Source organism: Vigna angularis, chromosome 6, assembly GCF_016808095.1.
Source record: "Vigna angularis cultivar LongXiaoDou No.4 chromosome 6, ASM1680809v1, whole genome shotgun sequence".
Lineage (NCBI taxonomy): Eukaryota > Viridiplantae > Streptophyta > Magnoliopsida > Fabales > Fabaceae > Vigna > Vigna angularis.
Window position 1 is genome coordinate 19,132,380 of NC_068975.1, and position 72,089 is coordinate 19,204,468.

The following is a 72,089-nucleotide window of genomic DNA, read 5'->3' on the forward strand; positions in this document are numbered from 1 at the left end:
TCAATCTACCTATTAAGGAACCTAGCAGGTACTCGGTCCTTCGGCCTCAACTGCTCGGCCATCCATGGCCTCAAGTGTTCAAGCATTCGGTCGTTCGGCCTCAAAGGTATTCATCCTTAGGCCTCAACTGCTCGGTCACCCGCCCTCACAGGTACTCGGCCCTTCGGCCTCAACCGTTCGGCCTTCCGTGGCCTCAAGCGTTCCAACATTCGGCCATTCGCTCTCGCAGGTGTTCGGCCACTCGGCCTCAACTGTTTGACTTTATAAAAGGACTCCCATCATTTACCGTTCGGCCTAGGGCAAGGTTCAAAAAGAAAACTCATAAAGCTCGTCGTTCGGTCCACAAATGAGCAACGACAAGAAGTACGCTCCCCAACACAACGAATACAGCCTCCCTCAAACTCATAAATCCTATAGTTAACTGTTAATCTCTTTGGCAAGTGCACCAAATCGTTCAAGTAATAAACCATGGTAAGACCAGGTATCGTTTTCCCAAGAGACTCGTAATACTAGAAAATTGTGCGATTAACAACTCATCTAGACTCAAGAACAACTCATCATTTAAGAATATGTGCAAAAAGATAAATTCACAAGTAATTACAAGGTTGGACTTTGGTATTGAAGGCACTTGGAAATGGAAAAGACTACAAATGGTATGAAATGACATTGTTAAGGTTAGTTTTCACCAATTCACTCTTGTGTATAACCAATTTCATCTCCTCTCTATCAATTTACTAAAGTCAATCCACTAAAACACTCTAGCCCTAATCCCTTAGGTGAAAGAGCCTAGGTTTTCCTTATCAAACTCCAATCCCTTCGACAATCTAACAAGCAAACCCGCATTAAGAACTAGGATCTAAGACAACATGTGAATCATATCCCATCCCTGGCTCAATGACCCACAAGGACTCTTATTTCAGTTCAAGATTTCATATCCCATCCCTGGCTCAATGAAACCCCAAAATCAAGTCATGAATGTCCCCATTACATGCAAGCTTTAAGATCAGAAACAAGAATACTAGTAATAGATAGAAAAGGCATTCATAAATACGAAACAATCATTCATTACACAAGAGTTCATAGGCTACATCTAACCCTAACAAGATGAATCTGGTTCTCCATTTCCATGGAGAACCCTAAAGCTTACAAACATGGAAGATGGAAGAAGAAGGAGACCCAAAGGAAGAGGAGGAGATGTTCCCACAAGCTCCTCGAGCCCTCCATGAGCTCCACACGTGAAATCGCGGCTCCAAAGAACCAAAGACCCTTTTTTCTTTCTACCTCGTGAGTATATATACTGCCCGAATTCTCGCTTAAGCTAAATTATTCTCGCTTAAGCGATAATTCTTCTTGGAGAAGATAGTCATTCTCGCTTAAGCTAAATTATTCTCGCTTAAGCTAAATTATTCTCGCTTAAGCGGAAATGACTTTTAAATCAATGACTTCCTAGATCACCGAGGCTCTTCAATGTAATGGAGGATCTTCCTAACATCGAAATAGATCAAAAAACAAGGGATTAGAGTATTATTTACGTAATGTAGCTCAAAATATAGATAAATACTAAAACTAAATAAAAGAGAGGATTTAAGCAAGTAATAAGCTAAAGAAGAGTTGATTTTGCTACTAAATTGATGCTTAGATAATGGTAAGAATTAGCATTATCAAACTCCCCCAAACTTACAACTTTGCTTGTCCTCAAGCAAAAGTACTTCACGTAGTAAACGATTCAATCACGATAGTCTAGCAACTCAAGCACAATTTCAATCAAATAAACAAAATCAATCATGCTTGCTCAACTCAGAAATTACATTCAAGAGATAAAATGGCCTTAGCAAGCTAAACTTCAATCATGGTGCTCACAATTCAAAATCACAAGATAGATGTAATTGATAGATCAACAAACGTGGCAAGATGTTTTCATTGAATGCATGGAATCATCCTTCACCAAGGAAAGTGTTTCACTCAAGCATAATGGTGTATAAGGATGTGTGTCTAACTCTAAACTATCACAGTGTTATACAAATTAAATTTTCCGTTCGTTTCACAATATCAAACACATTCACAAGCAAGTTAGCATCACAAGGACTTTTTAAGGCTTGTAATGTGGCTGGGCTAAGAAGAAAAATTAGTTTTTCTCGACAACAAAGCACCTTGAGCTAAGAGATAAAACAATTTACTTCATGATATAGCATTAGTCTCTCTCTTTGCTTCACAATTGGATAAACCACTTCTCAACTTGTTTCCCAATTCTTTTTCAATGAATTCATTTTTCTTTCTCTTCTTCTTCTTTCTTCTTTTTCTTTCTTTTTGACTCATTTTGCTATTTTCTCAATGCTCCCTTATTTCAAAAACTCCCTCAAACTTAAACCATTCTCCTCATCCTAACATATATGTTCATCTCAACTCAAGGTAAGGAGGTTAAGGATTTTTCAATAAGCTTAAGGTTCCAAGGGTGAGAAAGTTTTTCTTCAAGGTTCAAGTGTTTTGCATTGACTTTTAGGGTCAAAAATGTAGAAGAGGTTGAAGAACAAGATGGCCTTGATCATTTGTAACAAGCAAGAAAATAGTTCAAATAGAGAAACTCAAGCAAAATCAACTGTGATTTCAAAGTGATAGCACTCAACAATAAACTCTGGGCACAACATCTCACAGGTTTACTCAGGGTTCCAAAGTTTGATAAACATCATGCCAAGAATATTGATCACAATTAAAACCAAGCATCCATCTAACATAAACAAGCAACCACAACCTCTATTCAACAAACTTAACCACATAATCTCAATTAAATTTTCAAAGAAATTTTCATAGATAAAGAGCAAGCACAAAACATTTGAATTCAATTCAAGCATAACATATGATTCACTCGAATCACCAAACCAATTGCAAAAGAACTATCTACTAGGCAAGTACAAAAGAAATCAAAAACACAAAAACTGAAAGTAAATAAAAACTGGAAATTAAAACTGAAAAACCGATCAAAATGGACTATTTGCAGCTCCAACAGTGTAGAACACTAGCTTCACTTTTCATATGTAACATCTTCCTCCTCTAGTAGCTTATACTCTGCAACTGCTCCACCTCCCCCATCAGTAGGGGCCTAGCCCCCAGGCCATGCTGCACGAGCAGCAAAATCTTCAAGTCATACATTGCTCAGCACATGCATGCCTCAAAGGATGACCATTGGTGGTTTTGACACCTTTAAAGTTCTAAGAAAGATGTTATCTTGCACAAAGTGAGCTCAAAGTGAAATTAGTATTCCATAGTCAACAACTGAATACAAAGGTCCAAAAGCACACTAAAAGGAAAGCTTAGAATCAACAACAAAAATTAGGTGCAGAACCAGTTTTCAAGGTGTTGGGCGTCATATCAGTTTTTCGCTTAAGCTAAGAATTTTTAGCTTAAGCGAAAATGTTCCAGTGGCACCCCAAATTTCAGCCTAAATCTCGACCAAGCGACTTAGTTTTAGCTTAAGCGAAAATATTCTAGTGGCACCCCAACTTTCAGCCTAAATCTCGCCCAAGCGACTTGGGTTTCGCCTAAGCTAAAATATCAGCAAAACTTATTTTTTCAGTTTTCTGCATATCTCGCCCAGGCGAGAAAGTTTAGCCTAGGCGAAAATAATGCAGATTCTTGCGAGATTGGCCATTCAATCTGTGATTTTTGGTTCCATACCTTCATGCACTTACACACAAACCAAGCTACAAATAACATAATATACTTATACAAACCACAAAAACAACATTACAACTCAAAAATCACAAACATGCAATAAAATACAAACATGCATAACACAAGTCACTAATTGAAATTGAAACACATACAAGCACATGACACTAAAACAACACAAACACAAGTACAAAGGGTAAGAAAATTGGGTTGCCTCCCAAAAGCGCTTGTTTAACGTCATTAGCTTGACGGGTGAAACCAATGAAGTGCAGATGTTGTTGTTGGAGTGCTCCTTTCACCAACTCTTCTTAAATCACTTTCTAGTCACCAAATCAACTCTCATAGCATAAGAATCTTCATTGTAGCCCTTCCACTACCTTGACATCTTTAAATACTCATCAAATAGTGGTGGTGACTAGTCTTTCTCTTTTGTTTCTCCCTTTCTTCTTCTACTTTCACTTAGTACTTGGAGCATACACAAGAAAGGGAGAATTTGGGGCAGTTTGTGATGCTCAAGCTAGTTGTCTCCTTATGTCCTATAGTTCCTTCACCCTCAGGGTCTACATGATGCTTTGGAGGCTACAGTCCTCCTTATGTGAACATCTCCCTACATACACTTAGACACAATTAGGATAAAGCCACAAATTAGCTCAAATAAAAGTGAAAATCTATTTACAACAAAAGAGTTAGTTCTATATACAAAATCAAGTCTACATAAGTTAGAAACCTCACAAAAGTCTAGTATTGACACGAGTCCCCAGCAACGGCGCCAAAAACTTGTTAAGTGATTTAGGCAAGCGTACCGAATCATTCAAGTAATTGACTTTTAAATCAATGACTTCCTGGATCACCGAGGCTCTTCAATGTAATGGAGGATCTTCCTAACATCGAAATAGATCAAAAAACAAGGGATTAGAGTATTATTTACGTAATGTAGCTCAAAATATAGATAAATACTAAAACTAAATAAAAGAGAGGATTTAAGCAAGTAATAAGCTAAAAAAGAGTTGATTTTGCTACTAAAATGATGCTTAGATAATGGTAAGAATTAGCATTATCATTAACTCGTCCATAAATCTGAACGATTAACTCGGACTTGGGGGACATTATGTATAATATGATTAAAGATATTTATTGGATAAAATAACTGATTAAAGATATTTTAAGCAATTAAGATATTTATGAGTAACTAACCAGACTTCCAGGTAAGGTTGTTTTTATTTTGGCTTATGAAACACTTATAAATACAATGGCAAGGGCCAAAGGCCAGGGACGTTCCACTTACGTCCTATTGACACTAGACAATATTCTATAGTGATAATAAAATCGCTTTCTTGAGAGCTGAGGTTCCATAACTCACGCCTGACTTGAGCATCGGAGTATCTTTGCAAGTACCTCCCACCTCCGTTGGTGAAAGTGGACGAGCGGTACAAGCTGAAGGAGCGCGAACAACTTACAGAAAGGTGAGCGAATGATAACAATTGAAGAGAAGCAAGCGTCCCAGACATCTAGAAGCAACAAAGATACATCAGCAAGGTACGTCTCTCAGTCCCACAAAATATCTACCGAAACAAGGTTTATCGATGGGAGAGAGCTATAAATTGGTTTGGTACATTAGTTGATTGGGATGTTAGAAACAGGTATATGTTAGCTATGGTTATTATCTCTGATTTCTATATTTGTGCCTCTTATATATTCATTTTAAAAACATTAGACTGATGGATTTGGCCAATTTAGCTTGTTGGGATTTCGGAAACAAGTATATGTTATAGTTAAGTTCTTGGCTTACATTTTCACTTTGAATTGAGTTTTTCTTTATTTATTTTGGAAAATATATTTCTTTTCTTTAGGTTAAAAGGGAAGTTTAAGTATGTTAATAAAAATGTTATACCATTATAATTTTATCTTTCATTTTTACATCATAGTATTTATAGAAGTCAATTAAATATTAAAACTATTGATAATAGAAAAATTAATGTTACTTTAAGCAGTAATTTTTTTTTAATTCTCGTTAAGTGATAATTTAGGAAACACTCAAGTTTTTTTTTTCTTTCGAAATTTAAGAATAAAAAAAATATATCATTTATTAAAGTTTTTACTCTCTTAAAAATTCTTTTCATCAGGCTAGAATTTAGAGAAATTTAAAATATTGTTCAAGCAGTAATTCAAACATTGGGTCATAAATTCTCTAGGTTTGTTGAAGTGAGTTGTGGGAGGTAGCAAAAAAACAGAAAATGGTATGGGTGTTATCTATGATTGTATGGGGAAAAATGAACTATAGTTGAAAGAAGAAAAGGGAAAAAAGGACGAAAAGATAACACTAACAAAAACAGAAAAGTTTGCTGCGTTGCAGAGAAACAGAGGAGAGAGAATAAAAATTAACACTGTTTGTGAGTATTTAACGGAAGGAACTTAATTGAGGCAAAACGCAATTGACACTTTTTTAAAGGGAGGGACCTAATTGACACAACTCACCAAAACTGTGGACAAAATAAGCTATTAAGCTAAGAATGAAACACCTCCTTTGAGTTACACAAAGGATGAACAACTTTTCCTATTAACAACGATATCACTCAAGAACAAACTTAATGAAAGTTATCGCTCTACCCACACTAGGTCTTACAAAACCTTTTTTCACAAACATATAGAGTTTCTTTTGGAGTCACAACTCTAAACCTTTGAATTAAAATTTGTTTTAGAAACTAGGTTTAGCCAAAATATATAGACTCTCTTTTGAAAATTAGGTCAAAAAACTGAAAAGTCAAGTCACAATTGTTGCCGATAATAAATTATTTCAAGAGTGAATCGATTATCACAAAACTTTTCAGAAAACTTTTTCTCAATGTGATAATTGATTACCAAAAGATGATAATCGATTATCACATAGACATTCCTTAAAATTGTTTTCTCTATGTGCATAAGTGATGGTCGATTATCACACAAACTTTTCCAAAAAAAATTGAATTTATTTGGATAATCGAAAAGCGTTTTTGAATCATTTAAAACTTTCTTGTGTGATCTTGTGCAAGGCTGTTTTCTAACTCTCTAAACTAAGTCCTACACAAAATTTATTCATAATAAGACTTATTACAAAAACTTAATTTCTAAACATACTAAACTACAAGTCTTCCAATATTTTTTTGCATGTTTGAATTTGGACTTACTTTTATCATCATCAAAATATCTTTCGTCTTCTCTTTTGCCAACAAACATTGGACATAAGATCAAATTAAAAGTGAACTTTAAGACCCAATCAACATTGACCTAATATTTCAATATTTATAATTTCTTAATATAGAAAGTAAGAGATATATATTAAATTTTTATTACGTTTATAGATGTTAGAATGACGTAGAAGTTTAAAAAGGTTTCATATTACATTAAATGTATAGTTTTTTTTTGCTTTTTTTTTGTATTTTTTAAACTTAGGTTGGACTTTTTATTCCAATGTTTAGTATTCTTAAAAAATTCAAAATTTTTAATAATTTTTTATTGTTATGAACTGTTTTAAAGAATTTGGTTGAGAAAATTTGTCCATTAGGTTGTAGGATAATTGGATTAGATGCATTGAATATTTGAATGACAGAAGGAATACACACACAGTGTAGGTAAAAAGGAAAGGAGGGAGAAATTTGAAAAAATTGAGAAAAAAAATGAAATAATTTAGAAATGATGGAGATAAGTCTCTAAGTATAGTTATAAATAGGTCATTTGGTGAAGAGGAGGATAAGATAAAGTCCATATAAGTAAACCATATGTATTTTGTTATGTTTTTAACAAGTTCATCGTAACAAGTAAAACTAGGAATAGGGAAAATGAGAAAAAACTTAAAAGAATAAGAAAATGTAGTAGTTAATAACTAGGTAGTAATAGATGACCAGAATTATAAAAACAGAGTAATTGGGAGAATAAAATCTCCTAATATATAGTTATTGTGTTATGGAGAGAATAGGAGATTTTAATTCATCATCAAGATGTACTTGAGGACCATTGGTTAGAGTTGCTCACGATTATGGATATTATAGGACGTTTATAAAGGGATATGTGTCTCTAAAACCATCTCTTATGAAACTTTTAAAGAAGGACAACTTTCATTGGGGTCCTACTTCATTAAGGAAGGAAGAATGGAAAGTTGAGCATGTGGTATTTTAGACTCTTCCTAGTGATTGAGCACATAAGACATATATTTTTCATTCTTCTCAGTTGAAACTTTGCAAGGAAGATCATCCTTTTCCCTATGCTTCCTTGCCTATTCTTCAAGAGAGCTTCTCCCTGCACTTTCACTACTTTCTCCCCCCATTTTCTTTGAGGGACAGAAGTACCCTCAAGTAAAAAAAAAAATACCTTTTACCATAAGTTGTTACCTTTTCAAAATCCTAATCTCTTTTCTTTTTATTCTTCTTCCTCTACGTCATACCCCCACTCCTCTCCTCTCTTTGCATTTTGTTCCTTCAAAATTCTCAATCCCTTCTCTATATTTCTTCTTTTCATTTTGCCTGCCATAGTCTTTGCTTCTTTGCTTTTGTTTGATTGCTTACAGTTTGCAGCGGAATGTTTAAAAGCGTGAAAGAAATCAATAATTAAGAGGGGAGGGGTGAATTGGTTCTTTTAAAAATTATGATTTTTTTTCAGTAATTTTATCGAACAGTTTGTAAACAAAAAGTATAAGGATAGAGAAAATCATACAAAGGATTTTTATCTTGATTCGAATTAACAGATTCTACATCTAGTAGTTAATCACTATAAAGAGTGATTAACCTTTTCACTATAATTCAATTTCATATTACAATCAGAATAATGCAAAGATTAGGAACAAAAAACATCTTCCTTTGACACATGATGGAAAGAAACTAGCTTAATCAACTTGAAGAGAATCGCTTGGACCTTAGACACACTAAGCACAAGCTTCTCCTTTTAACAAGACTTGATGCAACTCACACTTAAACTTAGAGAACTTCCTCATAATTAATTTGTGCTCTCAAGTAGTTTAGTTTTCCTCTTCAAGTTTTAGGAATAATGTATATATAGGCCAGGGGTCAACAAATAGAAAGACAGATCCCAACTTCCAGTGATAATCTATTATTGCCGAATCTTGGACAATATTAAACTTGCAGTGATAATCAATTATCCCTTGTGATAATCGATTATTGCAGCGACAAATCCTTTTCTTTTTTGGCTTGTGATGATCGATTATCTCCTGTGATAATCGATTATTGTTGTAATGAATCACTAATTTATGAAACTTCTAAGTGTTTTTACAATTGCAAAACGATTCTTATACAATGATTTCTACAATTAATGCTTTTAACATACAATATAGAATCTTCAAGTGTTCAAGTGTATCATCATCAAAATAACTTCAAGGCATCAATGCTCCTCGTTGGTAACAATGTTCCCCTTTTTTATGATGATAAAAAATTCTCTTTGTTAAAAACATTTATGTTTATCTGCATAGTTTTATACTTACAAATAACATAAAGATGTTAGTAGCTTTAAACAATAACCGCACTTATTATAATGTTTCTCTCCCTTTTTTATCATAAACAAAAAGGTCATAAGAAGGAGAGACTCCCCTCAAATTTTGCTCCCCTCAATAAAATAAAGATGCAAACCAAAGATAATAAAATTTTAGATTTCATAAAAGCATAGTCAAGTACATCATAAAATAGGAAATACAAGAAAACAAGCATTCAAACACAAAGACATATAAATTTAAAAAGTAGGACTAGGTGGTTGATCAGGAGGTTGAAAGTTGAGACAATCCTCAATGTTTCCTAGCCTAACATCAAAATCTTCAAAATGCTCAGTAACATAGCTGTAATGAGATTGATGCATATCAAAGAGTTCTTCATGCATTGTTTGATGAAGCATACTCATCTCATCCATTTGCCTTCAGAGATTGGCAAGATGCTTTTCAATGGAGAAAGATGAGGACGAAGGAATGAATTAAGGACTGACTGTAGATAGATCAACTTCATTTACTAATTCTGTCATGTGAGCATCAATATCTTCATCTGCATCATATTGATCAGCTTCTTTCTGGAGAAAAATATTACTATGAGCCACAAATCCCATTTGGCGCAATGTGGTTTCTTCAATTTCCGAGCCCACAGCTTGAATAACATGAGTATTTTCGCCTTCGACATTTACTCATTTGTATTCAAGGATACGAGATACAAGGGGGCATAGGGAAGATGGTAGGCTGGATACTTTTGTACCTTCAACATGGTGTCAATGATAAGAGAAGGCCAATCAATGTGAATATGATTTAAAAGATCATAGACGATGAGAAGATCTTGTTCAAAACATTGGGCATGATTTGTGGCACAAGGCCAGAGAACCCATAGTATCAAGTAGTGGATCAATCTTTCCTCCACGTTAAATCCTCCCACCAAAAGTTGTTAGTGCCCTGTTGCTGTTGTGGATTTCGAAGAAAAGATTGAAACGCGAGAAGATGATTGAAACCTTCAATGCCTAGATGAACTTTGACAACGTCATCTCTGATGGTCATCATGGTCACATTTGTCCAGATATCATCATCAAGGGTGATATAGACCCCTTTGACTTTGGTGGTTGCTACGCCATCACGAGTTCGAAGATTGTAGTAGAAAACTTTTATAAGATCAGGATAAATGCAGTCTTTCTACTCAACAAAGTGTTGCAAACCTTGATCTTCAAATAGGTTGGGAAATTGAAAACCATAAAATCGGTAATATCCCAATCTGACATATTTGCATGACATGATTTTCTTGTCCTACTAGAAATGAGAAAATTTGACTTGCTTCTCTGGATCAGATAACCATCCTTCAAGTGTTGCAAGTCGAGTGGTACAAGGAAGAAAAGAAGAACCTTAAGTTCTTCTACAGGTAGGCATTTTCCGTCTTGCATCAATCATGGAGTTGAAGAGTAAGGAGTTGGAACGAGAAGAGTGTAAGGAGAATGAGAGAGAAAATCTTGGTAGATCTTGATTTGGACAAAGTTTGGGTGCAAATGTGGGTTTTAATCAATTATGGGTCAATATTTATAGAGGAAAGTTGAAAAACTAGTCGTTTATAGCCGTTTTGGACCGTTACAACGACTAATTTTTGAAATAACGTCGACTGATAATTGATTATCACTAACGATAATCAATTATCGCTTCAAAAAATTTTCCTAGAAAAGCACTGATAATATGACTATATGAAAACCCATATTCTTAAAAACTCACGAGATAATCGATTATGTCCTACAATAATCGATTATTTGCGAATCAAAAAATGTGTCTTGGACCAGAGATAATCAATTATGACCTTCCTATAATCGATTATTACACGATGATTTACAAAAAAACACAAATTTGATTCAAATTTCAATTCTAAGACATATCTAACATTCATAAATTATTTCAAAGCTTTTAAAATTTACCAGGATACCATAGAGCCTTATTTTTATGTTGAAAATGTAACCTGCAAAACAAAACAATAGAGTTTTGGTCCCCAAAATCTTAATTGGGTCCATTGAGATTAGAGGCAGATTACTTTGTAGCAGGAATCCAAGCATATCTCCCATTTGGAACACCATAATGTTTTATTCTACATTTGTTTGAAGTGTGTCCCTTTTTTCATACAATAAAAACATGTGACGACATTTGAATTTCTATAACAGACAGCTCCTTTTTCAACCCATACCCTACGAGTTTTCTTATTCTTAAGAGCTTGCTTACTTTTATGAAAGTCCTTTTTATTAAAATTTGGATTTTCAATATTTTTATTTTTAGTTACCTCTTTAAGCAAGTTCTCAAGAATATCAATATCAAACATGTAACTCTTTCATGAAAGGCATTCAAGAGGATGTTCAACATTTGTAATTTCTTTCATTTCTAAATAACAAATTTTGTTCCTTAAAATAACTTCTTCATATAATGTCTTCTCATATTTAATTTTCAAAATTTTAAACTCATAATTTTTAAAAGAACCAATTCACCCCTTCCCTCTTGGTTATTGACTATTTTCACGCTTTTAAACATTCCGTTGCGCGATACCAATCTCAACAAATTTAAACATTTATCATTTGAAAACGTTGAAGACTTCAACAAATTTGAAAAATCACTAGAGTCTTCAATGGATTTAAAAATCCGCATTCAACGGATTTCGAAATTCGTTAAAGACTTTAACAGTTTTCAAAATCCGTTCAAGACTTTAGCGATTTTAATGATTTTTTAAATCCGTTGAAACTTTGAACGGTTTTTCAAATTTATTAAAACCTTGAACGATTTTACAAATTGGTTGAAAGTTTCAATGTTTTTTTTTTCATTTTTTTACTTTTTAGTTTATTTAATATGTTTTTAATTAATTGTTTTGTAAATATTTTTTGTGTTTTTGGATGTTAGTGATTTATATAATTAATTTTTGGATAGGTTAATAATTTATAAAATAATAATTTTTTGAATTAATTTTTTAATTTATATTTAATATAATAAATTTGTAATTAAAATTATTTTAAATAATTTTGTTGCTTTTTCAATAGTTTTGTAATTTATATAATTAAATTTTATTTAAATGAATATTGTTTTATGTTTTAGATAGGTTTATAATTTATTGAGTTTCATTGTTTTAAAATAAATGTGTCGATTTTTCTTTAAATTTGTTTGTTTGTAATTAAATTTTTTTAATTACCTTTTTAGTAGTTTTTGGATAGGTTTGTAGTTTATATAACTTAATATTTATTTAATTTATATTTTATAGTTTTTGAATAAGGATATAATTTATTGAGTTTAAATTGTTTTTAATTTTTTAGTATTTAGATAGCTTTATAAATTATTTAATATAATTTTATTTTTAATTAAATATTGTTTAGTTTTGGATATGTTTATAATTTTGTTCATTTATTATGTTGTTTAACTTTTTAATTATGCTATATTTAATAAATTAATTTTTGATCGAAATGACAAGAATATGAGGTGCATTTGGGTAAAGAGTTCTTCATAAGATGAAGGTAGGAGAAGACCTGTAACATCAACTTTGAAAATGAATGAATTTAGAAGACCCTTCGGTTGAGGAGTATGCTGGGGAATGATGTTTCTCAAATAGATGAGAAAGTTGGTAGATTTGAAGGAGGTCCACAAGATCTTTCCTTACTGGCGCATTATGTTGTTGTTTATGCCTTTTGACAACTCTAGGTGAATGAAAAACTTTAATTTTAATGCTTAATGTTTAGTTTGAATAAAATTTGTATTAAATATTATTATGTAAGATCAAGAGGAGATCAAATTGATCCCCACGAAAAAAAGTTAAATAAATTAGGATTGTGCGATGAGAAAATTCAACAATTTATATTGAATTCCAGTTTGATGTCTCTCGACATTTCATAAGACTACACAGATAAAGATTTATAAAGGTTAATTATTGACATTTGTTGAAAGACGACACTTCAAGATGAACAATTTTCATCCCTTTCTGGATGAGATATCAGTAACGCTTTGTTCGTTTGAACAGATTTTACTGTTCAGAAGCGAATGCAAGCGATGATTTGAGAATTAATCGTGTTCGGATGAGAAGAAACGCAAGAAAATGCCAGCGATGATTTGCGAGATACCGTGCTTTTTCATCACCCGCAACTTTGAAGAGATTTGCAGGGATTGTAGCTGAAATGTCACAACTATCCTCGACCTATTATACATTTCCTGCATGTATATCAGCTTTAACACAGAAAATCCATTCGCAAAAGTATTCGGTTACATAACGCGTATTCGGTTACATAACGTGTTGTATTCGGTTACAACTTCTTCTTCTTCTCACTCTGGGATAAGCACTTCTGCTTCCACGTTGGTTGGTTGTCCTCCTCCGAATTCTTGTCGCTGGCGGAGGTCGCGGCATACAATGTTTGGAGCTGCTGGGACTAGGATTCGGTCGGTTGAGCGATACGAGGTGGGGAGGGACTGGTGGGTGGCGATGGATCCGCTGACCGGGTTTTGGGCTGGGTGTGTGGGGTTTGTAAGCGGCGAGGGGAGGGAGTTCTGGGTGGTGGGAGGATACGGCGGTTGAGGAATATTTTTCTGGTGAATGAGTATTACAGAGATGCGAATGCAGTGGTGAGTATTACAGAGATGCGGATGCAGTGGTGATGGAAGTTGGGGGGGGGGGGGGTGGCGGGAGGTTGGGGATGTGTGGGGTGATAAATTTTCTTCAATATTACAGAGATGCGGATGTAGTGGTGATGGAAGTTGAGGGGGGAGGGGGAGGGGTGGCAGCGGCGGGAGGTTGGGGATGTGTGGGGGGATAAATTTTCTTTCTTAATTATAGGTTTTTAATTCAAATTTTATGGGGATAAATCTTCATTTTTTAAAAATTCAAATAAAAATAATAAAATACTCTTTATATTACAAAGTTACTTTATGAGGAATATTTTTTGATTCTATTTATTTAGACAGAAACAAATTATTATAAATATAGAAGCTAAGTTATTTTTATGAAAAAAAGAAAGAAACATTTTATTATAAAAACAAAACAAAAAAATATGTTACAAACCAATACTATATTTAAAAATAAATTTATTTTACTACATTATAATTTTTATAATTTTTAAAATTTAATTTTAAAAATTATTTATAATTTTTTTCTCTTTATAAACATTTTTACAATTAAATATAACATTAATAAATAACATTTTATATTACTTTTATAACTAGAGGCATTTTGGTAATCTTTAATTTCTACCAATTAAACTAATTTTTTAAATCTATCACATCAATCAAATCTTACACTAATTCTCATAAACTTTACTCTCAAATTCACTCTCAATTATTCACAAATCCACTAAAAAAACAACATTAAAATTACTCTTAAATTCATTCAAATCATGTCCTCCAAATCATCTTTCTTAAATCCATCTAAAAGAACACAGCCTAACTCTAGATGTGTGTGATCGTTACTGCACCTCTTAGTTCTATAACAATTATGTAATGTCAAGGAATTGGAGTTTGAAAAAGTTCGGTCCATCATTGTCAAACTTCTAGGCAAAGATCGCGGGAAGGTTGGTACTGAGATGGCGAAACCACACAGACCGAAAGTCAAACTGAACTAACCACTGTGGTTGTACCCACTGTGGTGTTAGGTTTTCCATTGGGATTCGTTCTGCATTTGTTCTAAGCACTTTTCGCCCTCTTATTCATTCTCTGGAACATGTTATTTCGTATACTGCTATATTACCATTATTCACACCATGCAAAACATATTCAATTTTATAACTTTAAACAAACTACTCTAATGATAACTTTATCGACCAAAAAATTTCTCACATATACCACAAGAAAAACCCGAACATCACCACGGCACTTCTCCCTTTTCCCACCCTCAATTATGTGATCTATATTACCTAACATCTATGTTCTGCCTCTTTACCTTTGTAATGAATTCAATCTAAGACTTGTTGCATCTGTTCTAGTTTTCTTATTCTTTGGAAGAGGTAGACTATCCATATCAAATGGACTAGAAGAACTGGAACTTGAACTAGAAGAGGAATCATCACTATCCAAGCCCTTCAAGACATTCGCATCCAATTTGGGCGAAGAAACAAATTTCCTTTTCAGATTCCCAATGCTTGCAGTCAATCCTGTCAGAAGATTTTTTTGGAATGCTGCTGCTGAACTTTGATGGTCATTACCAGTCTCTATCTTGTCCAATGTTGCTTCATCTTCATCACTTCCTATAATAATAACATCTTCTATTTTCCCCACTTCTGGCATAGCAGAGAGATATGTTAGTTCTACACAATAGTATATTAATCAACAAAAAAACACCTTATGCAGAAGCTTAGAAAATGAAGTGCAGTATAAAATTAAAAATTTGGCAGTATTTATAGAAAATTCAGCATTTGGATCCATGAGTAATTGAAGATCAAATTATTTTACACAATATATTCTTGAGTGAACTATTCAATTTCTCAATTTCTAGTATTTCAATATTAGAGGTAGTATTCCTTACCATTTAAAATTTAAAAATTAAGATGTAAAGGCTTAAATAGAGGTTTTTAAATAAACCCACCTGAAGTTGGAGTCATAATTCAAGTGACATTGATTCGTCTGATGGGAAGGTTTTCTCAAGTATTAAGTGATTGCGATGATGATCTATACTTCCATCAAATTTAGATATAAATATGGTAGGAAATCCAACAAACTTGATTTGATAAGAAATTGTTTGGTTTATACGACACAAACAATCCAGCTCTACGAGAAGAGAGAAATAAAGGTAACAGACTCAAAAGTAAAACCACAACAGTTGCAGGTTCTGAGATCAAGTTCTCAAAGCTCTTAGAAAATGTAAAACCACAATTTCAGTAATCAAACCATGAGCAGAACATCTGAAAGAGAAAATATGCACAATCCTCTTTGACATAATAATGAATCTTTGTTTTTCCACACTCATTTCATATGGCCATATCCATAGAAGGATGACATGAACAAGAGGAATGAACTACTAATAAGGTGATTACAAAAATGACCACCAAGTAGGACCTGAATTCACAAAAGATATAAACTGAAGATAAACCAGTCAATAGCTGGAGCATTGACCAAGCTAGGTAAAGTAATGGCCATAGTAGAGTTACAAAGAGAATTTAATGCCCCATTACTTCAAAAACCAAATTGAGACTGTATTCCTCTTTTATCTCAACAAACATTCAAATAACCACAATCACATAGGCCAATTAGGAAGAAAAAAAAGCAGGAAAAAAATATCCATACCTGAAGCACCTAAACCACCTTCGTTTGTCTTCAAACTGATTCCAACCACTTCCTTCTTCTGCTCACAAACATTCCTCCCCTTCTCACTCTCCAACGCAGCAACCCTTCTCTCCTTTTTTCCCAAAATTCCAACTTTTCCACCTTTCACGTCACCACCACCATCAACATTGCATTTTTTCCTCTTCACAACAATCTCACAATCCAAACCAAACCCATTATCACTCCTCACCACCTTCTTCTGCCTCAGCTTCTCCAGTTCCAACTCCGCATTGATCCTCCCCAACCTCTCAATAGCCATTTTTTCTCTGAGGGCCCCAATTTCTCTCTCCTTCTCGTCGAGTTCTGCCTCCAGCCTCTCTTCCCGCGCCAATAACACCTTCTCGATTCGGTCAAAGTCGCTAGTCAGGAACGAGTCGCGCAACACGGAAATCAACTCGGAGATGCTTTTTCCGTTTCGCTTCCTCAGACCCGACCTGGTTTCGGATTCCGGTTTTGGGGCCATGACGACGTGCGAAAGGTGCAAACTTTTTTGGAAGAAATGTTTTTCGACTCTATCCGCGAAACAAAATCTACATTTATACAAAAAAAAAAATAAAATATTTGCAAGTGGTTACTTACTTTGAGATGTTTTTATGTTGTCTAATAAAAATCTTTACAATGATGGTTAACTTTTTTTCAAGTTCTTCAGGTTGACAAAAGAGTATTCTCGTTAAGATACATCTCATGAAATGCTTAGATATTCTTCATCATCACATTGCATTTAGAATCATCACCTTTTAGAATCAATTTTTCTTAAATTTGTTTTTAAAACAAAAACATTTACATTCAAATATTCTTAAAGGAGAAACATTGAATTTTCTTCCTTTAAAAAGTTCACTAGAAATAATTTTTAAAATTAATCTAATAAACATCCAATTCAAAACATAATAAATAGTAATCACAATATTATAAAAATATTTAAGAACATTATATTCATTTAATAAAGTTATAGTAAGTTCATCTATTCTTTCTTTTTACGACTTCATTTTGTTGAAGAATTCTGAATGCATAAAAGTTATGAGTAATAACATGTTCTTCACAAAAGTTATTAAGTTATTGTGGTGACCTTTGGTTGTTTAGACATATTCAAAGATTTCAAAAATTTTATATTAATTTTGTGAATATCAAAATTTTTATTTAACCTAGAGAGTTGATTGACAATATGTGTGAAATGGTTCTACACGCCATAGATAGTTTCTCCTTATTGCATTTAGAGCATCTCGTATTCTTAGATTAACGAGTTTTTTTCGAACATGTTTAACTTATCTATGCCTTCATGAGTTACTTGTAAAATCTTTCACATTTCTTAAGCACTTTTGCATACAAATATGTTGTAAAACTCATCAAGGGTTAAAGTAGATGAAAGCCCTTTTATTTTCCTCCACAATCCATTGTGAGAAGGGCTTTGATTCCTGCAAATATCATTTATAGTTACAGTAGGCAGAAATGGACTCTTTAACATTACATTTTAAACACCTCTATCAACATACTCTGAAAAGATTTGCATCATGACTTTTTAGAAAGGATAATTTTCACTAGTAAAGAAAGGAGGTCGGTTAATAGAGACACACCTTCTACAAAGGTTTGATTTTGTGCAACTAGTTTTGAAACTTTTGAATGACTATCAAAGAAAACTATAATGCCATTTGTTAGAACCGAACAACAGAATAATCATGTTTTGACAAAATCAATAGGGGTGAATTGGTTTCTTAAACAAAATTGTGCTTTTAAAAAATTTTCCCTTTTTAAAATCTGACTTTACAATTAAAATTGATTTATTTTTAAATAATAACAATAAAAATAAAGAGTATAGGGAAAGAAACATTTGCACAAGTAATTTTATACTGATTCAGATTAAAAAGATTCTACATCTAGTTATTAATCTCTCTAAAGAAAGATTAACCAATCACTAAAATAAACCACAACTTACAATCACAAATCACATACAAGATAGTTTAAGTTTATAAAACACCTCTCTAGAAGACATAAGAGATGAACAACACTTTCCTTTAATCACACAAGGAATGAAACACCTCATTTGAGTTACACAAAGGATGAACAACTTTTCCTAGCAAGAACATCACTCAAGAACACACTTAGTAAAAGTTATTGCTCTACCCACACTAGGTCTTACAAAACCTCTTTTAACAAACATAGAGAGTTTCTTTGGCAATCACAACTCTAAACCTTTGAATGAAAAGTTGTTTTAGAAACTAGGTTTAGCCAAAATATATAGACTCTCTCTTCTGAAAATTAGGTCAAAAAACTTAAAAGTCAAGCCATAATTGTAAATAATAATTAATTATTTTAAGAGATAATAAATTATTACATAACTTTTTTCTCAATGTGATAATCGATTACCAGAAGATGATAATCGATTAGGAAAATGATACTTGAACAACCTCTTTTGACAACATTTAGACATGAGACATGTGTCTAAATGGAAGTGGTCCACGTGGAAAATCAAAAAGCAAATGAAATATGACGTGGAAAGGGGGTGGGCAGGGTTTTCAAGTTGCGTTTCAAATTTCAAATTCATTTGGAAGAATTGTAGAGAGAGAAGCGCGAAGGTTGAGAGGGAGAGTGTGACCTGCAGAGAGAGGCCGAGAGAGTTGGAGAAAGGGAGTTCGAGAGAGAGAGAGGTCCGACGGAGTGCTTGCAGGGATGCTGCCGGACAACGTTGAAGGCCGTGTCGGAGCTATTCAACCCCTCCAGCCGGTTCCGATTCACGACCGTCGTAGCTCCGACGTTGGCCAACGAAGCGAAGACGGCATCGTCTTCCGTCCGGCCCAACGAACTAGGGGCGCGTTCAAGGTCTCGCTTCGTCCCACCTGCTTCCGTCCCTGTCCCGGAGCATCGCCGGAGTGCCGCCGGAGTGTCGACTGTTCGGTGGACGAAAAAGAGGGGTTTAGGTTTAGGTTTCTTTCCCATTTGGGGAGGTTTAGGTTTTGGTTTCTTTCCCATTTTCATGTATTGAACTCAGTCTCTTTGAAATTTTCTAGTTGAATCTGTTTCTCCACTCAAGTTTCTTATTCATTTTACGCTTTAATTGTTCATTGTGCTGCAAGTTTTACTGTTCATCATCTCTTTCACACTGCCATGGTAGGATTTTATTGTTCATGCTTGCTTTCAGTCGCTGGTTCCATTCAAGTTTGTGTTTCTGGGTTTGCGTTTTATGCTTAAGTTTAATTTGTGCATGAACGTTCGGTCATACTATGCGTTTTATGTTTCCATTCAAATTTTGATGTTTCAGTCTAAGCGTTCGGTTTTGATGTTTTAGACTGAGCGTTCGGTTTTGGTGTTTTAGTAATTTAATATATTTATTTTATTGTATTTTCCTAATAAAAAGAAAAAAATAAAATATATATATATATATATATATAAATAAATAAACAAAAAACAACGTTCTTCCTCGACCGTGCGCGTTCAGCTCCTTCCCCTTGAATGAAACCGTTCGTCCTCTGTTGCAATGTCTCAGACCGTTCGTCCTCGTTCGGCTCCTCCCCTGCATGCTCAACCGATCGTTATTTATTGACCAATATCTTCACCGTTCGGTAAGATGTTAATCTGGTACCGTTCGGTCAAACCTGTTAACGTTGGTTTCGGAAGTTCAATTGATACTGTACGGTTAAGTGAGATTTTAGATATCGTTCGATCAAGCTTTGATTTATGCGGTTAAGTGTTGATGCAGTATTGGTCGGTCATGTGTTAAGTTTTGACCATTCGACCATGATTCTAGACGATCGTCAAGAACGCTATGTGTTCAACCAAGACTCAAAACGTTCGTCCTAGTTGTGTCAGAGAGCTTTAACTTTCGATCTTGGTTCTGTTTTAATGCTTGTGAGCGTTCGTTCTTAATTTCGATTCTTAGGTTTGAATTTTAAGGGTCCGGTTTTGTGTTCTCAGGTAACGAGCGTTAGCGTTCGATCTTGGCATGTGTTAGTGATTGTTTGCGTTCGACCTGGATCGGAGTGTACCTTTTGAACGTTCGGTCTGTGTGTTAGTGAGTGTTAGAGCGTTCGGTCGTGTAATGTGAACGGTCGTTCATTTTCGTAGCGTTTCCCGTATTGTGCGAGCGTCCAAAAAGTAGTGGTGTCTGACACTAACCGCGTTCGGTCGTGTAATGTGAACGGTCGTTCGTTTTCGGTAGCGAACGCTCAGTCTAAAACACCAAAACCGAACGCTTAGGCTGAAACATCAAAATTTGAATGGAACCATAAAACGCATAGTATGACCGAACGTTCATGCACAAATTAAACTTAAGCATAAAACGCAAACCCAGAAACACAAACTTGAATGGAACCAGCGACTGAAAGCAAGCATGAACAATAAAATCCTACCATGGCAGCGTGAAAGAGATGATGAACAGTAAAACTTGCAGTACAATGAACAGTTAAAGCGTAAAATGAATAAGAAACTTGAGTGGAGAAACAAATTCAACTAGAAAATTTCAAAGAGACTCAGTTCAATACATGAAAATGGGAAAGAAACCAAACCCTAAACCTCCCCAAATGGGAAAGAAACCTAAACCTAAACCACTCTTTTTCGTCCACCAAACAGTCGACACTCCGGCGGCACTCCGGCGATGCTCCGGCGGTGAATGCAAAGGTCCGGCACAGGGAGGGAAGCAGGTGGGACGAATCGAGACTCAGAACGCGCCCCTAGTTCGCTGGGTTGGAGGGAAGACGATGTCGCCTTTGTTTCGTTGGCCAACGTCGGAGCTGCGGCGACCGTGAATCGGAACCGGCTGGAGGGGTTGAATAGCTCCGACACGGCCTTCAACGTTGTCCGGCGGCATTCCGGCAAGCACTCCGTCGGACCTCGACCTCTCTCTCTCGCTCGAACCCCCTTTCTCCAACTCTCTCGGCCTCTCTCTGTCTAGGTCACAGCCTCCCTCTCAATGTTCGCGCTTCTCTCTCTACAATGTTCGAAATGAATTTCAAATTTCAAACACAACTTCTAAACCTGCCCGCCCCTTGCCACGTCAGATTTCGAATGCTTTTTCATTAAAAACGTGGACCGCTCACATTTAGACACATGTCCCGTGTCTAAATGTTGTCAAATGAAGTTGTTCAAGTATCATTTTCCAATCGATTATCACATAGACTTTCCTAAAAATTGTTTTATTTATGTAATAATTAGTTACCATAAATAATAGTCAATTATCACATAAACTATTCCAAAAATTATGAATCTATTTGGATAATCACATAACATTTTTTAATCATTTAAAACTTTCTTGAGTGATATTGTATAAGGTTGCTTTGCGACTATATGAACTAAGTCCTACGCACAATTTATTCATAACAAGACTTGTTACAAAAACTTAATTTCTAAATGCACTAAACTTATAATTTCTATAGAAAGTAAAGAGATATATATTCATTTTTTTTATTATATAAAATGGTTTCACATTACATAAAATGTATAGTTTTTTTTTTATCTTTTAAACTTAGGTTGGACTTTTTGTTTCAATGTATATCATTTTCTTAAAGAAATTGGTATTATTTTGCCAATGACTGAACAAATTTGTCCATTAAGACTAGATGCATTTAATACGTGAATGATAGAAGAAATACATGCAATGGGTAAAAAGGACAAAAGCGGAAAATTTGAAAAAATTGAAAAAAAAATTAAATAATTTAGAAATGATGAAGATAAGCCCCAAAATATAGTTACAAATATTGAGAGGTTGTTTGAGCAGTGTTACATTGTCATAGAAGAGTTAGTAGAAATTATAAACATGTCATTTAGTGAATATGTGGATAAGATAAAATCCATAAAGTATACCATGTGTATTTTGTTATATGTAACAAGTAAAATTAGGAAAAGGAAAAATGAGGAAAAACACATAGAAGAATCAGAAAATATAATAGTTAATTACTAGGTAGAAATAGATTACCAAAACTAAAAAAATAGAGTAATTGGGACAATTAAAACATTCAATCCACATATGAAGGATTATGTGTGAGCAGGATCTAATATATAGTTATTGTGTTATGGAGAGAATAGGAGATTCTAATTCAACATCAAGATATACTTGAGGATCATTGGTTAGAGTTGCTCACTACTATGGAACTGAAGTTGGCTATTTTGTTGGACACTAAGGGTGTTTTTTCCATCCTTGATGGGTTACACCTACACAATCACAAGATCACTCTATTCCTTTTTGACTAGTACTAGACCTATCAAAGTCAGACCTTACAAGTATCAACATAGTCAAAAGAAACAAATTGTCAGACCTTACAAGTATCAACACAGTCAAAAGCAATTGAGACAATGGTCCAAAACATGTTAGATGAGGGGATTGTCATCCCTAACACAAGTCATTTCTCTTCTTAGATCATTCTTGTCAACAAGTAAGATGGAGCACATAGATTTTGTATTGATTACCAAGCCCTTAATGTTATAACAGTTAAGGACAAATTTTCTAATCCCATAATTGATGAACTTAGATGAACTATTTAGCCCTCAATTCCTCTCAAAGGTGGACTTAAGATCGGGTAATCATCAAATATTGATGAAACTAGTGGATTGGTAAAAACCGCCTTCAAAACACATCAAGGTCATTATGAGTGACTTTTATGTCATTTGGCCTTACAAATACCCCTACAACATTTCAAAGTTTAACGAATGAAGTGTTCAAAGGACTCTTAAAGAAATTTGTCCTTGTTTTTTCCAATGATATTCTTATTTGGTGTTATTTTTGGTAGTGAGTTAAAATTGGTCATTCGGCTCCATCCATCACAAGTTGAGTCAATCTAATTAGACTCACTTATTGACCAACAAAAAATAATTGAATTTGACCCAGTTCTTCAAGAGTTAGTGAATTAAACAGGTTGATTCACTTAATTATAAGTTTTTTTTAATTCCAAAAAAATAACAATTTTTTTCTAATAAATTTTAGTCCAAAATGATGTTGAATTCTGAAGCAATTCGAAAAAATACAATACAATTCAAAATCAATATAAACTACAAATATAATCTTAAAGCAGCATAAAAAAAGAAAAATTGGGTAGGTTTGTGAACCAACCCGCTCACCACGAGTTCAATTCTAATGAATTGAGTTTTTAGTGGGTCGTGCTCAAAATTTCAATTTTTTTCCAATCCAATTCAATTTGAATATGTGGTGAGCTAAGTTGACTCACCGTTCCAATCCATTTTAACAGTACTACTTCTTGCAATATATATGGATCATTTACAAGTAGTTGTGCAACTACTTCAACAACATCAAATGTTCGTTAAGTTATCAAAATGGTTTTCTTGGAGTGCAAGAGGTTAACTACCTGGGTCAAATTGTCTCGGGTAGTAGAGTGTCCATGAAGTAAGGTAAGGTACAAGCAGTTACACAATGGCCTATTTCTACTAACCTTAAGGTTAGTTGAGAGGTTTTTAGGACTTTTGAGATATTATAGGACGTTTATAAAAGGGTATGTCTCTATAGCAACACCTCTCTTATAAAACTTTTAGGCTTTGTTCACTTGGAGGAGATGATTTGAGGGAGAGTAGGTGGATGGATTTGAGGGTAAATTTTTTGTTATTTATTTGAGTGAATTTGGAGGTGAGTGAGAGTGAATTTGAAGGTAAAGTTTGTAAAAATTAGTGTAAGATTTGACTGATGTAACAGATAAAAAAATTGTTTAATTAGTAGAAATTGAAAATTACTAAAAGACCCCTAGTTAATAAAGTAATATAAAATGATAATTGTTAATAATATATTTAATTGTAAAAATGTCTATAAAGAAAAAAAAATTAAAATTAATTATTAAAATTAATTTTAAAAATTTATAATTTAGTAAAATGAAATAAGAAAACAAAATTGATGAGCATAGAAGTAAGCAGATGCTTGCTCTACAAGATAAAAAAGAACAATAATTGAGTAACTAATTACACTAACATTAAAGTCATCTCAACCAAGTAAAATGCTTAAAATGATAAAACTAGGCAAAGTATCTACGAGTTGAAATGATAGAAATGAATATATTAAAAAAACATACAAAAACAAAAGTCTAATGCATGAGATTCACATCTTGGAATCGAATACATGATCTGGGAATCAAATACGAGTTTCCTATATAATGGGGGAATTGAATACAGGAACATTGGAACCAAATACGAGTTCCTTTGTTTTTGTTCACAAGCTTAGAACCGAATATAGGCATTCTTGGAATCGAATATGTGTGAGTCAAATTTCATTTTTCTTCATCTTCTTCAGCTTCAAACACTCGAACACTCGAATAACATTAATATTATCGTGGTATTTTACAAATAGTTGAGAACACATATGACATTTCGTTGTAATTCACTGCAAATTCGAACAACATAACGAGATGGATAAAATCAGGATATCTTGCAAATCAACGCAGTTCAATATTCGCAAATCAAAACCAAACAAATAGAAATAATCTTGCAAATCATTCCTTCTCTTTTCTCTTTAACCGTGTTTTTCTCACGTGAACACAACCTTAAAAAATAACGACCTTCATTAGATCCTATTAAGGAAGAATAAAAAATTTAGCATTTGATATTTAGACCCTTCCTGTGATTAAGCACACATGTTGCATATAAACTTGTGTTCCTATCAGAAGTAAGAATTCATCTACTTTTCATTCTTCTCGATTGAAACTTTGCAAGGGAGATCATAATTTTCCCTATGCTTCCTTGTCTATTGTCACACTGACACAACTTCAGTCATTCTGTTGGTATTCTAAAGATTTCTATGGTCATTCTTAAATATAATTTTATTTGTTAAGCTATTTTTATTATTTTCTTAAGAGAATTCAAAATGTTAAATATTTTTTTAATGGTTGTGTACAACTTTTAAATTTTTCGTAACTTTTTACCAACGAGTTAATTAATAAATAGATAAATGTACATTTCTTTGCACACTATATTTTTCTTTTGCATTACTATAAATATGAAAATTTTCTCTTATAAAATAATCATTTTTACATTGTACAATTTAAAAGCCATTTTCTACTTTTTAAATTATGTAATTCAAAAATCATTTCTAAGTTTCCATTTACAAATCAATTTTGATTCTTGAATTGTTCAATTCAAAGTTTTTTATTTTTATTTTTGAAGTATATAATTTAAATTTGTTGTATGAAAAAAAAAAGCTTTCAAATTTTATAATTCAAAAATTATTTTTTGAACGAAAAAAAAAGGTTTTTGCATTGCACAATTAAAAGGTCAATTTTTCATAAAAAAAAAAATTCTTAAATTGAGTTGTGTAGTCTAAAAAATTATTGTAAATCAAGACTATATTTGTGTTGTTAACATCAAAACCATGTTAATTGTAATTAAGTAATTAAGGGACGTGATTAAGATGGATAGTAATAAGTGTTAATTACAATTAATATCTTACTTCAAAGATATTAATCCGTGATTAATATCGGTAATTGCAAGTATAAAGCCGAGTAGATAAACAATTGAAAAAATATCAGTTAAGTATATGAAATTTTGTCTGTGACTTCTACTTTCTCCACCATGTCACCTCCATATTTTTTTAAAGTTTCAATTTTGTCCTTTTTCTTTGTCATTTCAAGTTATACATTTCTGATTATTTTTTCCATAATTTATTATCCGAAATAATATGAATAGTGATAATTAAATAGTTTTAAAATGAACATTCCATTCTTTTACAACTGTTAAGGGTTGATTTCAGCATATTTTTAATAGTTAAGAGGACTTCTTTAAAGTATTTCTTTGTTCTTATTCTTTGTCTTTAGTTTATTTTCAGATTCTCTTGTAAAACTCTTAGTTTTTGTAAATGTGTTAAAAAGGTACTTTTAGAGTAATTTTTGGTCTAATATATCTGGAGTCATCAGTTGTAGTCTAGTATAGTATTATTTTGGTTTTAAATGGTAATTCAAAATTTTCAGTTTGACTAATTTTTGTGCTATGAATTGTGATGCAGTGAACTTGAGAGAGTTTGAAGAGGTAGAAGCTTGCACAAGGTTGACTGAACCTGTGATAGTAGGTTGCCAATGAAGAAAGGAAGCTCAACCAGTCAATTATGACTCACAACTGGCTGTTACACTTGGCATAAGTGACCTTGGAAGTTGTAAATCTACGTGGCAGAGGAGGTGACCTGCTATAACAGGTTGGAAGTTGGCTGGATAGTTTTGCTTAAGAGGAATGACCTGTTGCAGCATGGAATTAGAAGAGCTGAAGACTTGTTTTACCTAGGAGCTTATAATAACCTGGAACACACCATTCGTTTACTCTTTACAATTTTTAGTTCTTAGTTTTTCTGGGTTTTGGGAGAAGTTTGTGCTGTGAAGTTAATAACCAAGATTTTGAGTTTCTACATTTTAATTCATGCTCTAAGCATTGCATTGTCATTTCTATATTTGAATCATGTTTGCATTGTTAATTTTGTTATTGAATTCATTTTTCCAAATTTGTACCAACTGTGGTGTTAGGTTTTCCAGTGTAGGTATAATTGGGGATTCATTCTGCATTTGTTGGAAGCACTTTTCGCCCTCTTATTCATTATCTGGAACATGTTATTCCGTATACTGCTATATTACCACCATTCAACACCATGCAAAACATTCAATTTTATAACTTTAAACAAACTACTCCAATGAGAACTTTATCTACCAAAACATTTCCCACATATACCACAAGAAAAACCCTAACATCACCACGCACTTCTCCCTTTTCCCACCCTCAATTATGTGATCTATATTGCCCTACATCTATGTTCTACCTCTTTACCTTTGTAATGAATTCAATCTAAAACTTGTTGCATCTGTTCTAGTTTTCTTATTCTTTGGAAGAGGTAGACTATCCATATCAAATGGACTAGAAGAACTAGAACTGGAACTGGAACTTGAACTAGAAGAGGAATCATCACTATCTAAGCCCTTCAAGACATTCGCATCCAATTTGGGCGAAGAAACAAATTTCCTTTTCAGATTCCCAATGCTTGAAGTCAATCCTGTCTTTTTCTGGAATGCTGCTGCTGCTGAACTTTGATGGTCATTACCAGTCTCCTTGTCCAATGTTGCTTCATCTTCATCATTTCCTATAATAATAGCATCCTCAATTTTCCCCAATTCTGGCATAACAGAGAGATATGTTAGTTCTACACAATAGTATATTAATCAACAAAAAAAACATCTTATTTTACAGAATTTATAGAAAGTTCAGCATTTGGATCCATGAGTAATTGAAGATCAACTTATTTTACACAACTTCAGCAATCAAACCACGAGCAGAACATCTGAAAGATAAAATATGCACAATCCTCTGACATAATAATGAATCTTTGTTTTTCCACACTCATTTCATATGGCCATATCCATGGAAGGATGACCATGAACAAGAGGAATGAACTACTAATAAGGTGATTACGAAAAATGACCACCAAGTAGGACCGGAATTCACTAAAGATATAAACTGAAGATAAACCAGTCAATAGCTGGAGTATTGACCAAGCTAGGTAAAGTAAGGGATGATGGCAAATGGCCATAGAAGAGTTACAAAGAGAATTTAATGCCCCCGTTACTTCAGAAACCAAATTGAAACTATTTTCCTCTTTTATCTCATCAAACATTCAAATAACCACAATCACTGTTACAAAAACGTGACCCACGTAATACTGTTCACTTCACTGTAGTTATTTTCATTAAACCTTAACAATTGAATAGGTATAAATAGGATATTGAGCCAAGTACAAATAATAAAAACTAAAAACAAAATATAACTTACTCACAATAAAAACAACTACTTAATTTATCTTTATCTTATATTAACAAAATAAAATAATATTGCACCTAAATAAATGTAAAATCAAAACTACCTATCCCTATTTTATTTCTATCAAAATCAAACTAAATATTACCATACTCAATCTAATAAAATAGGATTCAAACAAAATTATTAAAAAATCCCTAAAATTTAAGTATATCCCAACAAAACTCCCTCAAACTTAAATTTTGCATCCTTTATTTGGCTAACCATGTGCATCACCCCGCATCAAGCTTGCTTCTTTCAACTAGATTTGGATTCTTCTTTTTCCTTATGACCCTCTTGTTTTTTACCTTGGTTGACTTTTTTAATGCTTTGGACGATTTGTTCTTTGTTCTGCCTATCTTCTCAATAACCTCGACCTTCTTACTTATGACCTTAGATAATTTCTCAACAATCTCGGTCGACTTCTTCATTTTGTCTGAAATTTTACTCATCATATTTTTTGCTATCTTAGTATTCGAGCTTTTTGTACCCGGGTTCTTCTCAACATCTTTATCTTCCTCTTTCCCATTTTCATCTGGTTCAAGAACACTGAATGTTTCCTCCTCCTTGTCAATAACAGCCTTCTTCAGCTCCTCAAGCTCAACCCTCTATTTATTCATAATCTCATTAGCATCATTCAGAAGCCTCCCTATTCGCTGAATCTCTTCATCTTTTTGTCTGAATTTATTCTCCAGCTTTGCCTTCTCCATATTTGTCGCATCATTTTTACCGATATCACTTCATCTATTGTTGGGACTGAGCTCTCCATGTTCACACTCTCTGCATCTGAGCTCTTTGCCATTAACAAGATTCCACACTCTTTGCCATTAACAAGATTCGTCATCATCACAAAGCTCGCCTAGACAGTAGGCGTGAAGGAGAAGGAGAAGGAGCGAACCTTGTTCTCATAATAAATTTTGCCATGTCAAAAACTCTTAATTTAAAAAAAAAAATCCACATAATAAAACACTTTTACATCAGTGTTGACCACGTCATCTCATTTTAACGCGTATGTGAAAACTTAACGGACATGGCTTAATTGGCTTAATTTTTCAAATATTTGGACCAAATTGAGACAATTTGCAAATATATGAACCCAATTGACACAGTTGAAAAAACGATGACCCACTTGAGATTCTCAAACTAATATTTCCCAAACTAATATAAGGACGATCTGAGGGTTTAAACCTAATAAAAACTAAAAACTAAATTAATTGTCTCACAATAAAAACAACTACTTAATCTATCTCTATCTTATATCAACAAAATAAAATAACACTACACCTAAATAAATGGAAAATCAAAACTACCTATCCCTATTTTATCTCTATCAAAATCAAACTAAATGTTACCAAACTCAAACTAATAAAATAAAATTCAAAAAAAATTATTAATAAAGCCCTAAAATTTAAGTTTATCCTAACTGTTAGATATATTATCTTTATTTTATATTTATTTTTTATTTTTAATTAGTTTGTTATTATTTCTTATTTGTATTTTGGGCTTAATCCATATTTCTTTTGTTAGAAGTGGACTTTAAGCCTAACTCAACCCCACAAAATCAACTTGTAGGGTGAGGTTTGCACCCACTTATAAAGTATGAATTGACCTTATCTCTAGTCGATGTGGGACTTCCAACACACCCCCTTACGCCGAGGTATATACATCTCGAGCGTGGGATTAGACATTTTTAATGGGTGGTCCGATAGTGGCCCGATAGCGGGTGGAACAATATGCCCAACAAACAACAAATTATCGCTAGGATAGACTCTAACCATGACTCTGATACCATGTTAGAAGTGGACTTTAAGCCTAACTCAACCCTACAAAACCGGCTTGTAGGGTGAGGTTTACACCCACTTATAAACTATGAATTGACCTTATCTCTAGTCGATGTGGGACTTCCAACATCTTCTATCATAAATAAAGGATCCTATGTGTATATTCAACACAAGGGAGATAAATCTCACATATAGTTTTCACTATATTCAACACAAGGGAGATAAATCTCACATAAAGTTTTCACTATATTTAACATGATATCTATAGTCTAAGGTTCTTTTGAGGAAAAACATTTTGTTGCCTCTGCCACTACACCCTTCGCTGCCGATGACGGCACTATCTACTGATGCCCGCGACGCCATCATCTGCCACTACAGGAGTTTTAGTTTCGGCCGACGATCACATGGTTTTGATTGTCTCGGCCAGGCGATCACCATGTCACCAATGACGCCTTCATCGGAACTCCTACACGTTCTCAACGACTTTTGAAGTTGTGGATTTTTAGTGGATTTGCTCCATTTTCCATCGTGCATGGTGACATGTCTAGTAGCAATTCAGAGCGTCGAGGTTGCTCGTTTTCCTCTTTCAGGTTCATTGTACATTGTTGCACGTCCCGTCTGCTCTCACGCAACTATTCATAGCATCGATGTTGCTCTTTTTCCTTTTTCAAGTAGCTTGATTAAAGAATCTTGGATTTTTATGGTTTATCTCTCCGGTTCATCTATGGCTTCTTCTACTATCATCTCTTCTGACCTCCCTTTAGTGACCATTGCGTTTGACCCGTCCAAATAATCTCTCCTCAATGGTTCGTTGCTCATGGAGAATCTTTTGAGTTGATATTTCGTCTTCTTATCTCTTACAAATCATTAGTAATTTGGTATCACTCGAATGTAGAAACAAATATTTTCATTAAGTCTTTATAAATTATATTAATAATAAATTTAGTACATACCATTTATATATACTAACTTGAGAAAAAGTATTAAATATATTATCTTCTATTTTTAATTAATTTATTATTATTTTTTATTTATATTTTGAATTTAATCCCTATTTCTATTTTTATAAATATAACATCATGTTCAACACATTTTCTATATTCATTATATTCAAGAAAGATAAATCTCATATATAAATTTCACTCTATTCAACATTTTGACTATATTCAACCTTTCAATGTATTCAACTATAATTTTCACTGTATTCAATACTAACAATCACATAGGCAAACTAGGAAGAAAAAAAAAGCACAAAAAAAATATTCATACCTGAAGCACCTAAACCACCTTCGTTTGTCTTCAAAGACAAAGAGCGACTGATTCCAACCACTTCCTTCTTCTGCTCACAAACATTCCTCTCCTTCTCACTCTCCAAGGCAGCAACCCTTCTCTCCTTTTTTCCCAAAGCTCCAACCTTTCCACCTTCCACTTCACCACCACCATCAACATTGCATTTTTCCCTCTTCACAACAATCTCACAATCCAAACCAAATCCATTATCACTCCTCACCACCTTCTTCTGCCTCAGCTTCTCCAGTTCCAACTCCGCATTGATCCTCCCCAACCTCTCAATAGCCATTTTTTCTCTGAGGGACCCAATTTCTCTCTCCTTCTCGTCGAGCTCTGCCTCCAGCCTCTCTTCCCGCGCCAATAACACCTTCTCGACTCGGTCAAAGTCGCTAGTCAGGAACGAGTCGCGCAACTCGGAAATCAACTCGGAGATGCTCGTTCCGTTTCGCTTCCTCAGACCCGACCCGGTTTCGGATTCCGGGTTTGGGGCCATGACGATGTGCGAAAGGTGCAAACTTTTTGGAAGAAATGGAACGTAGGTCTGACAGAGAAAACTTTTTGAAAGAGTTAGAAGAAAAGGAATGGTCTTAAATTTGAAGGTAAATGAACAGGTTTAAGTCGTATTATGCAATCTACTTCCTCCATAAATGATGAAAAATATCCAGAAAAAGTTTAGTTTGCCAATAAAATCATTTTACCAATCGATGCATAAAACTGTGATGATTACTTTGGATTAAATGTAAAAACAAATAATTAATTTAATATTAAATTATAGATTTTGAGGACTAATTTAATATTAAAATATGAAGTTTATAAATCAATTTATAATTTCTTTTTATACATTTAACAACTAAATTAGATTTTTTTTAAGTGGTCACTGGTTACACATTACCAAATAAATATTCATTCATTACTTCTATTAAATGTTTACTTTTAAATACTCCTATCTTAAGTTTCTTGGTCCGAAATTAGGCAAATTTGCCTTAGAATATTACGGAAATAGACAAATTTTGAGTCAAAAGAAAGTTGTGAAATATTAATGAAGAAGTCGTGTCTTTCCTGTACGATTTCACACTGTTCATTTGATCAGTATTTAAGTCGTGCATCCCAAAAACGACTTCATGTCATTGTAATCGATTACCAAATACGGTAATCGGTTATAACATCTTTTAATCATTAAAAAATAACAAAATTATTGAAGTTTTAAAGGGGTTGATGTAACGTCCCGGCAACTCACAGGGACCATCCCAGAATTGCTCCAGGCTAAGCACGCTTAACCATGGAGTTCTTATGGGTCAGGCTACCGAAAAGCAAATGCATTTTGGTGATATGAGTAGCCAAATCAATCCCTTTAAGATATCCTTCAACTGTATAGTCCCATACCTACACAGTCTCCAGATCCCTCTCATTCCGGGCTGCCAGGAGCCGCTCCTTGTCTGTGCCCCCTGCACCATGCTTCTTGCACCGGCGTCACTCCCCGCCCTCGTCTCCGTGCCCGGGTGTCACATGCCCACCAGCTTCCGTCTGGTTCGTCCTCGAACCACACCGTACTGGGAGAGGCTAGGCTCTGATACCATCTGTAACGTCCCGGCAACTCACAGGGACCATCGACTGTCCCCACAGATCACCACCAGGCTTTCCAGTGTGCTTTGTCCTCACTCGCACACTTTCTGGGAAAACTTCCCAGAAGGTCACCCATCCCAGAATTGCTCCAGGCTAAGCACGCTTAACCATGGAGTTCTTATGGGTCAGGCTACCGAAAAGCAAATGCATTTTGGTGATATGAGTAGTCAAATCAATCCCTTTAAGATATCCTTCAACTGTATAGTCCCATACCTACACAGTCTCCAGATCCCTCTCATTCCGGTGTATGTCCGATTCGTCCATGTACCCCTTCCACCCGAAGCTGCCAGGAGCCGCTCCTTGTCTGTGCCCCCTGCACCATGCTTCTTGCACCGGCGTCACTCCCCGCCCTCGTCTCCGTGCCCGGGTGTCACAGTTGACGACTTTAATATGAGAAGTCGTGCACCCCAACACATTTTTACATTTTTTTAATTTTTAATTTCTTTATTAATTAAAATGATTTATAATTAATAAATAATATTTTTAAATATATTTAAAATAATATAAATCATATCTAATTAATATTTAAAAATTATATTTCATTCTAATTTATTTTTTTAATTTTAATTATTATATATTATTTTTTGAATTATAATTAAGGTTAAATATGTTTTTAGTCCATTAAGTATCACACGATTTTGGGTTTAGTCCTTACTCGAAACTTTGATTGCTTTTAGTCCTCATAGTTTTTAAACTGTTATAAATAGTCCCTAATTTTGGATGACGTTAATTTTTGTTTGACGTGGTTAACGGTCAGCCCACGTCTAATGTCAGGTATGAGTTTATTCTCTGTCACGTTTCCTTTTCTTTTTATTCCAAATTTGCACACAAGCCCCTAGTTTCTTCAAAGTTTACACTTCAACTCCTAACTTCTTTTCAAAATTGCATAATAGCCCCTGTTTGACCAGCTAGGTGCAGGGTTGACTCAGGTGAGTCTGTCCAGGGAAACCGTGGACCCTTTACCCAAAATTAGGATTTTGATTAGGAGTTACCTAGGATTTGATTAGGAGTTTCTTTGTTACCTTACTTCTCCACGTTGCTGCTGCAATAAGTCCTGAACATTTCTTTTTCTTCATTCCACCATTTCCATCTTCAAGTATGAATCTCTCAGCTTTACATCCTGAGAGGATCACTGCATCATTTCCTACAGCGTCAACCAACTAAGTAGAGTCAGTGTCCTTCTTATCTCCTGTTCTACAACCATAACAGCATGAACCACAATAATGATCTGCTGAGGAATTTGTAGCCACTGACTCTACTTTCAAGCCCATTTTCTCACATCCTTGTACGAGAATTTGATTTTGAAACCCTTGTTTCTTGCACTTCTCTATCACACCAATCCTTCTGCATACCGTGTCTATGGCAGATTGATAATCAGAGCTTGCAAAAAGTGGTTTTTTTTCGACCATTCCCTCATAACAGAATCAGGTGTTCTGATGCATGTAGACCAGTTTATAGCAGTGGCTCTGGTTTTCTCTCTCGACGATGACGGCGCGATTTGAAGGAGATGACGGTGGCTCTTCTGCTCGGGGTTTGCAGGTGGTTGGCTTAGGGTTTTTGTGGCGACATGGAGGCTAGGTGGTGGTAGCCTTGCATTGGAGGTTCAACGACGATTTGGGTTTCGCCTTCTGTGTATCTGTACGTTGCGAGATGGCTGTCAATGATTTAAACTAATTGCGTGTTCCTTCTGAACCCTAATTGCGGTGTTCCTTCTGAAGTGTAAACATTGAAGTAATTAGGGGCTTGTGTGCAAATTTGGAATAAAAAGAAAAGGAAACGTGGCAGAGAATAAACTCATACCTCACATCAGACGTGGGCTGGCCATTAGCCATGTCAAACAAAAATTAACGCTATCCAAAATTAGGGACTATTTATAACAGTTTCAAAACTGAGGACTAAAAGCAATCAAAGTTTTGAATAGGGACTAAACCCAAAATCGTGTGATACTTAAGGGACTAAAAACATATTTAACCCTTATAATTAATTAATAACAATTTTTTATTATAAACTATTTAAAATAATCAAAAAATTTAAAAGTTGAAAACGTTTGGGGGTTGACGACTTCTTTACTTAAAGTCGTGTACTCCTTTACACTTTTATTTTTTTAGTTTTTTATTATTTAAAATGATTTATAAGTTTTAAATAATATATTTAAATGTATATAACACATTTTAAATTATACATGATCAATAATTAATTTTTTTTAATATTATTAAACAAATAAATTTTATGGTTTTAATTATTTTTATAATTAAATTAAAGTTTTTATAAAAAATATTTCAATTAAATAATTTTTTACAATAATTATTGTGATTACATAAATAAAAGTGTATAAACTTATTATATTTCATTATAAATTATTTTTTTATTATAATTAATTTAATTTAATTTATTATGTTAAACAAAAATAAATTTACTTATATTTCATTATAATAAATTTACTTATATTTCATTATAATAAATTTAATTTAAGTAAAAAATTTAAGTAAATTAAATTTATTATAAGTAAATTTATTATAATGAAATAAAATAAATTTATGCATTTTTATTTATGAGAAATTTATAGCCTTTGTTTCGTCTATCCAAAAGGATTTTCCTAAACTTGAAGCTACCCAAAAGTAATTACAATATAATAAAGGGTTAAATATGTTTTTCGTCCCTTAAGTATCACACGATCTTGGGTTTAGTCCCTATTCGAAACTTTGATTGCTTTTAGTCCTCATAGTTTTGAAACTATTACTATTAGTCCTTAAAATTGAACGACGTTAACTTTTGTTTGATGTGACAAATGGCGAGGCCACATCTTATGCCAGCTTGCCTCTTCACTCTCTGTCACGTTGCTTGTGCTTGAAAACTTCGTTCGTCTTCTCCAATAGAGCAACCACAGTTTCGCTTCTCGTGCACCATCACCCCAATCGCGCAACAGCCCATGCTGCAGATCAAGCAAGCATCTCCATTCTTCACCTGCAAAGAATCCAAACAACGGAGCCCCTTCTTCAAACAAGGAAGCCCTAGGGAGGGGTTTGCCTCCCCTTACACGGGCGCATCCTAGCCTCCATCGGACCAGCCGCCGTGTCGGACCTTTCGCTCAGTCCAAGGCGTCGCCGACGACACCAATCGCCACCGGGGCCATTGTTGGTCGTGAGTCGATTTCTCCCTCCTTGCCTTTTCTCCGCGCGCGCGAGAAGCTCTCTCGTTCCTCCGCCAATCGCCGTCTAAGAGAGCCCAGCCTCCGCGAGCCATAAACCAGGATGGTCACCGTCGACGCCGTCCTCGACAACCGGTCAGAGTCGTGAGGACTGGTCTCCCCTTCCTATGATTCGACGCGGCTCAGGGGTTATCATCCCCATTTCGACAAAGCAGACAGCCGCCAACGTCCACTGTTCCGCGTCGTCAACACCTGCTCCATGGCATTCCCTAAATCGCCTAAGCCTCTCCGCCGTCGTGCCTTCATCTTGCAAGCTCCCTTGCAGCGACGCCATCCTCCATCAACGCCACCTTCAACGCGCAAAAATCCTTGCAAGCCACGACATCCTCCCTCGCATCATCACCATCATCCAGATGCGCCATCACCTGCAACAGACCTACAAATCCAAAAACGCAGCAGAAACTCCATTTGCCACCTGCAAGAGAGCAACCCTTCCCTTCTCGCGGTCTTGGCTCATGACAGCGTAAGATAGAAGAGCAAAATCGTGGCGTAGGTGCAGGGGCAAGTTTCCCTAATCTGACAAACTCTAATTTAAGGTGGAAGGGGGCTGACACGTGTCCGATTCTTATTGACCAGATAAAAATAAAAGAAACGTGACAGAGAGTGAAGAGGGAAGCTGGCATAGACGTGTCCTCGTCGTTTGTCACATCAAAGAAAAGTTAACGCCGTTCAATTTTAAGGACTAATAATAATAGTTTCAAAACTATGAGGACTAAAAGCAATCAAAGTTTCGAGTAGGGACTAAACCCAAAATCATGTGATACTTAAGGGACGAAAAACATATTTAACCCTATAATAAATTAATTATAATAAATTTATTAATTATAAAAAACTTTAATTTATTAATTATAATAAATTAATTATAATAATTTTTTTTATAATAAATATTTGTTTAAGTAAATTTATTATATTAAATAAAAATAAATTTATAATGAAATATAATTTTTTTTTTATTTTTTAATTACAAATTACAATAATTATAATTATAAATTATTTAATTAAAATCATTTTATAAAAAAATTTATTTAATTACAAAAATAATTAAAACCATAAATTTTATTTATTTAATAATATTAAAAAACTTTAATTATTAATTACATATAATTTAAAATATTTTATATACATTTAAATACATTATTTAAATATTATAAATTATTTTAAATAATAAAAAAATTAAAAAGTGAAAATGGGGGGTGCACGACATCAACACAAGAAGTCGTCAACCCCTACAATTTTAATTATTTTATTTTTTTAGTAATTTAAATAGTTTATATTTAGTATTTTTATTAATTAAATAGTTTATAATAAAAAAAAGTTATTAATTAATTAGAATTTATAAAAAAATATTCTATAATAATAAAAATTCAAAAAAAGAAATTTATAATGAAATATAATTGTTTTTCAATTTTTAATTACATAATTATAATAATTATAGTTATAAATTATTTTATACAAAATTTAATTTAATTACAAAAATAATTAAAATCATGAAATTTATTTATTTAATAATATTAAAAAATTTAATTATTAATTAGATATAATTTTAATTATTTTAAAAACATTTAAAAATATTATTTATAAATTATAAATGATTTTAATTAATAAAAATAATATAAAAGTATAAAAAAAAAGTAAAAATGTAAGGGGTGTACGACTTCTATAAGAGAAGTCGTTAAGCCCCGTACAAGTTCAATTTTTTTTTTAAATTTTTTTTATAAAAATAGCTTGGTAATCAATTACCAGATACTTGTGTCAAGGTGTACGATTTTTGGGGTGCACGATTTCACCTCTGATCACTGTGTCAGAGTGAAATCGTGCAAGAAGAACACAACTTGTCTATTTTTGTAATTAAATTTTTTTTGTCTATTTTCGTAATATGTCTCTCATTTTTTCCTACTATGGTACAAAACCTAAGTTTCTTATTTGTACGAAAAGAGAAAGTTAATAAAAGTATATTGAAGACTTATAAACATATTTTATAATCTTAGAGGTTACTCATGTTTAATTCGAATATTCCAAATAATCTCAATAAACTTTTAATAATTCTTAAAAGTTGTAATGATTTCTTTAGGTTCCACTGGGTACAATTTTATCTGTTTTTATGGTAAAACATCGTGATAATATTATATCAATCACAGAACGAAAGAGTAAAATGAATCTTTGAGCAAAAACTTCTTTTATTTTAAATGAGAAAATGCTAATTCAATTTGAAGATTTGTATCCTTGTCTTTTCCTCTAACCCCTTCCAATTATAAGGATTTATTTGTGTATACGAAAAACCAAAGTCATAATTTGCAAGTACTTTATTTCTTAGTAATAAAGTTACACTAATCTATTAAGTATTTGTAGTATTTTCTAATTAAAATTAAAATTTTACAGCTTACAGCTTACGTGATAAAACTTGACGTTAAAAATCCATACTAACTATGAAAGTTAAATTTTGTCTTCAGTTACGATACAGTATTAAAAGAACGGCAAACAGATCTATATATTTTCATTATTATATATATAACTATATTTTTATAATAATATTTGTATAAATAACTTTGAATCATATTGTTATAATTTTCATTCAGATTTAATTTATGTAACAACCCAAACCCAAACCCAAACCCAAAATATATAGTAAAAACTATATAAATAATACTCAAAATCATGATAGAACAGTTAAAAACTTGTAGATAAGGAGTTAATCTTACAGTCATCCAAAATGGTTATAAAATTTAAAACTTTATCTACAATAGAGTATTTCAAAAGATAACAGACAACTAAAAGATCAAATCTAAAACTAGACAGAGCGTCATCGCCCTCCAGTGCCTGCTCCAAAAGAACCTCATTCACCTCTGCTCACATCCAAATGTATGATCATTGCAAAAGGAAAACATCACACGTACAACATACAAATACAAGAGTAAGGGTGAGCTAGGTAAACAAAGATCATATAATTATAATAACCTAAGACATGTAGAGCTAAATCAAACACATCATACTGATCACACATCCTAGCATGTTAACTTTTAAACTTGACTCGTTCGGACTTAGAATAATTACCGAGCTATGGTGGGTTATGCACTCGTGGTGGTCTCTACTACTTTGCAAAGCCATTGCCAAAGGGTTTCACCCTGCCACCCTCACGAGGTTAGTCCGTTGCGGGCCTTGAGGCATACTGGAAGTCCTCAAGACTAAGACTTCCTGCTACTCCTCACCACATGGTTCAATCTTCTCTACTTGAGAATGAAAGACCATTGGAGTTTCAGGAAAATCCCAAAAACTGAGCTCCCTGCAATTACTCTAAACAACCTGGAATCTTACCAAGAGATTCTATACTGATCTTACAATCACCCCCTTGAATCACATAATTTTGCTTGTACATTCAATCATAATCATACATATTTATATACTACCATACACCTTAAACACACTTCACCAGATATATCAATATTTAATAGAATTTCATCCCATAAAATAGCAAAAGAGAGAAACCTGCTTACCATCATTCGCTCTGCGCACCTAATTCGCAAGGCGATACCAGGAGTCACTCGCATAGTAATTTGTCTCGCTATGCGAATTAACTCGCAGAGGTACCAGACCTCAACCTCTCGCATAGCGAACCCCGGTCGCTATGCAAGAACCCCAAACAGAGACCAACCTTCCCATACCACTCGCTATGTCGTCCCTTTCGCTATTCGAATAAAATTAGAATTAACTCAAGACCACTAGCAGGCGCATAGCGCCTTGATTCGCCAAGCGAATCACTAGACAAAGAGCAACCCATCCCAACCATTCGCACAACGCCCAATTCGCTATTCGAATAAACCAACAGAGAGCAACCTCTCACGTCATCCGCACAGCGCACCAACTCGCTGTGCGAATGCCCTTGGCAGAGAGCACCCTATCATAGCGACTCGCCATGCGAAACTACTTGCACAGTGAGTCTGCATAATCTGCAGAACGTAATTCTGCAGATTTATGCAGCTCAAACACCAAATACATATTCTAACCACTTTCTTCAACTTCTAACACTCCTAGATTGTATTATACACCTAATTAGACTTGTCTAAGTGATTCTAAACATGCCTACCACTAATCTAATGAGATTATGAACCAATTTCTACTCTAAAACACTCAATTTCACCACTTAAGGAGCCAAATCAAAATCTATCACTTGCACATGTTTCTGACCATTTAAAAGACTCCTACAAGTCACAAATGACTTACCTATAATGCCTAAACAGACCAAAAGAGCCACTGAGCTCTAATTCCCAATTTCACCATCTCACTTCCTCTAAAATGACCTAAAACCACCACCAATACACTGAACTTTATCAATAATAGCTACTACAACAGAATACAAACTTCTAACTTACTCAATTACAAAATTACATTACATCTAAATCAGCCCACAAACCACATTTCACAGTTTCATCATTTGACAATCAATTCATACATAATTTACTTATACTAAAAACTACATTTCAGCTCAAACAACAACTATATGCAGAGATCAATACACACACCTATCAAACCATCAATTCAAGTAAAAATCTAACTCCCCTTACCTCATAGATTCACAGCCCAGCTCGCCGGATTACCTCTACAGTACCTTGCACCGCAAGAAAACTCAACAGGACCCTATAAATCACCAATTGGTGACCAAGAACAACTCTGAGAGCTAAAATTTGACAGAGAATGGACAGGAGAACACCCAAAACACATGCAATCAGTAGAGATTGTCTGGTCCAGGTTTGAAAACAGCGGAGAGAAAGAGAAGAACAACTTACCTACTGGAATCGAGAAATTGATCGGTCAGTTACGAAGCCTTCAACGCCGTGGACGTATGAGCACCTCATGATCGTCAATCTGAGAGCTCAGTGAGAAGGAATTCTAGAGAAGGTAGAGAACGAGTAGAGAACGAAGTTTTTAGAGAGATGAAGTGATTTAGATAATGAAGTGAGCTTTAGTAAGTTATATCTATATTATACGATTATTTTAAAACTAAAAAGCTCGTCTCATATTTAATCCACTTATCTACTCTATTACTCTATTTTCCAGGTTCTTACATTCTCCCCAACAACAAAATTTTCGGCCTCGAAAATTAGACTTACTAGAGAACAGGTGAGGATAAGACTCCCTCATGTCTCCCGCTAACTCCCAAGTGGAATCATCTGTCCTACTATCCCATACAACTTTGACTAGACTGATGGTTTTACCTCTAAGTTGTTTGGTTTGGTTCTTGTTATTGAAGCTTCTGTATTTTTCTGATTGATCATAGAAGCTTGCATGAATTTTTCTAGAGTATCCTCTAATTTGGTTGTTCTTTCATACACAGAAGGATTTTGTTGTTGATGCTGATAAGGAGGTTGTCTATTTGAAGGACCAACATCTTGTTTCCATCCAAAATTCTGACTTTGATTGTTTCTCCATCCTTGTGAAAAGTTATTGTTGTTAGAGAAATTCCCTGATCTTCCTTGATTACTCACATATTGAACTTCTCCTTCTTGTGGGCTACTTTGATATGAACAATGACCATTGGGATGGTCACCTCCACAGAAGTTACATCTCATGGGTTGTTGACTAGGAGAAGATTGTACTGCTTTTAACTGCTCAGGTAAGTTAGCCATTTGTTTGGTTAATGCTTCCATCTGCTGAGTCAGAATTTTATTCTGAGCTAAAATTGCATCTGTAGTGCTGAGATCAAGAATTCCTTTCCGCTGAACTGTTTGTCTGTTATGTTGGGCTTTATGGTCTGTAGATGCTAGTGCCTCAATGATTCTTGTTGCTTGTTCTGCATCTACAGATATCATTGTTCCTCCAGCCGCTGCATCTAATATCATTTTGGTGTCTGGCCTCAGACCATTGCAGAAAATGTTTAGTTGAGCAATATCTTCAAAACCATGATTGGGGCATCTCCTCAACAAAGAATTAAATCGTTCCCAAGCTTCACAGAATGGTTCATCTTGTCCTTGCCTAAAAGTAGAAATCTCAGTTTTTGCCTTAATGTAACGAGAAGGTGGAAAGAATCTGTTCAAGAATTTATCTTCTACATCACTCCACTTGTTCAGACTCTGGTTGGGATGTGATTTAAGCCATTCCTTTGCTCTACCTGTCAAAGAAAAAGGAAACAAACGCATATATACATGGTCAAGATCTCCTTCTTCAAATCCCATAGTTCCTACTAGTTCATAGAATGTAGAGAGATGAATGTATGGATCTTCATTATCCATTCCAGTGAATTGATGAGAACTGATTAGGCTAAGGAAAGCTGGCTTCATCTCCAAAGTTTTGGTGGTGGGCGGTATTACTATGCTAGAAAAATATCTTGGCCCTTGTTGCATAGCATAGTCTCCAAGTGTTCTTCTAGGTGGATTTGGTCCTTCTTCCGCCATGTTTTCTGTTTCCTGATGTGTGATGGAAGTATTGGAAGATTTTTCCTTTGTTTTTCCTTGCTTCTTCTTGTTTTTGCCTCTACTTCTTCGAGCGGTTTTTTCTATCTCTGGGTCAAATGCTAATTGATCTTTAGAAACCTGACCTCTTAAGAACATAAATCAAAACAGCTCAAGCAAGGATTAGTACAAATGAGAAAATAAAATAAACTATCTAATTAAGAAGAAAAGAAAAAAAAATATATTCACAAAGCTGGATGAGATAACTTTTTTAAAAATTCAAAAGAAACCGTTCCCCGGCAACAGCGCCAAAAATACTTGTTAGACTTTTGGCAAGCGTACCAATAGTCAACTGTAGTATAATGATTTTTGAGTAAGAGTGTCGAACCCACGAGGAACAGTTTCGATTAAACAGATAAATTTTTATCTCAAACAGTATATATACAAGGATGTTCAACTTGATTCATGATTGATGTTGATAAATAAAACTACGTTGCGTGAAAGTAAAATAATAACAACGAATAACTTAACGAAGATTAATATGAGAAGTTGGGATTGAATTCATCTATCTCACTCGTCTGCAATCTGGATGAATACAAACATATAACAACTGAAATTACCAACATTGATGCAACACACAAAAGTCATTTATATCGATTCCTCGCATATAAAATTCATAAGACCAGTTCCTTGAATATTGATTCCTCACATATCCAACAAACTGTCCAGCATTATATTCAAGTGTTATAAGCAATTGATAAACTGAAATCTATCCCTAGCATCACAGAATATCAAGTATTCTTGCTCAGATCAGGGTTTTAGAAATACTTTCCAGTCAAGTCTAAAATCCACATTCATGAAACTATTGATCAGGTAGAATCAAGCATTAAGAGTAGAACAAAAATACCAATGTTGAATAAAAACAGAAATGCTATATATAAATATCACCAGATTACATCCGAGTTCGAATCGATTACATTCAATCCCAAGAGAAGAGATCAGCCACTCATAGTAGCCATTAGCATTCTAAGAGATGAAGAAGAAGATCCTACAACTAAAGTGGAAGAAAAACTCTTTGGGTGCTTCTTTCTCCGTAGCTCTCCGTCTTTGTTTTTTCTTTCTGCTTCGTAAATATATAAACTGCCCGAATTCTCGCTTAAGCTAAATTATTCTTGCTTAAGCGAGAAGAAACTTTTTGGAGAAGATAGTCATTCTCGCTTAAGCTAAAATATTCTCGCTTAAGCGAGAATGACTTTTAAGGTAATGGCTTCCTGGACAAGTCTAGCTTAAGCGAAATCATTCTAGCTTGGGCGAAATGTTGCAGGATTTGCTCTTCTCTCTTAGTTTACCTGAAATGTATACAAACTAGGGATCAAATGATTTCCTTTTACTCAACAACTCAGAAACATGTGATTACATTTCATCTTTCTTAGATTGGGGAAAATTGATACAAATGTACTCAATTCAAAACATAAGTGCTAAAATTCCATATGAAAATTAACTACTTTTTTGCACTTATCAGTTCTCCACAATCCTGACAGGCTGCACCTCCATAGACAAATCCTCCCTTACTTGCACATCTTCAGCTTCCAACACATGAGATGGATTAGACACATACTTCCTGAGTTGTGAGACATGAAACACTGAATGAAGATTCGCCAGTTGGGGTGGCATGACTATATCATAAGCAACTGGCCCCACACGTCTCAATATCTGATAATAACAGCTTACCCGCTGGAATTGAGAAATTGATCAGTCAGTTACGAAGCCTTCAACGCCGTGGACGTCTGGGCACCTCCTGATCGTCAATCTGACAGCTCAATGAGAAGGAATTCTAGAGAGAAGGTAGAGAACGAGTAAAGAACGAAGTTTTTAGAGAGATGAAGTGATTTAGATAATGAACTAAGCTTTAGTAAGTTATATCTATATTATACGATTATTTTAAAACTAAAAAGCTCGTCTCATTATTTTAATCCACTTATCTACTGTATTACTCTATTTTTCAGGTTCTTACAATTTAAGTTTTACTATTTTAAAAATAATTTTACCATAAAATATAATATGGATTCTTAATTTAAGTGAAAAATTAACTATGAATTAAATTTATATTTTGAAAATTATTTTAGTTATAATACATTGTAGCTGAATACAAACATTTTTATGCTAAATTAATTAAACTTAACAAAAAAATTAGTTAAAATAGACAAATAACATTTACTTATAATTTACCAAATAATTAGTTTTTTTTTTCTAAATAACTTTTTATGAGTAAAATTTTGCAATATATTCAAGTTAATATTTGTATCAAGATTTTAAATTTAAACTTTCACAAGTGATAATTTATATGCTCATAAAATACTTACAAGTTATATACATAATGTATTTAGAAAGAACGCATTTAAAATGGAGGTTTGTAACCTTTCTTACTTTCTTTGTTTATAAGAGTTAAAATAAAAAATAATAATAAATGCTTCCTATATAGGGTACTGAGGAGGAAGACACCTTGATCAATTCATGTGATGAAATCCTAATCGTAGTATTAACTTAAGAAACATAAATTATGTCAAGTAATAAGGGATTAAGGTAATTTATTACAAGTAGAAAAACCTTAAAACAAGATACACCTATGAATCTTAGACCTACAACGAATAAGGGTTCATACAAGTATTATAAATAATCATCATTCATTAAGTATGTTAGTAGATTCAATTATTATAGTATTTATTGTATGTGACGTATTGTTAACTTGTGAGAGGTTTTGTAAATTTATAAAATAATTAAGGTAGACGACTCTTCTAATATAAAAGGAGGAGGAATAAAAGTGGTCCTTGAAGGACTAAACAACATCCTAATTGAACAGTCACTTTGTTTCACCTTCAAGATGTCCAATAATCAAGCTAAGTACAAAGTTCTTATTATCAGACTTAATTTGACCGAAGACATAAGGATCAACAAGATTATATGCCAAAGTGACTCACAACTTGTTATTGACCATCTAACTAGAGAATTTCAAGTACAAGACTCATTATTGTTTCAATACTTCTACGTCATTAAGATTTACATTTAGTAGTTTGAAGAAGTGATGTTGCAACACATCCCAAGAACCAAGAATTTCATGGTTAATATACTCTCAAAAGTGAGTAGCACAAAGTAGAAGAACCACCATCGAACAATACTACCATAGATATTGACATCCCCTCTATTGAAACACAATCCTGTATAGCAAGAAAGCTCTTAGAGGACTCATCATCCAATACCTGCAAGATGAGATCATCCCGAATAAAATCAACAAAGGATAACAAGGATTGCAACCAGGTTTCGTGACGATGGGAGATGAGTTATTCAAAAAAGGGTATTCAACGTCCCTCCCCTCCCCAAATGCGTTAATCTTAATCAAGCTTAATATATTATGAAAGAGTTGCATGAAGAAATATGTGAGTCATTGCGATGCTAGGACCATGACTACGAGAGTTTTGAGGATCGAGTATTCAAAGTGACTTGACAAACTCCTCTACCAAAGACTTCCATGATCAAGTTGGTGAAGAGTGTTTGGGTTACTATACAAGAAAACACATTGACTTTAAAATAAAAGATCTAATATAAACATGTAAAAAATATGAGTATATCTTGAAATCAGTAAAAACATTCATAAATTAAATTCATTTCTACATAACTTAATAACAAATTTTTTAAGGAAATGATAGAACTTTAAACAAATTAACTTGTACATAAATAAATTAGGTTATACAATTTTTATAATATGAATCAATTGTTTCATGACATTAGAAGTGTTATTCTTTAAAGTGAAAAAAAATACTATACTCAAATTATTCACGCTTAACAGTAAGAGTTTCAACCTTCAAGGAGTATGGTCAAAAATTGGTTTCTTTATTTAAATAGTATCCCTTTAAATTTGATAATCATTTTGAATAACACATGTAAGTTTATATAAAAAATAAAATATTAAATTAAAATAAATAATATAAACAAAAAAGAGTCGTTTAACTAAAATAATAAAACTCCAGATATATTTGCCACAGGCCTGAAAAGGATGAAATTATCATTTATTCCAATGAATTGATTTATAGTAGGTTTGAATTTCTATAAGAAATTAAGTTAAATTTACCTGGACTTCGAAAGAAAATTCAATATAACTTTAAATTAGTTAGAACTTTTAAATGAATTATATTTTTAATTAATTGAAAAAATATATATCAAACAAGTTGATATAATATCTAACAAAAATTAACTTAAATGTTTCAACTAAAATTTAAATATACACTTAAAAACTTCATAAATATACTGTAAATGAGGAGTTGTATTTTTTTTCTTCAATTGAATATATTTAAACTCCAGTTAGAAGTATTTCAAACTTAATATTTGGAATAATTGATAAAATAAGAAATTTATCAATATCTAATGATTTGTTTATTTAAAAAGGTGGGTTGATCTACGAAACAGACAAGTTGTTCCTCACTCAATGGTTGTAATTAGCAAATGAGTGGCAAATGTAAGGAATCAAACACAAATCATGTTTCCTTCTAACAGACAAGCCAAATGATTCAGTCATGTCAAGCTCTTCAGGCGTATTCCCATTAGGCATCTTCCAATCAAAATGAAAAAGTAAATTTGCTAGCAACAGTTCAACATTAGCAATGCCAAAAGTGCTTCCAGGGCACATCCTCTTTCCAGCACCAAATGGAATAAACTGAAAATCTGCACCTTTGTAATCAACTGAACAATCGAGGAACCTTTCTGGACAAAAATTCTCACCATCATTCCAATAGTTTGGATCCCTTCCAATAGCCCAAGCATTAACAATAACCTTGCTTTTAGCTGGTATTTCATACCCATTGATTTCACATCTCTCACTGCACTCTCTTGGTAGTAATAATGGAACAGGAGGGTGTAGTCGCAGTGTTTCTTTGATTATTGACTTCAAGTACTTCAGTTCATGGAGGTTGGCTTCATCTACATGCCCCTTTTCACCAAACACCCTTCTTATCTCAGATTGTGCTTTCTCCATAACCCTTGGGTTTTTCACAAGTTCTGACATGGCCCAATCTGTGGTTTTAGCTGAAGTACCACTTCCAGCACTGAAGATATCCTGAAACAAACGCTAAATTGAGCATATTTTCCTACTATTTGTTGCAAAGCTACTGAACTAGTACATTATATTCAGATAAACTTACAGGAAAAGATAATAAGAAGGCAAAATGAATTGAATTTTTGTTTGTGTTATAACAACATAGGTAGATTTTACTTAAACTTTGTTTGTAATCAAAATCTAAGTATGCTATGAATCTTGCTTATGCTCTGTCAACAGGAGGAGTTATTTAACATTTGAAGATGTATATTTGAATCTATTGGTTAGAAGTGGACTTTAAGTCTAACTCAACCTATAAAAACGATTAATGCTCACATAGATCTCGCTAGGATAAGCTTCAACCATCTCCAACCATAGCTCTGATACCATGTTAGAAGTGGATTTTAAGCCTAATTCAACCCCACAAAATCGGCTTGTAAGGTGAGGTTTGCACCTTACTTATATATATTATAATTTGGTCCTAGTGGAAGTGGGACTTCCAACACTATTTTGGAAAATTATGTGATTTGTAACAGCAAATACTAACCAAAATGGTTGCTTTGATAACGTTGTCGGATAGAGGATGCTCAAGGTTGTTCTGCTTCTGAAGCTTTAGCAGGACATCAACAAGATCCTCTCCTTCTTTTTCATTGGTTTCCTTTGTTTCAGAACCAGTGACCCTGTGATCTCTCACAATTTTCTCCAGGATCCTATCCACTTCTTGATGTAACTTCTCAACTCTAGACCTTAATCCAGTCAAAACTGGAAGCACTTTAATAGGATACAAGTCAGCCAGGGAGAAACCAGCAACAACTTTTAAGACATCTTTCATAACAGCTATGAAAGCTTCTTGATCTTTGGATTTACTTCCAAAAGCTACAGTTGATGTCAATCCATAGGAGAAGGAATTGATCATCTTACTGACATTCGTAGATGACCCTTCTCTCAAACCTACCTCTTTAACAAGCTTTGATGCTTCCTCTTCTCTAATTGCTTTGAATGATTCAACACGCTTTGGAGTTAGTAGCTCAAAGGTGCAGATCTTTCTCATCTGCCTCCAGTAACTGCCATAAGGGGAAAAACTGATTCCCTTGGAGCCATAGGATATAACATCTGCTGCAAGAAGATAAGGCCTATTTGAAAAAATGATGTCATGTGTCTTCATCACTTCCTTGGCCATTTCAGGGGAAGACACCACTATGGTGGAAAGTGCACCAAGTTTTATGTGCATGAGAGGGCCATAGTGGTGTGAAAGTTTTGCCAGGCCATGATGAGGCATTGCTCCAAGCTGGTGCAAGTTTCCTATAAGGGCTAGTTTTGGTGGTCCTGGTGGTAACTTGGAGTTTGAAGACTTAGTTTTTGTTCTCCAGAATATGGCAAACACTGCGAACAAGAAGATGAACAAAGGTAAGATTGCAAGTGAGGGAATGTTTTCGACACCAATTTCCATGGTTCCGAATGAAAACAAACTACCAACTCAGTAACTGATTAGAGAATTTTCATCTGAGAATTTGTGGACACAGATTATATACATTGAAGAGGACAACATTCCTCCTTTATTTGGATAAGAATGGAGAGTGGAAAAGAAGACGAATAAATAAATAAATAAATAAGAGTAAAAATGTTTGAATTTAAGAAAAAATAAATTAAAAATTTATAATAATGTGATTGATGTAGTAAAATATTTTTTATAAATTTTAAAAAATAATTTTTTAAAATCATTTTATATAAAATAATATGGAAGTATAAATTAGAGTTAAATATTAAGCCCTAATAAATAAATAAAAAATATTTTAAAATAATAATATATTAAAATAAACTACTTTATAGAATAATAGTAATAGAATATGAAATCTAAATTAATTATTTTTTTCATTAATGTTTTATTTTAATTGTGTTTAATATCAATAACTTATTATTTAATGTATTTAATGTTATGTTCTTATTATTTATCATCATTATTATAATATATAAACAAAAAAATTAAAAAACAACGCTTATAATATGAATTTCTCTATAATCAATTAAGGTATCTAAGATATGCATATGCATCATTTTTCTTATTTTAAAATCCATTTTTATTTTCACTTTTTTTACTTACCATTTTTTCTATTTTGATAAACATAATAATAGTACGGTTATTAAGAATAATAAAACAAAAATCATACTTAGTTCCCAAATTTTATGATTTTTTCTTCGGTTCGTATTATGTCTATAAAAGACATCCGACATTCGACACTTAAGTTAATAAGATACGTTAGATAACGAATGGATTAAATTATTTATCTCAATAAATATACTATTTTTAAGCTAATTATTAGTGTATGAAATTCCACCTATATTGACTTAAGTGAGCCAGTAAATCATTTAGACTGATGCAAATTTCGCTAACTTAAAAAATAGTAGCTTGTGATATTGAAAGAGGTCAACCTGTGGTGAGGTTGATTTATAATTGGATAATACTCAGTAGTGTACAATACAAATATAATAATGAATAAAAATATGATTAATTTTTTATTTATTGTTTAAACCATATAATTATGAAATTTCTACAAAATCATGACATTTTGTGGACATTATGAAAATTTCACTCCAAACGGAACGTAAGGGATTACGTGGGCAGATGGGTGTTTGTAGCTTTGTACCGTAGCCGTTGTTTTCATTATAATGTTTCTTTCAGTTTCATAAACTTTGATTTGGTCCTTAACCGAAACCAATGCAAACACATAATTATTTTGTAATGTATTGATATGTGACTGAATCATAAGATATTATTAATTTACAGTAAAATAGCTACAATTTGATCAAATTAATCATACGAGCATTGTCCCAAGAAAAATATTAATAACGCGTTATTTTATTATATATTTTTATATAATTAATATTTTTTTAATATAATAAATATAATTCTATTTGAGTTTCATTCAAATGCTTAACTCAACATTATCACGTTAAGAAAATAAGTTACGTGTTGGTTATGCAACCACCTTACTTTAAAACATTATTAACCAAAACAATTTCTTAAAATATAAAAAAATATTACTGCCAGATTCAAATAATTTTCTAAAGACTAAACTTTTAGAACTCAAAATTGTCAACTCAACCATGTTTTCATTGTCTTATATTAGAGAAAGACATCAACAGATGTACATCCTTTGAATTATGCTTATTCCCAAACAAATACGACTTAAAAGTGCTGAGTTTACGAGGTTTTGTCACTCGATAGAAGAATGTATAATATATAGTTATTGGACACAGTTTTGCTCGAAACCAAAACAAATTTCATGTTTAAACTATAAATATCATTAGTGATCTTCCAACAAGCCAGTCTTGGTGTCCAAATACATATATATATTTATTCAGTAGAATGGAAAGGCTAAGAAAAAGATGACAAACCGTTGATATAAAATTTGTTTAATCTGAGCTCTTTCAAGGACGGAAAGTGACAGGAATTAGTTGCAAATCATGTTTTCTACCAACGGATATTCCAAAAGCCTCAGTCATATCCAAATCTTCATTCTTAATTCCATTGGGAACTTTCCAATCAAAATGGTACATTAACAATGCAAGAGGAAACTCAACAGTGGTCAAGCCAAATGTAAGGCCTGGGCACATTCTTCTTCCAGCTCCAAATGGAATATACTCAAAATTATTGCCTTTGTAGTCAACACCACTTTCAATGAACCTGTCTGGATAAAACCTCTCTGCCTCAGTCCAATGATTTGGGTCTCTTCCAATGGCCCAAGCATTGATAATGATCTTGCTTTTCATTGGTATCTCATACCCTTTTATCTCACAAGCTTCTCCACACTCTCTTGGAAGTAGAAGGGGACCAGGAGGGTGCAATCTCAATGTCTCTTTCACAACACATTTCAAATATTTTAGATTCTCCATGTCACTTTCCTCAGGCTGTCCTTCTTTACCAAATACCTCTCTTACCTCAGCTTGTACCTTCTTCATTACTCTTGCATCTTTTATTATCTCTGCCATTGCCCATGTTATGGTAGTAGATGATGTCTCACTCCCCCCTCCATAGATATCCTAATTCAAATTCATCATATCATATTATTCATCTGAATTTTATAGGAAACACTTGCAAGAATACTATTATTCTTTGCAATGGAAGAAGAATCAAGAAAATTAAATGAAATTAGCCCAAGTTATAATGAATTAGTTAAGTACAACTGGATAGCTTAGGACTTGCTGTAAATTGGAGTGGTGTAAACTTAAACTTCATTGTACTAAACTCTTTGCTTTCGATATGCAAAACTAATTTCTGCTAACAAGGAGAAGCCTCTCAGTTTTTTTATCATTTTTATTTCTTGTAAGTACTTATTATAAATAAATTTATCTATATACAACCTTGACCTATTCTTATTTGGAATTGTTAGTGTGAAGTAGAAACTTAGTTTTGGTTGTTGTTTGTGTAGATAAATTTTCTAATCACAGTTTGGAAGTTAACTAGCACACAGCAGCAATTTAATAAAACTAAGCACATAGGGAAAAGATCAGAATTGTTCATCATTGTCTACTATGAAAATAACATTGATGGGAGATGTAAATACTCTTACCAAAATCACCGCCTTGATACCATTGTCACTTAAGCCAAACTCCTCCTTCATGAGCACATCTACAAGATCATCCTCCACTTGTTCACCCTGGCCTTGTGCAACACTTAACTTAGCCTCTCTGTGATCATCCACGATCCTCTGCATTATCTGATCAGTTTGTTGATGATACTGTTCAATCTTAGACTTCAACCCTGAGATGTTCTGAAGCCATCCGGCAGAAGGGTACAAATCTCCCAAGTCAAAACCTCCAGCAACCTCTGTGGCTTTCCTTACAGCTGATATGAACTTTTGATGGTCCCTACACTTGCTTCCAAGGGCTGTCCTTGCAACAATTGTAGATATTGTTGTAAGGATTTCTTTGGTGAGATTGATGGGTGACCCTTCTCTTGAAGCAATTCTTTTGATGAATTTAGTGAGCTCTTCCTCTCTGATTGGCTGGAAAGATTGGACACGTTTCGAGCTTAATAACTCCAACGCACAAATCTTCCTTAGCTGTCTCCAATAATCACCATAAGGAGAAAAAGCAATGCCCATAGAATCATAAGACATTATCTTTGAAGCTAGTATTGGAGGCCTTGATGCAAAGATAAGATCATGGGTTTTTAACACTTCTTTAGCACACTCTGCAGATGAAACCACAATGGTACAAACCTCTCCAAGCTTCAGATGCATCAAGGGTCCATATTTTGCTGATAAATCTCTCAGTCTACGATGGGGAAGTGAGCCAACGAGGTTGTGTATGTTCCCTATGATTGGTAGCCTCCACGGCCCTGGTGGCAAATTTGGAGTTGAGGCAGACTTCTTTGTTATTATTTTGTGTGCAATAAACATAAAAATGAGAATGGATATGAAGTAGAAGGTTTGAAGATCCATGTGGAAATAAAACTCAGATCAAGGTTTTTAGTTCTACCAAAGAAATTTTGTTTGCAATTCATATACAGATTGTGGAACCTTCTTCGTCAATTATTGGGTATCAGTAATCTCTTGATTGCAATATACTCTGCATTTTTCTGATGTATTTGATTAATGAAACACCACTCAAAATGGACAATAATGTTAGAACAGCCAACAACTAGAAACAGAGATATATTTCTATATACAAAATAGTTGTTGCAATAGTACATCAAGTGACAAACATTTGGTTTTAAAAACTCCTTAGCAAAATCATATGGCTTAAAAAATTGCAGAACCTGGGATAACTATTGTATTTTAGTGCAATCATTCTCATATATTTTATGAAACTTGGATTTGACAACAAATAATTAAGAAAATTACACTGAATTCCTAATTACACTCAATACCCCTTACCTGACTGATACACATTGCATCCTATGTCCCTCAGTACTAAGAAAACAAAGAGCATGAATATGAAAAGTATGAAGTATTATGAGACATCTATGTCTGAACTTTCCACCTTTTCCATTCATTAATCTGGCACAAATCCTTTTACATTAACACATGTGAACAGAGGCATTTGGTAGTGAACTTTCTATTAATAGATCCTGTTGCACACATGATGTTATCTCTCAGCATATTGCCTACAACCAAAAATTCATGAAGATCAGCTTCACCAGCTCAACCCTAGTGGCTATTAACTCATCCATTTGTTTGTTTTATGATAAAAGAGAAAGTAAAAGTATTAGAAGGTTGACAGAGGACAAGACAATAACTAAATCAACCTCTTCAGTTTCAAGGCACTGTGATTGGTAATCGTCAGTACCTATCACTAAGAACAACTTTTAATGCAAGAAAGGACGCATAATTGACATATAGTGTGAAAAGACATGTACTTATGGAACGTTTTTCATTCATTATGATCTTTTCGGAGTTTATGTTTCTATGATATGCTATGAATCTAACGCCACCTCTGTGGTTTTTGGAGTTTTTGTTTCTATGGAACTTTTTTTCATTGAATCAATCGCTAGTTGAAAAAAAACAAACAGATATTTGTATTTTTATGCAATGTAATTCATATTCAAACACACTTAAGTAACATAATAATAAAATACAATGCCTCATGACTCTAGAAACTACTACTGATCATGAAAATAATATAAAAACTAAAAGCATCAACTAAAGGAAAAATGAAAGATTTTTATCTTCAATTATTCAAAGATTACAACTACTAAGATAGCATCAAAGTGCACGACCTCAACATCACCAAGGGTTTGTTGCTTAATGTGAAATTCATGAGACAGGCAAAGGAAGATAAGGAAAAGCAAACAAGAGCAGATCATGTTTTCTTCTAACTGTGACTCCAAAGTCTTCACTCATGTCCAATTCTTCACTTATCATTCCACATGGAAGCCTCCAATCAAAGTGATACAGCAACATTGCAAGGGCCAGTTCCATAACTCTGGATGCAAATGTGATTCCAGGGCATATCCTTCTTCCAGCTCCAAAAGGAATGTACTCAAAATTATTCCCTTTGTAGTCAATACTGCTGTCAATGAATCTCTCGGGATGAAACCTCTCTGGTTCAGTCCAATAGTTTGAATCTCTTCCAATTGCCCAAGCATTGACTATGACCTTGCTTTTGGCAGGTATGTTATAGCCATGTATCTCACATGTTTGACCACATTCTCTTGGAAGCAAAAGAGGAACTGGAGGGTGTAATCTCAAGGTCTCTTTCACAACTAGTTTCAAATATTTGAGTTCATTGATGCAATTTTCATCAACCCTTCCTTTCAATTTGAATACCTCTCTAACTTCAGCTTGTGCTTTTTTCATTACTCTTGAATTCTTCATCATTTCAGCCATCGCCCAATCTATGGTTGTTGATGATGTCTCACCGCCAGCACCAAAAATGTCCTTAAAAATAGTTTATCAACCAAAGAGGTTAAAACTAAATAATAAACAGACTGCATGCTTCTAGAGTTATTAGGCAAATGTTTCACTACTTAAGAGCTCTTACAAGTGGAAAATAAGATATCGAGGGAAAAAGTGTCCGACATTTAGAAAGTCTGAGCAATATTATTATGAGCATAAAATGTATTTGAAAGAGATTATAATCATTACCAGAATTATTGCCTTGATGTTGTTCCTAGTTAAAGAAAAATCCTGCTTGCTATCACCCTCATACTGCATGAGAACATCCACAAGATCTGTTGCTTCACTTTGGTGATCTTTGGCCTTAGACTTTGCCTCTTTATGCTCATTGATGATGTTTTCCATTATCTGATCAGCTTGTTGATGCAACCTCTCAAGCTTGTGCCTCATGCCAGTGACATGTTGCAGCCAAACAGCAGAAGGAAAGAAATCTCCAATGTCAAAACCTCCAGTAACTTTGATTATTTTTGTAGCCACTGATATAAAGTTTTCTTGGTCTTTGCTTTTCTTGCCAAAGGCAGACCTTGAAGCAATTGTATAAATTGATGAAAGAACAGCTTCAGTGAGGTTGATCAGTGATCCTTTCTGTGCATCTATCCATTTGATAAGATTGAAGAGCTCCTCTTCTCTGATTGGCTGGTATGAGTTAACACGTTTTAGGCTTAAAAGCTCCAACAAGCAAATTTTTCTTAACTGCCTCCAATAATGTCCATAAGGAGCAAAAGCTATGTTTGTGCAGTTGTAACAGATTACATCAATAGCTAGGACTTTAGGCCTTGTGGCAAAGTTAATATCATGGGTTTTCATCACTTCCTTAGCACACTCAGCGGATGAAATGACAATAGTAGAAACTTCTCCCAGTTGAAGATGCATCAAGGATCCATATTTTAAGGCCAGGTCTCTTAATTTTCTATGGGGTTGAGAGAATAACAGATTATGTATATTTCCTATAATAGGTAGTTTTCTAGGTCCATGGGGTATGTCACAAGGTGTGTCCTCAACTTTTTTCTTTGTGTTTCCTATTTTTCTCACTATGAAGACTAAGAAGATAAAGAAGATAAGAGTTGAAAAATACAGGACAAGTTCAGCCATGGAAGAGATGCAGATTTCTAATGTCAATCTGATCGTCCTAGTGTCTGTTTATATACACATTATTCAGCATTTTACCATCGATTGATGTTAAATTTTCCTTTTGTTCTGGAGTGATCTTAGGTTTCTCCTGTATTGGGAATTTTTTATATGATTTCATTTATACTTTCATCAAATTTTGAAGCTATTTAAACAGTTACATATTAATAGTGTAAAGAAGAATAAAAGAATATTATAAATGTTTGGATTCCAAATCGATCTTAAAGATTACAATTCTATTGTGATTTCATTTTTAAAAGATTTAGAAGATATAAAAAAATTAAATTATTTTTGTTAAAAATTCTGTATAACAAAATTAATTTATAATATATAGCTAAAGATAAATATTAGTAAATTGATTTTATGAAATTGAATTAAACTTAAAATTTACATAAATGACATTTAATATTGGTTAAATATATTGTTTTCCGTATCAAACTTTTTTAATTTTAATGAATTTTTACATACAACGGATTTTTTTTATTTGGTTGGTGCCCCCATCTTCTAAGCGATGGCCAAATCTTTTAGTTTTCTGTGTGCAAGTCTCAATCCCATCACGGATTATGCTTATTGTTGTGTTATGTATTTGGTATGTTTTGTTTCGTGATAGATTTGTTCTCTTGGGAAAAGGGATAGAAAAAAAATATACGCCCACGAATATCTGTAAATAAAATTCGTGATGGATAGTTGGTATTGTACATATTTATTATCCGTGGGTTACGGGTATTGGGTATTTTAATACCGTTTATAAACGGGTCGGGTGCGGATATTATACTATCTGTACTCGCGGATATCTGTTACCCGCAAAAAATAAAATAAAAAATTAATTTATATGTTATTAAGTTAAATTTAATTAAAATTAACATTAATTTATATTTTATAAGGTTAAATATAATTAAAATTAAATTTTAATTTATATTTAATTTAATATATATTATATTTTATATATTTTTTGTAATTTTATTTAAGTTTTATTATAATATTTTATAAAAATAATTTTTTTAAATATTTGCGAGTATCTGAGGGTATCCACGGATATCCGCAGATATTTTTTAAGCGGGTATCTGTGAAAGTAACGGGTCAGATAGCGGGTAGGTTTTCTTTTGTCGGGTCGGGTTGCGGGTAGACACTATCCGTGTCCGACCCGACCCGTTGTCATCCCTACTTGGGAAGTATCTGCCATATTGTGTAAAATATCTTATGTTAGTGTTAAAATATCGGCAAATGTACCGAATCGTATCAAGTAATAATAAAATGGTAAGACGAAGTATCATTTTCGAAAGGACTGACGACACTAAACAATTATGTGATTACCCAACTAATTAAGACTTTTGAAGAACAATTCAGTGGTTTTGAATGCAAATGCTATAGAAATAAACATGAATGCAATTTTGACCAATTGAAAGAAAAACACAAAGGTGAATGGATGATTTTGAAAATATGAGATGAATATGTTGTTGGGTTTAGATTTCACCAAGTTTCCTCTCATGCATATATGAATTCATCTTCTTCATTAATGTTAATATCACTTTCTAAATTACTAAAAACCCGATGTCTCGGCGAAGAAAGCCTATCCTTAATTACTAGTTTACAATGTCTTGTCTCTCTAGCAATTAATTCTGCATTACATACGCACAAAAGCTTAAGATAACCAAAACTCATATCCCTATGTCTAGGCAATACTACTTTTGGAAGCAATTCTCTAGACTAGGTTTCCCTGTATGTGTCCATATCACAAAAACCAATAATCATCCCATGAATGAGTTAAACATAACAAGCATTGAGCAAAGAAGAATTACCCTAACAATTAATGAAAGAAGCATAAATAAATAAGAATCAATTCAAATACATGAGAGTTCACAAGGTTACATCATCCCCAAACAACAAAGAATGTTTAGTTCCCCATCGTCATGGAGAAGATGAACAATGGAATGAAAAAGATAGAAAAACCCTAAAAACTGAAGAGGAGAGCTTCTGCACCCACTTCTGCCTTCATAGAGTTGGAGAAAATCTGGATTTGTGTCAATTCTGTCAAGAGATGCCCTCTCTAGGTCGAGCTAATCCTTAAATAGGGTGAATTAGGCCATAGGCCAACATTGCCACCGCTCAACACCCCTACTTAGGGCGCTCAGGCGTGCTTGCGAGAGAATGGCACTCAACGTCCAATGGAGGGCGCTCAGGCGTGAAACGTTGCAGGAAAGATGGCGCTCAACGCCCCAAAAAGGGCATCCAGGCGTGATTGCAAAGCTCAAGCGTTGAGGGTCATGAAAGGGGCGCCCAAGCGTGAGTGTGACCTTCTGTAACCTTCTCTTTTGGTGCTCTTTCTGTCCTTTATGAGTTCCAACTTCTTGACAACTTAACTCCTTTTCCAATTCATCCCAATTTCCTACAAAACCAAGGGGATTTATTAATAAAATCTTCAAGTGTAACCTTAACTCTCTTATTTAAACAAGTTTCTAAGTCAAAAATGGTTCATTTGATATCAAAATTTACTCTTAAATAACGGTGAAATCAACCGTTATCACAACCCCAAACTTGAAACTTTGCTTGTCCTCAAGCAAAACAAAATGTAACTCAGCTTAAACAACAATTCAATGGTTCAGCATATCTCAAAACACTTTCTTTCAAGACAAGTAATCACCCACAACTGCTTATCATACAACTCGCAATCAAGATATATTGATGCACTGGTCAATCAACTTCACTATGGTTTATTTTGATCTACTATAAATATAAGTTTTTGATATACTATAAATATAAGATTTTTTTCGGTATTAAATAATTAAAAATAAATTTCGTTAAACTTATAAAAGTATACACAAGTGACAAATTTAATTATATGTTAACTAATTCCTAATTTAGTAACATTGTAAAATAAATTATATATATATATATATATATATAAATCAATTAAAAACAGTCTAAACTTTAAGAATGTTCAATCTAGTGGTAATAGCAACCTCCTTGAGTTAGGTTGGTTCAAAACTTAGAAGAATGCAAGGAGATGGTCCCTATGGTGGATATGGTTGCGAAAATCGGGTGGAAAGATGTGATATGTTGTGCAAATGGTGGTGGTTAGGGAGATAGCTCACTACTTTGTGGTGTGTAGTTTAATGGTTCAATAAAAGGTTAGACAAACTCCATGAGATAGGTGACTAGAAGGACCTCTAGGGTTGTTTTATTCTTGATCAAGGAAGTTTATGCTACAATTTAGCAGCATAACATTACTTAATTCCAAGATGAAATACAAGGGCAGAGACACCTCTATTTATAGGGCAAGGGTGTCTCCTTCTAACCCTAAAATCATGATCTCCCTCCTTTGTTCTCATTGGTAAAAAATGAGGCCTTCTAAGGAGTAGACAAGTGTTCATAAATCCTCTCCAATGATGGAAGGACATGTGACCACTCACAAGACATAATCCTATCCATTCCTTGAGTGTCATGTGGCCACTTCTAAAAAGCAAATTCTCTTCAATGGAAGCATGACACATGGCACACACTTTCCACTTGATTTGGATGTCTAACTTGAGGAAAATCATATGCTACTTAGGCCTTAATACAATCTTTAAACAAACCTACTCTACATGGTTGAATACAATGACCTAGATATCCTACATTACTCTTCAATTCATGCTCCATGATGGCTCCAAAGGTTCCCCACAAGATAGAGTTGACATCATCTTCAAGGATGACTTTTACTCTCTTGATGATATTGTTGAAAGTCTCGTATCAACTAGATATAAAGTCAATTTAGAATATATATATATATATATATATATATATATATATATATATATATATATGTGTGTGTGTGTGTGTGTGTATGTGTGTGTGTGTGGGTGTAAACCTTGCTTTACAAACCAGTTTGTCTTATTGGATTGAATTAGGCTTAAAGTCCACTTCTTAACATGATATTAGAGTTAGAGCTTATCATAACTAGATTTATGTTTGTTGGGCATACCATTCCACTTGCTATTGAACTGTTATCGTATCATTCATTAATGTCTAGTCTCACACACGAGATGTATATACCTCAACGTGAAGGGGCATGTAAAAAGTCTCATATCGACTAGAGATAAGGCTAATTTAGAGTATATAAGTGGATGCAAACCTCACCTTACAAGTCAATTTTGTGAAGCTGAGTTATACTTAAAGTTCACTTCTTAAAAATAACAAACATTATATACTAATGAATATATATGTGATTATTCATCTAACATGTTAAGTATTTTAGAAGAAGACACTCAAGTTGAAGAACTTTTGTTTATCAAGTGTTAAGAAAGAACTAGACAAATACATGACATGTAGAGGAACTTTTGTTTATCAAGTGTTAACAAAGAACTAGACAAATACATGACACATGTAGATTCAACATGTCCTCATAAGACAACTCAACATGTAAAATGATCAGAGAATTCAATGTATCATACAATTCATCAATTGTTTTTATGCATTTTCCAAAAAAAGTGTGTTAATTGTTTTAATTAGTTTGATTCTTTATGATTTTTCTAAAAATTAATCAAGTTACAATCATCTAAATATTTCTAGATAATCAAATATAAATCAAAAAAGATTTTGTAAACAAATAATGTCTCTTGAAACAAAAAAGTTTTAACTATTAATGCTTGAGTTGTTTGCCTTAAAGTGTCTTAGTTTGTATTGTGTGAAAATAGTTTAAGACAAACTCAGCCCCTTCTATAGAACCTATGCACCAAAAAAAATTGTAAAAGAATTTGTTATCTTTGAATATGAACCTTTGGAAATAATTTAAAGTTCATATTATGTCACAAACACACATGGATTTATAAAATATTAAAGATATATTATATTAAAGTTGGCATAGTTAACAATAATTTAAATAAATACTAAAATAAATAAAATAAAATTAGTCTAGTCAATACTAAATTAAATAAATATAAATTAAAAATAAATAAATAAAATTAATGTAAACTAATTGATCTTAACATTATTAATTTTTAATATTCATGACCGTTAGAGTTGTCTAATCTAACACTAATATGACAATATTTATTAAAAATAGTTAACATTTATTTAAAGTCGACAATATTAGTGTTAACATTAAGTAGATTTTATTATGATCGACTCAGCGCAAGTTAAATAGACTCTAGTTAGTGTCAACTTAACCAATTCATATGATTTATATGATATAAAATTAAATTTAAAAATAACTTTACGCTTTTGTATATTTTAGAAAACTATTCTTTTGCATTGCATTAGAGTGACTTAATCAACCTAATAGCATTGCACTTTCGGATATACTATCATTTGAAAGCTAATATATAGTTTTCTTGTAATATGCTACTAATTTTATGATTTTAGTTAGAGTGAACAAGAAGTAAAAAAAAAGAGAGGAAAAAGTATGAATATAAAAAGTATAAAGTATTAAGACACATCTATGTTATGTTGAATAACCTCTTGTTACAAAGTTGAATGGAAATTGAAAGCCTATTAAAACTATTTAGTAATATTCATGTAATCTTTATACATGTAACCGAGTACTCTTAAAAAAAAGTCTTAGGATTTATAACGTACAAGGAAAATAAAAGTATATGAAGAAATACAATAATTTCATAAGTGAATTCAATTTCTTAATTATTTTTTATTCAAAAGAAAAGAATTGTTGTAATAATGAAAAAGACAAATAACATATTGAGATAATAGCTAGCATATTGAATATATTTCCAAACACACCCTAAGGTTAAGAAGATAAAGAAGATGATAGCTTAAAAGTAAAGGACAAACCGAGCCATGGAAAAGAAACAAATTTCTAATGTTGGTCTTATTCTAGGAGTGCTGTTTATATAGACCTTAGTCGGCATTCTTAACTATGTTTGTTGTTACCTAGTCATCATCTTGGTTTCTCCTATGTTGGGATTTTTGAATTCTACAAAGAAAGGATTTAACCTCTGTTTGGTACAATTGGAATTGGTTTCGTTTAGTTCAATGAAGTCATTATCTTTGAACAGAAGAGTCCTTTTCATGAACTTGTAGTAACAAACATGAGTTCAACTTGTGCTTCTTGGAATCATTTAATTTTATTGGCTTTTATATGAACACGAAAAATCTGTTGGGAACAAACCCAATAAATCCCTTTGCTTAAGAACTCAAAGTAGACGTAGTAAAAATATGAAAAGATGCAGACAGAAAACTTCTTTTACATTTGTCTCGAAAAAAAATTCTATAAACATTTTTTGCGATAAAAAGTTAAATAAATTTCTTTAAAATATCAAACTAGCTTGTACATAAATTAAAACTTAATTTTTGGAAAAAAAAAATCAATGGGATAACTTGTACAACTACATATGAGTAGCTTAGATAATAAAAGAAAATCACTCAAAGCATACTTGTAATTTGAAAAGGAGAAAAAAAATCAGAATCTAATTTCGTAAAATATCTTCACAATAGACTAAATTTGTGGCATGAGATAAGTGTTTTTTTCTTCGTATTTCTGTAATCTATGTTGATTTCGTTCCAGTTCTAGGAATAGTTTTATACCTTTATACCCTTTATATATTTTTTTATCACTTTCTTTGTGTTTTTTCTTTTATGAATGAAACTCTTAATTTGTTGTTGCGTGATAATTGGGGTTGTTAGTTCTTTTGAGATCTTAATCTAATTTTTTGAAAGTATAATTTAATTTAGATTTTTTCCGGTGTATTCAAAGATAAATCACAATTTGTGTCCCTATACAACTAAATATTAATATTGAGAATAACACTCTTATTTTCGAGTTGTCACGATTCTTAATTTGAGCTAATGAAGTCAGCTAAGTGGAGTAATTATTTTAACACCAAATATCATATTTGTTTTTAATATTAGATACAATAATAAGTTGTTCAGATTTTTCCCTATAATCATACTCTTATTCATTTATCCTGTTCTTTCAATTAATATTTTAACTTAGATAAATTTGTTATAAAAATTGTATATGTTTTTTCAATAGTATAATTATAATTTAAATATTTTTAATTATAATTTAAATGTTTTTTATATTATTATTATAATTATAATTCAAATTACTATTATAATTCAAATATAGCTTTACTTGTTACAATTAAAAATTATTTCACAATAGAAGTTTCTAGATTTAACATTCTACTTGTAGAAACTAATAAAAATAGCAGTGAATTGAGTGTAGAAAATTTGATATGTGTGAATCAAGTCTAATACTATTTAATTAATAAGTTTAACAGGTCATAAATGATGAGATAGAAAAAAGGAAAATAAAAAAATCAAATGAAAAAGGACATCGAAAAGAAAATGAATGAATGTTTTTATTCTTATAAAAAAATTTAGTTACTGTAAAAGTGATAAATAATTTAAAAGTCATTCTTCTTGTTAAATTTTAGTATGAATTTTTTATGTTACTAAAACGTTAAATAAATTCAATATTTTCTTCTCAAATATTGTGATGATTGATATTTTTTCGCGAATTGAATTAATTTTGTGTTGGGTGTTGTTATGCCCCCACAATCTCATTTCTCAATTTCCCTCTTCCCCTTTTCTATCTGCTCTTTCCATTTCTTATTTCTCTCTTCCCCATTGCTTCCATTTTCGTTGTTTCCAAAGTCTCCATGTAAGTTGTTCCTTTCCCCAACACTTCCGCAGAAGCCCTTTACAACTCATCCAAACTAAACACCTTATTCACATTCCCAAAAAACACCAAACTCTTATCTCCACCACCATTGCTTTGAACATCAATCTTCTCCACCGAACCTGCCACTGTCGAACCAGAATTCCCACTCTCAGCACTCTTTTTACGAGACACTTCACCTCCCTCGTCACGCTTCCCTGTTGACACACTTTCATCCTTTTTCCCACTCCTTTTTCTACACAAAAATAACAAAAAGAACAAAAAGCAGCAGAATCAACAGCAAACCAACCACGGAACCTATCACAATACCCGCAATGGCACCACTAGACAATTTACTCTTTCCCTCCTCGGTTTCGGGGCAACTTTGCAAGGGCTTTCTATAGAGTGAGTTCCCGATAAAAGCGGTTTGGTCCACACTCGAAAATCGATTCGGAAGGGGATCGATAAGGGAATTATACGAGACATTGAACTGATCCAGATGCGGAACACTAAGGTAAAACTGGTTAGTGCAAAATTGCCTTTAACGTCGTAGTGGGATCACAAAATAACCAATGTAAATTATTGATCGGTGACATTTTCGTAAATAAGTTGGGCATATAGATGTCGGTTAGGAGGGTTCCTAACGTCTCTAATATTATAGACGTCAGTGCCCCTCCTAATAGACGTTTATATGTCTGACAGGTAGATGAAAAGTTCTTTTTTTCCGCCATATAGACGTCTGATACCGTCATCCCCGATGTCTATATACGATTATCGACGTCGACCCCCTGCAACATACGTCAAAAGGCCTGGCAGGTAGGTGAAAAGTTGTTTTTTCCACCATATGGACGTCTGATCCCGCCATCCGACGTCTAAATAGCCTGACAGGGTAGGTGAAGAGTTGTTTTGGACGTCGGCTCCCCTTACGTCCAACGTCTATATACACCATAAATATTAATTTTTAAATCGAATGACGTCATATTAGTGAGGTCACCGATGTCTAGTCACGAATAGACGTCGGTGCTCCTTGTGCCCGACGTCTGGTTTCCTGTTAAATCATAAATCGAACCTGCGATTACGCGCACTTCATAGTCTTCCTTCTCGCCTTTTCTCTCCGTGACATTGCATTTCTAGGTGCGTTTTGTCTCTTTGAACCGTTTAAACTTACGTTTACTCCTATTAAATTAGTCTTTGATGGATTATCTTCCATTTGAACCGATTAAAATGAATTTTCGTTGTGTTTTGGTGCAGTTTTTCTAGTGTCTTTGGGTAGCGTAGTAGCACCTTCTCCCTTTGCTAGTTTCCTCGTAAGGAAAACTTGTGTCTTTTAGATGTCTTATAGCATTTCAACCCAAAACCAAACCTGGGTCCCTACCTAATTCTCATGTCAGCGTATTCGTTTTCATTGCCGGTTGGAATGGAACTAGGCAAAGACCCAGATTCGATTTTCGGTTGAAATGCCATAAGAGGTCCAAAAGGCGCAAGCTTTTCTTATGAGGAAACAAGCAAAGGAAGAAGGTACTACTACGCTACCCAAAGACACGAGCTGTAGTAGACGTCGGTTAATGCCATGTTTGCCATGTCCGACGTCTATAGACGTCAGTTTTGGTGTAATCTGACGTCTATAAAGACGTCGGACCTGTAGAGTCCCGACGTCCCATTAACATCACCCATAAAGACGTCGGATCGGGATCTAACGTTAAAAGCCCAAAATAACAAACGTCTAAAGCCCTTTCTATACTAGTGTTAGTGTGTGTCAATAAAAAAGAAGAGAAATGTTCACGAATATTGACATCCGTTTACTCTTTAATTGATGTCGATATCCGTCCATGGATTCTAAGATTCGTTTAAGTGTTCTACGAATATCCCATATCTGTTTAAGGATACTGAACTCTGTATTCACTAGGAACGTTCTGCTTGGCACCACCACTAAGAAGTAAGAAAAATCTGGGAGTGCTTGAGTGCGGGGGTGCATTGATATAATGGGTGGATGTTGGTGAAAGTAAATACGTTTTAACCACCAAGAATTAAATATTTTACCGAGGTAAAAGAGGAATGAGGAAGTGTAAGGAGCAATGTGTCTGGTGGTGGAGGGAGTAACGCTCTTAAACTGGTTCTAAGAATGTACCAGCCCATTACACTATGTAAAAAAATTAGGAGGTTTTTTGTTTCTTGTACTCCCAAGATTATTATTTGAACCCTATACTAATAACAAAAAGACTAAATATCTTTTCTCATTGCACCATGTTCCCGCCATCGCCATTGCAGTCATTGTGATTATTGTCTCTTCTCAATTACACATATGAGTGCATCCACATTCTTTATTGTATTATTTGAGAGAGTAAGAAGAGAAAAAGAGAAAGTAAAACTTATGAGAGTACAGACAAAAGTTATGGAAGTGCAGGAAGAAACGTCCCATTTAAGAGACATGGGTATTGCCATGGCCTATTCTACAATACTGGGCCTTCAATTCGATTTGGACTTCTAGTTGTGGGTAATTATTTTCTACACCCCCTGTTTTCGTTTTTCACTTCGATTGAGGGTGTTGGAAAGATCTACACTTTCTATATGTAAACATAATCCATACTACACAGTCTCAAATTCTCATACATTTTGGATTTGATTATTTAGAAATATATTATAAACTATCTAATTTGAAATACATTTATGATTTTCTAAATTTCTTAATCTGCAAACGAATTCTATATTATGAAATTTAAAATAAATTTTCAGATTTTTGAATTAGTTTTAAATTATGTAATTTTAAAATATCTTTTAAATAATACAATTCTGAATAGTTATTTAGTTAATACAATCTGAAAATATATTTTGAATGGTTTTAAATTGTATATTTCAACTCTTATATAATTTATAAATTTTAAAATTATATACTCTAAAATATGTTTTTAAATTCTAATTTCACATATTAAAATAAGTTTTCAGATGATATAATTTGTAATAACCTAGAAAATAGAGTATTAGAGTTGGTAGGTGTATTAAAATAATAAGATCGAGTATTTTATTTTAAAATAATTTCATAATATAAATAAAATTTTATAAACTCATCTCATTACATAAAACATATTGTATCTCTCTAAAACTATTTTTCTTTGTTTCCTCGTACATCTCTCTAAGTTTTCTTTCTCCTAAGTCATTTGTTTGACAATCAGGAGATGTCTAGACGATCACCGCGTCAAGGTCTACAATTCTAGCATACCAATTTATGTCATAGAGCATGATCATGCAAAGAAACTGTTTTGCATGAAGGCTTCCTTTTGGACCGATCAGGAGGTGCCTAGGCGATCCTGGCGTTGAAGGCTTCCTTTTGGACCGATCAATTTCGTGTTCTTCAGCTGGTAAGTGGTTTCCACTATTATCCGTACATCATTGGACTGTGAGCATGCATAGTTTCTGCTTTGCATGTGGTTAACAGTTTATTCCTTCAATTTCTAGTTAAATTCAAGCTCTAAGAGCTGTTTTCTATCACCAATTGGTGAGTTGTAGGTTTATGTTGAATTTCATTGCATTGTAAAGCATTGTCAGAGTATCTCTATGAGTTGGGCTGTTAATCTCTGAGGTAAGGGAAGCTAGAAACTTTATCTCAATTGGTTGTATGATATGTGTCAACACTCAATTTCGTCCGGATTGACTAATAGATTTGTTTTATTCATGAGCGCAAAATAATAAAAAATATATATATAAATAAAAATAAAAATAAAAGTAAACATAAAAACAAAAAAAATTAATTAACAAATAAATAAAAGAAAAAAACACAAAAACGTTCGTCATCTGCCTTGTGCGACTGCTCGTCCTTTACACTGTTCGCCCGTTCGGCCATTCGGTCCTTTAGGACGTTCGTCCTCCGCTTCAACCGTTCGGTCATCCTCAAAGCGTTCATTAGTCGACCGTTCTTCCTTTGGTTAATTTAGGACGTTCGTCCTCAGCCTAAACTGCCCGTCCTTTGCACTGTTCGACCGTTCGGCCATTCGGTCCTTTAGGACGTTCGTCCTCAGCTTTAACCGTTCGGTCATAATGTTTTGATGAACGTTCGTTCTCCATGATATTTGTCTTCAGCGACCCATTGTAGTATTCAGCAAATAGCATTCGGTCATTTTCATATGTTAGTTGGACGTTCGGTCTTGATGGGCTTATTCTCCATTGAACGTTTGGTCATGTTTATTTTAATTTCGTTGGACGTTTGGTCTTGATGGGTTTATTCTCCATTGAACGTTCGATCATGTTTATTCTTATGTTAGTTGGACGTTCGGTCTTGATGGGTTTATTCTCCATTGAACGTTCGGTCATGTTTATTCTTAGTTAACGTTCAGTTTTGATGTGCTTATTCCTATTTGAACGTTCGGTCTTGGTGTACTAGTGATGACTAGCGTTCGGTTTTGAGCGTTCCTGGAAAGTTCTCTAAAAAAACAAAAAAAAAGAAAAAACAAGAGATTCCTAGATTAAGGAAGGTGTCTCAGGGACATGTCTGAAGGGTGGGACGCAGTGCATGGTGTTCTTTAATTTTGGTTTCAGACTGAAGAAGAACACACGCCCATGGCTACTGGAAACACCTTTCCATCAATCTTCATTCCTGGATGACACTGATTCCCTCTCTGCTCATCACATCATCCTTCTTACCTCACGGCCCACGATCTTGATCTTCTTCTTTTTCATTTTCATCACTCACGGCAAAATACCCATACTCCATATTCACACCACACAACACAGCACAGACAAATAAAATTTCATGGCCGTTCAAGCTCAATAATCTTCATCTTACTCTTCATTCATCTTCAACACCTCTGAACATTTTTTTTTCCATCGCCTCCAACACTCATCATCTCCATTCACTCATTTTCTTTTAGTCTCTGCCCACTGTAACCATAGAAACCTCAACCTTCGACTCCTCTCAGCCGTAACCACCTCAACTCACTCTTCATCCATCACTTTCATCTCCAATACCACCTCCGGCATCATCACCTTATACACGGCCAACATCCATCAACCTTCATCACTTTCATCTTCATCCCTTCCCTTTTCGTTTCCACCTCGCGGCCAACCCCTATCATCATCCCTTTTCTTCTTCATGCCACGGCTTAACCTCAATATCAGAGATACCAATTCATCACATGCGACACTAATCTAAAAGTGCAATCCGAAAACCAACCCACCTTCACCACCAATGGAAACCCGAATCCAATCTTTCATCAAAGCGTGATCTGCAGCTCACCCTTCCCATGCATCTAACAAATCAATTGAGATCCAAATCAAAACTCAATCAGAAAACCAAGATTGAAAGAGTAAACTAAAAAAATAATAATCTCAAATCATCTCCGGTTGCAAGCTTGATGGAGATGTTCGCAGAACCCCACGGTGGGCGGCTCCGATGGAGGCGGCGGCCTGTGCAGGTGCGACGGAGGTGAGACTCTCCCTCGGTGGCAGAAAGATGAGGCAGAGAAGGGCGGGGTGGCCGGATCGATGCGTGTGCGGTGGAGAAGGAGACGAACTCCTCCCTGGGTGCCTGGATCGAGGCGCGGCAGTGGCGTGGTGACTGGTCCGAAGAAGCAGTAACACGGCAGCCCGGGTGGCTGTTTGGGCGGTGGTTGGGGCATGGTCGTGAGGGAGGCAGAGGAGAGGTGAGTGTATCTATTTCTTTCATTATGAGGAGAAGACCTGGGGCTCAGAGCGTAAATGTGAGAATGCCGCAGACCACTATTGCTTCTGTTAAAAAAAAAAACCATTGGGTCAAGCTTTAGGTCGCGTCCTTTCTTCCTGCCAAATGCAGATCTCCATTCACACCCCTTTCATTTGGGCTTAGGCCCATTCCGTGTAAATAAAAATAAAATAAAAATAAAATAAAAAAGAAAAAAGAATTGGGCCTCAGCACGTCATTTCAGGATTCACTTCCATTTTCATCCTTAAACCCCTGACAGATGCAAAGTTGGAGAAGAGGGTTTCGGCCCAAACAAAGGAGCTTCAATTTCACTCGGCACCCCTGGTTTTTATCTCTGTACCCCTATTCCTGTTGGGCTTTTCTTTTGCTTTATTTTTTATGCTTGTTTCTTTATTTGATTATTTGGTTTTTATTGCATGTAACCCCTTTGTATAGTTTCCCCATCCTTTTGTTGAACTTGTTTGTTTCGTTTTACATAAAAATTACAAAATAAAAAAATGAAGAAAGATAAAATATATAAATTCTAAAAAATACAAAAAAATATGTTTTGAAGGTTAAGCACACGTGTGATCGCTCACATCGTCCTTGTGCTAAAAACCTTTTCTCTTTCTTAAATAAATTACAAAAATACGTTTTAAAGGTTAAGCACACGTGTGATCGTTCGCATCGTCCTTGTGCTAAAACACTTTTTCCTTTCTCATATAAAATACAAAAAAAAAATATAAAATCTTCAAAAACTAAAAACATCAACAATTTCAAACAACAAACAATATTGCCTTGCCAGAACTACGTGATCCTTGATTCTTCATCAAAAGTGGAGATACGTAGGAGCAAGGCTAGTCCTTGTCAGGTTCACTTCTCCAAAACATCCAAATTTATCCATAATCAATTTCACAAACAATTCCTCAAACAAAATTTTCAAGCAGTTTTCTAAACGAACTACGGAACCCTGATTTCTCATTCTGAATGAGAATACGTAGGAGCAAGGTCAATCCTTGTCGGGCCCAAAAAACTAAAAAATATTATTTGTTTCTTTAGAGTTTTATTTTAAGGGAAAGTTAAACACTTTGAAAACCACATCTATATTCGCGCATTTAGTTAAAGGTATTGCCTTAGGGCAGGCGTTGTAGGGTGCTAATACCTTCCCTACACGTAACCGACTCCCGAACCAAGAATCTGGTTCAAATTGACCATGCCTTATCATTTTATGGTTTTTCCGTAGTTTTCCAGAATAAACTATGGTGGCGACTCCAAATCTCTTTTTCAAAACTCCTTGTTTCTTTTTCACGGATCGTCGCGATTTTCCGGTTGCGACAGATGGCGACTCCACTGGGGACGTCAGAGAGTCAGGCCATTTAATTATATAAGCGAATTCGATGTGGTTTTTCTTTATGTTTTTATTCCCTTTTTCCTTATCTATGTTTGATATTTGGAATAATTGCATGTGAGTTTCTTTTACTTTTTCTTTTTCTTTATGTTTGAAATAATTGTTCCTTATCTATGTTTGATATGTCTACTTATCTGTGTTTATTTTTGCAATTGTTGTTTTACATTATAATTTCCCTCCACACAATATGCATATCATGAGTGAGGCCCTATACCCGGGTCTGAGCGCAACTTAGAAATAGAGGAGTTGTGTAGCGGTGTCACTCTGGGATGTACTTCCTGTCTGACTATCGTGAGAACTCCAGCTAGAGTCTGTTCTCTTCATTTGTGTCTCCACATCTAGTTGATTACTCTGACTGTTGTGGAGATACAGTGAAAAGAGCCATAGCTCTGGTGGCCTGATTTTAAGGATTAGGAAGCCATCCTTGCGAGTGCATATATTTGGCCTTAGAACTTTAGTCACTCAACCTTCGATAAGGCACAAAAGGGAGATTAATTGTTCAAGTTTGTCTGTGAGTCTTTTTCTTTCTATAAATGTGTCATGTTTCTTTTGAAAAAAAAAAGAGAAAAAAAATTGATAAATGAATAAAATAAAATTTGAATTCATAATTAATTTTGTCTCGGAATCATTCTAAAAAAAACGAAAAATTACACTTTCTTAATTTTTGGGGCAACGCCTTTCTTGCTTGTGTATGGGATGAAAGCGGTATTTCCATTTGGGGTTCAATCAGAGGAAGCGAAGTGGGTTTAAGCCCAATTAAATTAACTCGATTTCATAAAGAAAAAAAAAGAAAGAAAGGAAGGGTTAACGGCAGTGTGCCAGGGGCAATTGTACCAAGAACGAATCGCAAGAATAAAAAAAAATCAAAATTGTAAATATTTTGGGGCAATATAAATCATCTAATACATCATTTTTTTCATACAAATAAAATGCGAATTGTTGTTATCCAAAAAAAAAAAATTTGATAAAAATATTTATGTTTTTCTTTCAAATGAAAATTAATTTTTCCCGCATGTATATATATATTTCTTAAAAATAAAAAAAAAAAATATAATTAACTCATAAAAAAAATTGAAACCATATTTTTAAGCTTTTGAGAATTATTCTTCGTTTCGTTAAGACTCAATCGTGCATTTTTCTTGAGTCCGTTTTCAATAAAAAAAACGAACCAAATAAAATCATAAATAAAAAAGGAAAATTTTCAAAAAAAAAAAGGGTCAATCCGGCCCAATACAAGACTTCTTAGATGATCCGATTTCCAAAAAAAATAATAATAAAACAAAATATAAAAAATGTGATAAATAGAAAATTTTCAAAAAAATAATAAATGGAGTGATGTAAAATTTGAAGTGTTCAAAATTGTTTTTCAT

The 72,089-nt window shown here is 33.7% G+C and overlaps 6 protein-coding genes and 1 non-coding gene across 9 annotated transcripts; 1 reads left to right on the forward strand and 6 right to left on the reverse strand.

Annotated features, from left to right (window-relative positions):
- Nucleotides 1-14,505: 14,505 nt before the first annotated feature.
- Nucleotides 14,506-16,928, reverse strand: LOC108342519 (uncharacterized). Of its 2 annotated transcripts, none has more exons than XM_052878753.1 (2): nucleotides 16,385-16,928; nucleotides 14,506-15,378 (listed from the first exon to the last, which is right to left on the reverse strand). In XM_052878753.1, exons 1-2 carry the CDS (start codon nucleotides 16,884-16,886, stop codon nucleotides 15,041-15,043), a joined length of 840 nt encoding a protein of 279 aa, XP_052734713.1. In that variant the 5' UTR covers nucleotides 16,887-16,928; the 3' UTR covers nucleotides 14,506-15,040. The 2 variants fall into 2 exon arrangements, with proteins under 2 accessions (XP_052734713.1, XP_017435793.1); XM_017580304.2 differs by having other exon boundaries at nucleotides 14,510-15,381.
- Nucleotides 16,929-26,963: 10,035 nt separating this feature from the next.
- On the reverse strand, nucleotides 26,964-31,812 carry LOC108342614 (uncharacterized). The gene is made up of 2 exons (XM_017580407.2): nucleotides 31,219-31,812; nucleotides 26,964-27,491 (listed from the first exon to the last, which is right to left on the reverse strand). Exons 1-2 carry the CDS (start codon nucleotides 31,730-31,732, stop codon nucleotides 27,145-27,147), a joined length of 861 nt encoding a protein of 286 aa, XP_017435896.1. The 5' UTR covers nucleotides 31,733-31,812; the 3' UTR covers nucleotides 26,964-27,144.
- A 9,450-nt stretch (nucleotides 31,813-41,262) lies between these two features.
- Nucleotides 41,263-42,456, reverse strand: LOC128197525 (uncharacterized). Its single transcript, XM_052879579.1, has one exon. The coding sequence runs from the start codon at nucleotides 42,454-42,456 to the stop codon at nucleotides 41,263-41,265; it is 1,194 nt and encodes a 397-aa protein (XP_052735539.1).
- Nucleotides 41,960-42,065, forward strand: LOC128197623 (small nucleolar RNA R71). Its single transcript, XR_008250251.1, has one exon. It is a non-coding gene; the product is annotated as a small nucleolar RNA R71 (small nucleolar RNA).
- Nucleotides 42,457-46,842: 4,386 nt separating the features above from the next.
- LOC108342337 (cytochrome P450 71D9) lies at nucleotides 46,843-49,076 on the reverse strand. Its single transcript, XM_017580095.2, has 2 exons — nucleotides 48,087-49,076; nucleotides 46,843-47,560 (listed from the first exon to the last, which is right to left on the reverse strand). The coding sequence occupies exons 1-2, from the start codon at nucleotides 48,987-48,989 to the stop codon at nucleotides 46,931-46,933; spliced, it is 1,533 nt and encodes a 510-aa protein (XP_017435584.1). The 5' UTR covers nucleotides 48,990-49,076; the 3' UTR covers nucleotides 46,843-46,930.
- Nucleotides 49,077-50,807: 1,731 nt separating this feature from the next.
- Nucleotides 50,808-53,097, reverse strand: LOC108342480 (cytochrome P450 71D9). The gene is made up of 2 exons (XM_017580264.2): nucleotides 52,111-53,097; nucleotides 50,808-51,580 (listed from the first exon to the last, which is right to left on the reverse strand). The coding sequence occupies exons 1-2, from the start codon at nucleotides 52,981-52,983 to the stop codon at nucleotides 50,969-50,971; spliced, it is 1,485 nt and encodes a 494-aa protein (XP_017435753.1). The 5' UTR covers nucleotides 52,984-53,097; the 3' UTR covers nucleotides 50,808-50,968.
- Nucleotides 53,098-53,510: 413 nt separating this feature from the next.
- Nucleotides 53,511-56,101, reverse strand: LOC108342334 (cytochrome P450 71D11). Of its 2 annotated transcripts, XM_052878754.1 has the most exons (3): nucleotides 55,129-56,101; nucleotides 54,261-54,921; nucleotides 53,511-53,648 (listed from the first exon to the last, which is right to left on the reverse strand). In XM_052878754.1, exons 1-2 carry the CDS (start codon nucleotides 56,029-56,031, stop codon nucleotides 54,298-54,300), a joined length of 1,527 nt encoding a protein of 508 aa, XP_052734714.1. In that variant the 5' UTR covers nucleotides 56,032-56,101; the 3' UTR covers nucleotides 53,511-53,648; nucleotides 54,261-54,297. The 2 variants fall into 2 exon arrangements, with proteins under 2 accessions (XP_052734714.1, XP_017435580.1); XM_017580091.2 differs by lacking the exon at nucleotides 53,511-53,648 and having other exon boundaries at nucleotides 54,185-54,921.
- Between the last annotated feature and the right edge of the window lie 15,988 nt (nucleotides 56,102-72,089).

Bases quoted from the DNA above. Each gene is read 5' to 3' on its own strand.
- LOC108342337 (XM_017580095.2), bottom strand. From the start codon at position 48,989: ATGGAAATTGGTGTCGAAAACATTCCCTCACTTGCAATCTTACCTTTG. The intron at 47,561-48,086 runs GTTAGTATTTGC...CGTTTGTTTCAG, and splicing joins TTATCAAAGCAACCATTTTG to GATATCTTCAGTGCTGGAAG.
- LOC128197525 (XM_052879579.1), bottom strand. From the start codon at position 42,456: ATGGCGGAAGAAGGACCAAATCCACCTAGAAGAACACTTGGAGACTAT.
- LOC108342480 (XM_017580264.2), bottom strand. From the start codon at position 52,983: ATGGATCTTCAAACCTTCTACTTCATATCCATTCTCATTTTTATGTTT. The intron at 51,581-52,110 runs GTAAGAGTATTT...AATTTGAATTAG, and splicing joins GTATCAAGGCGGTGATTTTG to GATATCTATGGAGGGGGGAG.
- LOC108342614 (XM_017580407.2), bottom strand. From the start codon at position 31,732: ATGGCCCCAAACCCGGAATCCGAAACCGGGTCGGGTCTGAGGAAGCGA. The intron at 27,492-31,218 runs GTATGAATATTT...CTGTTATGCCAG, and splicing joins AGGTGGTTTAGGTGCTTCAG to AATTGGGGAAAATTGAGGAT.
- LOC108342519 (XM_017580304.2), bottom strand. From the start codon at position 16,886: ATGGCCCCAAAACCGGAATCCGAAACCAGGTCGGGTCTGAGGAAGCGA. The intron at 15,382-16,384 runs GTATGGATATTT...CTGCTATGCCAG, and splicing joins AGGTGGTTTAGGTGCTTCAG to AAGTGGGGAAAATAGAAGAT.
- LOC108342334 (XM_052878754.1), bottom strand. From the start codon at position 56,031: ATGGCTGAACTTGTCCTGTATTTTTCAACTCTTATCTTCTTTATCTTC. The intron at 54,922-55,128 runs GTAATGATTATA...ACTATTTTTAAG, and splicing joins ACATCAAGGCAATAATTCTG to GACATTTTTGGTGCTGGCGG.